The 72,089-nt window shown below is 41.5% G+C and overlaps 3 protein-coding genes and 1 non-coding gene across 4 annotated transcripts in view; all 4 read left to right on the plus strand.

The window, feature by feature from the left end:
• Positions 1-18,813: 18,813 nt before the first annotated feature.
• Positions 18,814-34,997, plus strand: LOC143002563 (lysophosphatidylcholine acyltransferase 1). Its single transcript, XM_076152725.1, has 14 exons — positions 18,814-19,270; positions 23,858-23,997; positions 24,192-24,406; positions 25,443-25,555; positions 25,727-25,787; positions 26,373-26,431; positions 27,534-27,568; positions 29,872-29,926; positions 30,298-30,380; positions 30,699-30,824; positions 31,143-31,296; positions 31,552-31,650; positions 32,154-32,295; positions 32,662-34,997. The coding sequence occupies exons 1-14, from the start codon at positions 19,145-19,147 to the stop codon at positions 32,898-32,900; spliced, it is 1,647 nt and encodes a 548-aa protein (XP_076008840.1). The 5' UTR covers positions 18,814-19,144; the 3' UTR covers positions 32,901-34,997.
• A 5,002-nt stretch (positions 34,998-39,999) lies between these two features.
• slc6a3 (solute carrier family 6 member 3) lies at positions 40,000-50,396 on the plus strand. Its single transcript, XM_076152589.1, has 16 exons — positions 40,000-40,008; positions 40,409-40,540; positions 40,645-40,855; positions 41,677-41,808; positions 43,492-43,708; positions 44,911-45,049; positions 45,527-45,661; positions 46,480-46,583; positions 47,293-47,417; positions 47,634-47,746; positions 47,854-47,982; positions 48,274-48,373; positions 49,444-49,544; positions 49,797-49,964; positions 50,082-50,153; positions 50,373-50,396. The coding sequence occupies exons 1-16, from the start codon at positions 40,000-40,002 to the stop codon at positions 50,394-50,396; spliced, it is 1,911 nt and encodes a 636-aa protein (XP_076008704.1).
• Positions 50,397-53,852: 3,456 nt separating this feature from the next.
• On the plus strand, positions 53,853-53,924 carry trnaq-uug (transfer RNA glutamine (anticodon UUG)). The gene has a single exon. It is a non-coding gene; the product is annotated as a tRNA-Gln (tRNA).
• Positions 53,925-55,913: 1,989 nt separating this feature from the next.
• Positions 55,914-72,089, plus strand: part of LOC143002537 (uncharacterized) — an 18,990-nt gene continuing 2,814 nt past the window's right edge. The window contains exons 1-7 of the mRNA XM_076152688.1: positions 55,914-56,583; positions 57,181-57,235; positions 61,277-61,353; positions 61,521-61,655; positions 62,113-62,262; positions 63,026-63,080; positions 63,552-63,729. Coding sequence (XP_076008803.1) covers positions 56,297-56,583; positions 57,181-57,235; positions 61,277-61,353; positions 61,521-61,655; positions 62,113-62,262; positions 63,026-63,080; positions 63,552-63,729 — 937 coding nt within the window. The 5' untranslated portion in view covers positions 55,914-56,296. The remainder of the gene's footprint in view (positions 56,584-57,180; positions 57,236-61,276; positions 61,354-61,520; positions 61,656-62,112; positions 62,263-63,025; positions 63,081-63,551; positions 63,730-72,089) is intronic.

Here is a 72,089-nt window from a genome sequence, read left to right on the forward strand (position 1 = left end):
GTAGGGAGTGGAGTTCAATTACTATAGGAAAGGCAGAAAGCTGAATGTATCTATGTTTTTAGAAATAAAAGCAGAAAAGAAAGTCCAAAGTGGGCACAACACCAGAATGGCTGACATAAATCTTCTGGTAAACTGATGAGAACACTGAATAACTATATAAATATCACCTCCTTTATCTTATATAAGTGATCTGGTGTGTAAAAGTTAGATCCTATGAAATGAATACAGTCATATTATTCATGTTTCTTCATCTTTCTTCCATGATGAGGCTACAACCGTCTGCTCCTCTGCTACGTTGTTGTTGTTTTCTCTTCGGGTGACCATATTACCTTCACCCACACAGCTTGCCATGAAAAATTGAACGGATGCTAAGTGACTAATGCATTTTCTCAGTCGTGTGTTGAGCCACATAAAAAATTAACAATACAAATAATTAACCTTGATTGGTGCGCACGGTACTAAGAAAAACTTGTGCCTTCATACGTAATTCATAGCTCATGCAAATTCTTCCTCCAGACTTACATGCAAAATAATGTTGCATCCATGTTATATAAATTCTGAAAGAGTCTTTACTTATGTTCCAGCATGTTGTGATTACAGTATGCCCCCCTGCACCTCAGCGTGCCTCGGAAATTTTAGTGGCTTTTATTCTAAAGTTCCACGCAGTCATCTAATATGCATTTAACCAGAGGTAAACATGCATCACAAGCTGGGTTTCATTTTGTATCTATTAATTCCTACCTTTTTTTCCCCTCCGGTATAGCTTATTGTCACACTTATTGTAAACACCACTTCTTTCGTTTCGCTGTCTGCTACTTGGCATATCGCTACCGGCGCTGCAGGCTTTACATTTAACTGTCATTTACCCTAATGCAGCATCTAGTTCTGCTTGTTTACACCATGTTGGCCCAAACTAACTGCTGTGGTGAGGTTAGTTTGTCTGTTTTCCCAGAGTGATTCAACATACAGGATAGATGTTACACCCAAATACCTACAAGTGTGATTCAGCATCTTTACAAGTAAAGGTCCTAATTACCCAATTTAAATGTGATTGCTTTGTTATCAGAGTTGACTGAAGGGCAAAGCTGGCGTTGTTCTGCTGTAGAGCACACGCTGTAATGCTGCTCTCCTCTCAGTGATGCATAGAACAGTGAGAATGGATAAGTTGCAAGCATTTGTGACATGTTTTCGGTATATTTTTATAAAAATTAAATAAAATAAGTACTATTAGTCTATGCTGACACCTTATATATGAGATGGTGGTGATGACTTTCAAAGTAACATCTAATGACAGCATACCCAATGACACAGACAGCTCTCTCTCTCTCTCTCTCTCTCTCTCTCTCTCTCTTTCCTGCTGCTTCCCTGCCTCCCCCATGATCCTCCTGTTATCCCCGTATGCCTTCCTGCTGAATGAATGAATCCATCCTGACAACAAATGGAATATAAGACAAAGAATATGTTTCCCTTCACTCCCCCGTATTACTAATAGATAGACTGTTGGTTGCATAGCATAAATACTTTAACCACGTCGTCTCCATTTGTTACTGTGTGGCCCAAACAGATTCAAACAGGAACATATGAAATATAAATTGGCATTTGGCAACAGTACTTTGTGCGTGCATGTGTGTGTATGTGTGTGTGTGTGTGTGTGTGTGTATTGTGGTGGTGCTCAGCAGGGACTCTCCACCCTTTGTTGGCTCCTCTGTGGGGATTTGAGCAGGGATGGCTGGTGGTTGTAGCAGGTCGGTACAGGGAAAAGACATTTCACTTCATCCAGCAACAACTGCTGCCCTAATTAACCCCCCCCCCCCCACACACACACACACACATACACACACACACTCATGCTCAAACATCTTAAGTTACCATTGCATTACTTCTTGCATTAGCTTTTACACAGACTTATCCACTGATCTGTAAATGATGGAGAGATTGAAAGATGACAGGCTGACATGGTATATTTATACATTTGTTCATACACAAGGAAGGACGAATATATCATTAATTATGTTTTAGCGATAAAGGTAATGCTGTAGTTTCGCTTTATGCGTAGGTACAGGAATTAAATGGACTAATGCAGAGTGTAATCAAATGCGAGTTGATGCAATAATAGTCAGTATTTAGTCTCACATTTGTGTCAAAAAGGTGTTAATTAAAGTATAAGACCAAGGAAGGAAGGAAGGAAGGAAGGAAGGAAGGAAGGCTGCCCAGTGGAGGAAAGTGCTTCTCACCAGAGGAAACCTAGTTAGCCGAGCAAATGCACTGAACATGTACTACACTCCTGTTGGACATCATGTCAACCCAGGGCTGATCCATCACACTCACACAGCCTCACACGCACAACACACACACACTCACACTCTTCGTGGTGCATCTGTGACCGCAGCTCTGTCATTGTAAAGGCTGTAGAACATCTTGTCTGTCTCTCACACACTACAACATCTAAACCGCTGTAGTACATCTTAAATCACAGGACCGTCACTGCTCTGAGTGAAGAACATCTAGGCCATCTTGTTATGAACCAAAGACTGCAAATTGAGGCAATTATGACTTTGTGGATTTTACACACACACAGAAAATTTTACACTTGCTTAATTATATGAAACATGTGCATTCACACACCATTACCTGGTGATTTAATTAGTAGAACAGAGATTCCAATACTAACTGAGTGTGTTTGTTTGTCTTTCTACAGTGTTCACACAGTGTATTAGCAGGTGGTGAATGAGGCTGGTTCAGTATGTTAGACACGGCGACACCGTGGCAACCAAGCCGAATGTGTTTCCCTCGTGACATTGCAAGATTTTTACATTTTATTTGGAGTATAATCCCACTTTCTGCCGCCTTTTACGATAGCTCACCTCTCGCCTCAGATCTTTCACACTCCCAATCAAAAGTGGTTGGATCTGGTTGGTTTCAAACTGAAGGGTGAGATTCCTCCTTTCATCAGTTGACAACTAGCAGACTGAGAAAGACCGTGAGGGCCACACACTCATCCTCTCTTTCTCACTGAATTCTAACCGAGCAAGAACACACACACACACAGTCAAAAAAAGAGAGAGAACAACAGACGGAAAATGAAAATGAAGCAGTGTGAGGTAGAGGGTGGAGGAAGAGGCACATACAGATAACAAGGAGCATGTAAAAAGCATTTAAAATCTGACACTGACGCAGCAAAAGGAGACCCTGTTGCAAAAACAATTAGCGTTTTGATCTCAGATATTCATTTCTGCATTAACTTTTATCTCTGTTAACATGCAGGGGTGTGAATCTGGCCTCTTTGGCTTAGCAGAGAGCTGCAGATACTGTACTTGCTGTAACCCTGTGCCTGGATCTGCAGCAGGGAGCAAGTTTGAAGTGAAATCAAGAAAAAGACACAGAGAAGAGATGGAGGAAAAAAAAAGTAGGAAAGGGATAAAAGAGAGAAATGAAGAGCAGATGCCTTCGTCTGTCGCTGGTCAGAGAAACAGCAGTGCAGATAAGAGAGAACCTTCAATTGAGTGATCGTCTCCTTATCCTCTCCTTTGTGATAAGTGGACACTGGATCTATCTAGAGTGACTCACTGCTGCTCTCTGTCTGCCTGATTACTTTGTGACACGCGTGCACACACTCACTCGCACACACACACACACACACACACACACACACACACACACACACACACAGATGCTCTGACTTCTCTAACCGCACAGACAAAAACACACATGCAAAAGTAAAAAAAAGCATCTTTCAGGTCACAAAAACAGGTCACACAGTTTTTTTGGCTTACACACACACACAAATAAACACATTTGTGAACTTTCTCTTTACCTCGCTCCCTCCTTTTCTCTCTCTCACCCACACACCCACACACACTCTGATGGTCTGGGTGAGCACCCAGGGGATGGATAGCATTACGTTTAAACACTTAACAGACCAACTGCATGTCTTAATGTATTTTAGACTCTTCCTCTCCATCCCACAGCTGCTGTGAGAGATAGACAGATATGTTTCTACTAATGGATCAAATGAAAAATGGCGATTTAAAAGGGAGAGCAGCCGCACAGGAGTACAGTGTCCCAAAGAGATATATTGCGACACATTCTTTGTCTGGTGATTTTATCGTGTGCTATTTTTATTATCTAGCCTGGAATGTATTCTGAAACTGCACCACAGTACAGTGAATCCAGGACAAATACACTGCATGTTACATTACATTACATTACGATCATTTGGCGGACGCTTTTATCCAAAGCGACTTACATTACATTATATTACCACCCTTCGCAGAGGGGGGAGCACTTGAGGGTTCGGTGCCTTGCTCAGGGGCACCTCGGCAGGGACTCGAACCGGCAACCCTCCGGTTCTTAAGTGGAAGCTCTACCCACTCGACTACTGCCTCCCCCATGTTCTACATTTCAGTGGTAGATTCACAAAACAAAGTGTTCATAAAGCGTTCTATCCATTTTCAGCTCTTGCAGTGATCACAAAAGCAGAAATACAAATACTTTTATAGCTTTATTTTCCTTCAGTTTGTATGAAAACAGTGTGAGTCATTATGAAGCCTTAGGCAGTGTTGCTTTAAGTATTTCAAATAAGGAAGAAAGAGAGAAAGAGAGAGAGGGAGTTAAATCAAACGTTATTAATGACTCGTCCATATGCATGTGCCGGACAATTAACCATTCACAGGTGAATGTAACCGATAGGCGCTTTGCTTTCTCCGCCGCAAATCGAATAAACTCCGATAAGATCAACGACATCCCTCTTTTTTTCCTGCACTCATCCATTTTACTGTTTCTCACTGTGTTGCTCGCTGCACGCCGGTGTCCTTTTGGTTATCAAACTATCGCCCAAAATTTGCTCACACCATCTAACGAGGTGGGGAAAAGGAGAGGAGGCCAGGAGAGAAGGGAAGAGGGAAGAGCCTAATTACTTCAGCCTGCTCCGCTGTCAGGTCATTAATAAAACCTAGTTATCTTCCAGTGACGCCCAGCCAGGAGCCTCCCACAGCCATATCTCCCCCTTATCTACCATAAAATATTTGGGAATTTTGCCTCTGAAAATAATTCAAGATTTTTGTCTGGGGCTGGATATTAAGAGAAGAAACTCACACCGGCCACACAGGAGATATTCATGGAATAATCGAAAAAGTCCCACTAACCGTGTGTGTGTATGTGTGTGTGTCTGTATGTTTGCATGTGTAGGTCTACATGCACGTGTGTGTTCCAACTGGATAAATGTGCTAGAATTACACCGGCCTCGCCTTCATAAACATTGATGGATCTGGGCAACCTGCAAATGTAGATAAGGACTGTGGAAAAATCACTGGGGCAGCTTTGCACTTCTTGGCCAATGTATATTTAAAAAGGAGTGTGTATGCTATAGGTTACATATGCATACTTATTTCTTTGCCCACATACATCAATGACAAGCAAGGAAAAATGAATAGTCAATAATAACATGGCTGGTTTGTCCCGCCGAGTCTAGCCGTGCATATTTTACACCCGCCGATATCAAATAGAAATAGTTACGTGATACTGAATTCATTTCCTGTCGTCTAACCTCTTTGGCCTGCTGGATCGGGAGTCTGTGAGATAGAAAGCAGAGCGCTGAGTTTGTATATCAGGTTGGGGACATGGGGCCACGCCGTTTCTCACCTGCTATCATACCTGCCTTGGTACTAATTCAGTTCGACCAAACTGCTCGCCGGCATTGCAAATTGTGAATTTCATATTGCATTTAGGCAAGAAGCAACGCCTCTTATGTGTGATAACAAAGTGAGGTTGTCGCAATTTAGTTTTCCAAGTCTTGTCATTCAGCAGTCACAATTTAGCTCGCAGAAATGGACACATCACTGGTGAAAGCATACTCAGAAAATGTCTATCCGTGCATGTGTGTGTGTGTGTGTGTACAAGCCCATAATGCCCATCCATTATCTTCACCCGCCCTTGCTGACAGATGATTTCCAACTGCTTTGAAACAGTAGCGCCCTCAGCTGTGTGCCGGTCTCCGATCACACAAGACCTGTACTCAACAGGAAATTGAGTCACCGAATAACTGGGATATGGATTAGGAACCTTTCCCATCCAAAGCATTCCTGCGGTAACTCAACACACCAGAGGGGGCGGGAGGAGTGCAGGGTTCAAACAATGTGGAAGAAGAAAACATGAACAGGTGTGTGTCCGCCCTTGTGTTCATGATGTAGAAATGAAAGAAACGGGGACAAAACAGTGTTCAACCAGTATTTAGTGTCACAGCACAGCTTTAACTTTAGTTGGCAATAAAGTCAGAATACATGATTAAAATGTGCATGAGAACATTTGTGTTTCATCAAAATTCCTCACCATTTTACTGTAATCGAGTGGGCGTGGCTTATTCTTCAAAAAGCGCTGCATCTCATGAATCGGTCCAGTTTGAGCAATCACTCTCTACTTGGGCAAAACATGAAACATCAATCAACCTGATGGTGGTGCTGCAATAACAACAGTTACATTTCGGAGGAGGGGAGGAACGATCATTTCATTCAGAGGCAGAGCCAGAATTGGAGGAGTGTTCGGCTTTGGTGGAGGTATGAACTCATTCCAGGTTTTAGAAAGTGTAAATACTGATGTCAAATACTGAAATACACAAAAATAGTCCATTATGGTTATTATTGCACATAGATTTTATCATATTGATTATCATCAGTCCATTCCCTATACCTGTATAATATAAATTTCTAAACCTTTTACTTTGTTATTATTTTGTCTAATATTTTGTACTGTGCCACTCATTCAATCATATCCATTACTGATAACACACACTGTATGTGCAGCAATTTAATGAGGTATCAGCAGTTTAAGTTGCTCCATAGATGAGTTGGTCATAACAGGAACGTTAACTTTGATACACTAGTATACTTTTTTAGGACAGTAGATGTTAAACCTAAAACCCCAGAGTAGTAAATGATACTCTAAATTGAGCAATGGCTCAAGAACAGTAGGTGCCCCGCCACCTTCACCTCCCCTTGGCCTCTCTGTCACAAACTTTGGCCATGATGACAGAACATATTTTAGCAAGTTAAAAAAAACCCAGCTCCACATGTTCCTTGTTTATTTCAGATGGCTCGGTAGATTAAGTCAAACATCACAGTTGATACACAGAGTTTGATCCAATCAGAGTGCTTTCATCCCCGCTGCACACACACACTCCTAACCCACCCCCCATATGATTCAGGGTCAGCCATGCTTGTCTCTGCTCTGCATTTAGGACTCATGAATAAGTAATGACGTTTCTCATCACTTTAGAGGACTGACAGTCAGTCCTGGAGCTTTCATCTGCTCCAGCCCGTGTTCAATGTTAATGTTTTTCCTCCTTCCTGATCATGTGACAGACAAGCAGCTGACCCGAAACCACCGTAAACACTGCAAACCTGTAAGTGCATAATGGTGATGAAATGGAAATGTCCAGCTTATAATTTGATTTTAAATCATTACTTGGGGATAGCAAACTTTTTCAAACCCCAAGAGTATTTCAATGAATGTAAAGATTATTCTGGGTAATGCTACATTTATTCATTTTCCTTCGATTTGATGTGTAAAATGGAATATAACTCTGAAGTGTATTAGGTTTAAAGATTGGTTCCTTTATTAGTTCAGGCTTGTGGGTTTTTACGCTAGTTTGGAAACTTAAATAAAATCTCTTTACAACATGAAAAGAGAGGTTATAGATCAAATAAATACCCTTATAATGCTCAAAAATGAGTTCAATATATTAAACAAATATACACAGGCAACTGGGTCTTATCATTAGAGACGAAAAGAAACCCAGAGTCCCAGAGATAAAATGTCAAATGTGTGTTAGGATGAATCAAATACGCAACATGAAAATGCGGTCAACTTAAAGATTTTGTTCAGTATAATTGTTTTTCTTGGACCAGTGATTTGGATCCATATAAAATACTAAACAAAATGTTCACAAGAAGCAAAAAAAGAAGGCAGAATTGATCCCTGATTAGTCGACGAGCCTCCTTACCCAGAAGAAGGCAATGAGGGCTGTGAAAGAACATTTGTGCTTTATCATAATGGAACAAACACTCGATGTGACTCATCTCAGAACTGGAACAACTATGCAAGAAATGTACACTTCTCACATTCAGGGTACAAATATAAACGCGGCCATTTGCTGACAACCGCGGTTTCCATAAAGCTAACAGTGATTCTAACATTCATGCGTGTTTGGATGATTTGAAGAGCTTGATTAATATGTGAGTGGTGGGAGCCAAACTGATCACTTTTCATGGGGACCCAAACTCTCGGACGGCTTCCCCTGATGATAGCTACCATCATTTATCCAGGATAATATGATTCCATTTGTATCCATAAAGGGAAACAAATGTACAGTAGTATTCTGTCATGCTCACAAAGTGACTGATGCCTGCGTGGTGGATGACAATCTATCAATCCCTCCCTCTGCTCCTTTATAAAGTGATGTCAACCTACGCAAAATCATACAAATGAAAGCTGTTTGGGGTTTTTTTTAGCTTCACAGTGATATGATAATGGTTCTGTATTTGTAACATCTGCCATTTTCTTTATAACACAAGGTGGAGATTGGATGCCTTCAGTGTTCTGTTCCCTATCTCTCTGCAGACTTGGACTTGTTTCTTGATGAAGCGCTCCTGCACATGAAGCAGTTTGAAGAGGAATGTATGGACATGATGTTTCCCTTAGAGGTTTGATTCTTCTTACTCATCTTGAACGATGCGCTGACTACAAACGCTGCTATTTATGTGCGCGCCGATGAATTGTGATTGTGAATTGGGGTCCGGTACAACTTTTTCCACTTTGTACAGTCTGTCATTTTGAAATACAGTGGAAAAACAAAACAAGCGGTGATGGATTCACGTTGAAGATGGGAGTATGTTTTTAGAGGTAGTCACTAATAATACCAGACCCATTGCCATCCGTTACACCTCTCCCCCCTTTTTCTTCTCTTGCTTTTATTTGTCCTCCTCTTTTGTCATTGTTGGCTGACGCTCCGTTCACTCCCCCCTCCCACAATTGCATATTCATTTCATGTTAAATTGATGGATTAAGTTATCCCTGGCTCAAAATCAATCCTGGCCTGCTGTTCCTACTCCTTTACAGTGGACTATAAACCCAGGGAGCGAGAGAGAGAGAGAGAGAGAGAGAGAGAGAGAGAGAGAGAGAGAGAGAGAGAGAGGGAGGGAGAGACTGAGAATGCATTGAGACACTGATAAGGCTCAGTCCCATTATATGTCATTTTAAACAAAGAAGCAAAGCAGCCTGTGGAGACTCCCTATCAGCTATTAAACAGAGACGTAGCATGCAGCCTGAGATTGATGATTAGCATTTTCTCCTGGTAGAATAAAGATGCTGGCCTGGACCAGCGATAACCGCCGAGAGTAAAATGAAGTGCTTCCTTTTTTCGCTCCTCTTTTTCTTCTTTTTCTTTCTGTATTTCCCACTCGATTCCTGAGCCCATAAATATCCATATCTCCAAATTATTTCTCTCTCTCTCTCTTTCTCTGTCCTCTCCGTCTCTCTCTTTACAAAATAAATGCACGGGCCGTGTCGCTGTCCCTTTGTCTTGCAACCCCCCCTTGTGTAATCTGTTAGGAGTGGACAACATGGAATCCCTTATGTCACAGCCGGAGACTTGTAAGTCCTGGCCAGATACAAGGCGGAATGACACGGAATGAAAGCAGGGTAAAAGGGGGGATTTAAGTAAGAGTTTGATAGGAGCATGTAGGGCCATTGTTTTCTTTACTGCGACACCACTGTCAACCATTGTGCTGCGACAGTTTTAACACCATGAAAGGGCGGCGGGACAGCTGGGCGTTTAGATGTCTCAGCTTGATAATCTAAGTCTGTCTGCGTGTTCTGGTATGTAGGCAGCCGCAGAGGAGAAAAGTGCATGTACTTTTAAAATATAGATCCAATCCTTTTATATTTTGGATCTTTGGATCTCTTTTGCAAAAGACTAGGGGGGTGTTTTGCATCATAATTACAAATCATGGAATGGGACATCAGAGTCAGTAGAGTCAGATGCACACCTATCATTGCATTGCTTCTTTATTCTGTATTTCTAATTAAAATGTCTGATTTTAGTCATTTATGATGATTTATTTTCATTTTTAATGTGGGCAAAGCCATTTCTTGCAATACATGAGAGATACAGTATTTGGCAGTGAGCAATTAGTCCAAGTTTCAGAAAAATGGGTTTTACAATTATCAAATATAGTTGAAAAGTTAAAAGTATTTTTCATTATTTTTGCTCTGAGGTTACTTGGCAACACACACAACAACAACTTTGAAAACAATGAAGAAACTAACTTAACCTTTAGAAAGTGGATGTGTTTTGCATTGTGTAAGCACAAACACAAGCATTTCAATCAGAACTGTTTGAAGATTAGTAATTCTCTAATACTTGAAACAACTTTATCATTCAAACTATCATGTGGCTTCATCAAGATGGTGGTTTGATGACCTTCATTCGTGTCACCTTTGCTTTTGCTGAAGTTGAGCCACAGTTTCTAGTTTTCCTTAATAAAATTGGCCAAACCAACCAAAGTCTACATATTAAAGTACAGAGACATCCTCCCTTTCTGAGAGGAGCAAAGGCTGGAGCCGTTGTAAAACACCCCAGACACTCGGCTGCTGTGTTTACAGTGTGTGTAACTCATCAGACATAGGCTGTGTACTACAAAACCACAGATACACTTAATATCAGACTTATTGTGGAATGGTGTAACATTTTGGATACAGCCAAAGTGTGCATAGGGCACACACACACACACACACACACACACACACACATAGTACTTAGAGGAGGATAGCTCCTAATGAGACACAGAAAAACAAATTCATGTATGCATATCTGTGTAGCACTACACGTTGGCTCATACACACATTCTTGAAGACGTAGACGTCCTCATACACAGTTCACACACACAGCAGGCACACACAGCCTTTGATTGTCTTGTGATCCTCCCAGTGGTCTTCCCTGGTGGTCAAAAGAACATCACTAGAGCTCCTCCATTTGCTCACACCTAGTACTGCAATGAAAACCCGCTCATGATATACCAGCTAGAATGTCAGCACATACACATACATAGATACCAGATATACATTAGATATACTGTAGTATGAGGGTTAAAACAGTCATAAGTCCTTAGCTTCAATTAGTTAATTAGTCATTTAAGCCAAAAACAATTGAATGATTGTGAGCATTTCTTTATATTCTACAACCAAAATTTGAAAGCATAAACAAAAATCCCATAGCAACAAAAATAAAATGTTATGAGTGATCATTATCTATCCCATTCAAATGTATTTAATACATACATTTGTATATGAACATACTGTACAATGTTTGTGTTTATACCAAGCTTTTGTTTCTGTCTTTTTTTGCAGGGTTATTCATGGTTTCATACATATTTCATTGAGCAGTACATTTTCTTGAAGACGTCCACCTGAAAATTGCCTATTGCTGTTATTTGTATAGTAGATTAATCTGTGCACAAATGTTCTTTTCCACGCTGCCAAATGCCATGCCCATATTTTCCCAAGTCTGTGGATTGTTTGGAGCCCTGGCACCCCTACAATCAGAAGTCCACTTGTCCCTCCACCACAGCATGGAGACTTTCCCTCAATGCCCTTGACAAGATGAGGAAATGACCTAGCGGAAGAGAGACACCGAGACGGACAGAAGAAGAGGGCAAAATCCCGTGGCTTTGATACCTTTGTCATCACCGTAGATGACCAATTAGATTAAACAGTATCTGCCTCATAGAACAGGACAGACGACAAGGGGGGTTAGGGGGAGAAAAATTGGAAAGATGAGAAAGAAAGAGAGGTGGAGCCATTTGTTGCCATGTTGACAGATGTGGAGCCTGAGAAGTGAACATTTGACACAAAAACATCTAACATGAGCTTTCAGCCTTCAGTCTGTTTGACAGCAAATTCAGCCTTAAACTTGTTCTGATCAAATCATTGGTTTGTTATCTTCATCTTCTTCAATCTACTTGCTCGGGGGAAGTTTTTCTTTCTTTCTTCCGCACTTTTTTACTTTGACATTTGGCCTCATCTTTCCGCAAAAAGTCTCCCTCGTGTGTTGCGTAACTGAGGCCGACGTCTGGTTGAACAGGCTGATGATGTTCATGTGGGCGATTGCAGGTGGAGAAAGACGGAACAGAGACAGGAATCAAAGAGGAGAAAGGAATGATGTAACCTTTCAATTGCTAAATGGAAGTTGTGTGATTGCAAATATGGAAACGATTGTGTGTTGTGTGTAAACCAAAGTACCACAGGACATCAGAACAAGTGTGTTTCATGGTCTGAATCTGAAAGCAAACGCCACACGTGAACAGCTAAAGTGTGTGTGTGTGCCTTTTAGTGAGTATCATTTAAGCCAAATCATATACATAATAGATTATTCTCAATGAATTATGAAACAGAACACCTGGCACACTGTGTGACATTCACCATGTTCTTTTACACTTCACAGACCACAGAGACGCAGATCAGAAAATCCAGTTTTTAATCAGTGGACATAAAGAAAGATAAGAGAGAATGAGAGATACTTGACGTGGTAACTTCATTTAATAAATGAGAAAAGTCATTCTATGAGCACTGTTTTGGTTTGTATCCGCTTCCATACACACAGACATACACGCACACACTGACTCACACACATTCACACACACTCACATTCAGTACATGCAGGTCACTGATGTCCTGGTGCCTTATCAGGGTTTTAGCACTGAGGCAGATCAGTGGTTTCTGTCAAATAACACTCGACCCTTGATGATAGTGTAACAGCGCATACATATCTACAACGTGTGCGTGTGTGTGTGTGTGCGTGTGTTCAATGGCAGCATGCTAAAGATTATCGGTTTCCTCTTCCTGCTTCCTATCATCCAGTCACATTCCGAAACCATGACCACTCCTTTCATCCCCAAAATACAACTAAACTGATTGACCTGATTGACCTTTGACCTGATCGACTTGTGTCTCGCTTGCTTCCTTGTTTCCTTCCTGGACACTACAAGAAGATCTTCCGGCCTCTCAAAGAGTTTCGCCCTTCCGTTATCCAGTCACTCAGAGGTCACACAAAGGTCATCATGTTTCATTGTTAGAAATATGTGCCACTTGTTTGTTTCGCTGCATCACTCATTGAATCCTCTACAAAGAAAACACATATAAAACACTCTTTGTAGAATCCACCCGGCCAATCTTGCAAGCAATATTACAGTAGTACAGGTGTCCAGCCGGCACAACAGCGCTGACAGACAGGCATGAGAGAGGACAGCTAAGCACTTGTGTTGGCCACAAAGATCTCTCTTGTCCGACAACTGGCTGTCCTGCCAAACATATGGCTTCAGTTTCAAAACTCACTCATCTCCCAGGAGCCCCCTTCATCTCCCCACGAGGGACGAAGACGAACGTTGGAAGGGTGCTTTCCGAGAGGAGCTGCGTTTTGAGGCTTCCTCTTTCAAAGGCCTCTGTTTGGACGGTCTGGGTGGATTCCTGTGTGCGTTCTGAGATAGAACGGGGCACCTGGAGAGGCCGGACGGGAAGAAAGGACAAGAAGAAGAGAGGAAGAAAGGAGAGACGTCGCTTAGATTTGAATCCAGAGGACGGACGGGCAAAGCTCTCTCAGATTTCAAGCGCGTCTTGTGTGAAACTGTTCAAACGCTACCAACTCGTCCTCAACTCAAATCATCGACATATCATAAAAGGTGTAGATTAAAGCTTTCACTAAAGCACGCCGCACCGAGCCAAGTATCAGGAATTACATACCTGCTGGTTTGTCACTAAATCCCCCTTTCTGGAATGAAAAAGCAAAATTAGACTTGTATCACAGAGGATTGCATTCAAAGACCAAACGAAACGTCTTTGTTCTGGAGCTTGGGACAGGGGTAAAACAAAGGACCTTTGGTGATTGACACATCCAGCGAGTCCCCTGCCAATCTTCCGCGCAATCCATTTCCTCAAGCCAAAGTGTTCTCTTTGTGTGTTGAATATGTTTGGGAACATGGCGGCCATTGATTGACATGGGCGCAGGGGCTGGTAAAACATTACTGTGGTGTGAAGCAAACAGCGGCCCCTCTGTCACGCCACCTCAGATGTTTGGCCTGAGGGTTGCGGCGGTATAATAGTGGAACAGAAATCTGGACATTCTCACTCTTGTTCTCATTCTCTCGCCTCAATTTCAGCTCTCCCGCTTCCAGGTTTAACATTGTCATTCATATTTTTTTTGTTCTTAAATTATCTTTCAACATTCACTTAAATTGTCTGTCTGTCTCGGCAAGAGCTGTTTGATCTTCAAACGACCCAGATGGTCACTTCTCAAACGTTTCACCATTCATTTATGGCTAAAGCCTGTGATGATAAGTGATCGTTTTGCCTTTTAAATGGTCAAACTAAATCTAGTAATCATAAATGCCACGGTAACATTGACGAATATAGTAATAAAGGGGCCATTGTAGGTTTGGCAGCATACTGTACCTCAGTCTTTTGAGCGACTACACTCTATAATCCCGATCTCGACAATGGCAACATATTTATACTTGTTTGGGATATTGAAACTTATTTTTTTCTTCTTTCAAACAGTTGGAAGGCATAGCGGTGACACCTCTGTGCTAGTTGCCACCTTGCACCTTTCCCTTTTCCAAATGAAAACAATAAAAACTGCTGTGCCGGTTATATATATATAAAATGTCCTGATACTTGTGTTTTTCCAAAATGTCATATGGATTGATTCAACACCGGCATTACAATTTTAATCAGCGGTGTAGAACCAGGTGTTAAAACGCATGCGACAGCCCTCCAGGCCATAAGAAATTGGACAAGGCACCAGGAAATTGTGTCTCCTGCAGAAACAAGTGTTTTGTGATTGTTTACCCCATGTCTTTAAATTGCATTTCTTCCTTTTTAATTTAAGCACCTCGGCTATGAGATTGAAGGAGGGAGAAAGGAGAAGGAAGCGGACGGAGGAGGAATGGGGAAACCTTTTCCTCACTTTCATTCTTTTTTTTTCTATCCCTCCATCCTCTTCAATATTAACCCTGTCTGATGTGATTCCTGTCAAATGCAAATGTCACGACCCGATACAGTGAAGCCCACGGGGCACTTTGACTACACGCTCTGCAACCAAATTAAAATATGAACTTGAGCAGTGTGTGTGTGTGTGTGTGTGTGTGTGTGTGTGTGTGTGTGTCTGTGTGTGTCCGTGCTGGTGCCTGAGTGATGTGTGTGTGTGTGTGTGTGTGTGTGTGTGTGTGTGTGTGTGTGTGTGTGTGTGTGTGTGTGTGTTTGCTTGTGTGCATGTGAAACTAGCTGATCTTGAGTAATAGTTGCAATTACAAAGACCAGAAGCAAAAACACGACGAGGAGAAATCAAGTGTAATAAATAAAGTCATTTATGAACCTCAACATGTGGTCCAATCTACAGACCTATGAAAGAGAACTGCACACACACACACACACACACACACACACACACACACACACACACACACACACACACACACACACACACACACACACTCAGCTTCTAACAAATTGGAGATGAATGTTCATTCTATTTGTCTCTATCTGAAGTTGTCATACTGCTGTTTGCTATGTTTACGTTGAAGTTAAGTGTCCTACTTATATTTCTAATGCAGTCAGTTCAGGCTGTTGTGCATCTGATATCTTCTTCAGTAAAATGCAAGGAAAGGCCTTCATGTTATCATTTTTTGAGGACGAAACTCATCATTTAAAGAATACTATCAGAGAATATTAAAGAATACCTTGGATGAATAAACAAAGAAACTTGTTGAGGAGTTATTTAGTCATTAATCCAATTACATCATATTTATCTGAACGATCTACATATGGATGATTTTTATTATTATTATTTTTCCAATATATATATTTATAAGCTAAATTAAGAAATTGGTATAAAATGAAAATCCTAAAAGTGTCTTAAATTATATAAATGATGATAAATAATAATTACAAGAAATAATTCTGTAGCAAATGAAATGAACATGCACATCAACATACATTTCCTCATTAAAACAGCATTACAAAGATATTTAATTATTGTAGAAATAACTCTTTTATTTCCTTATTATTTCCTTAATTCACCACAGCTTTTTTGATTTTATATTCCATGCAATTATATTTGGTTTTAAGAGTCTTTTTGCTGGAGTAATTATTTCTTTTCTTTTTCTTTATTTGAGATTTGTCTCCCACATGAATCGTTGCTTAATGACTCTTTTAGTTAACGCCAAATGTTTTATTCCTGAGGAGAAGAGTCAACTAGACTGTTCAGTGGTCATTACATAGCTCATTTCAACCAGTGTTGTAATAAAATCAACATGTCCAAATTACAATAGAAATCAAATCTATTTAAATATGTAACAAGACTATTTAAAAATCGAGTGTATTGATTGACTGAGTGAACTATAATTTGTTGAATTGTTGAATATGAATGATTAATTGATTTAAAGTCCATGAAGAATCACATTTTAAGCGATGATTAAGAAGAAATTATTAACATATTATAAGAGTCTATATTTGATTTCTGTGGCTTACTCTTCTAATATTTCTGCTCTGCTCTTTCTACCAAACAACCTACTTCTTAATGGCTGAGACATCAGTAAATTACATTAACATTGTCTCTCCCAGGCTCTGACCATCAAGTGGGCAGCATTAATACTAAGCTCTACCTCAGTGAGACCAATCACAGTGTTCATGAAATACAGCTGTGATATTATTATATGACCGAGTGTTTCTCCAACATCTTTCAAGGCAAAATAAAACACATACATAAAAAGTCAACCATAATGCGGGCAAGCATGATAATAACCTTTGTGACCGTCCTTAAACTGGGTTGCCCTCTGCTTGGCTTTGGTAAACATGGAGTTGTTTTAGAGATTTGGAATATGTGTGACATTAGTGACATTTAAATGACATTTTATAACAACCAAACAAGAAATGGGTGATTTAACAACACAGACAGCGTGAAGGAGAACTGAAACTGATACTTTAACTTAATTTGGAATTTATATAAATATATTAAATTATATTTGCATGAAATTGTATTCATTATGAGACAGAAAGCAGTATGAAAAAAAACACCTATGTCTCTCTCTCTCTCTCTCTCTCTCTCTCGCTCACAATAAATATTGCTTAATGTATTGTGAGCTTTTCACCACTAGAGGGAAGCATATAACAACTTACCTAGATATATTGACCATATACCAAGTTGCTGTACCCTACTATGCAAATCGACATGACAAGTACTGGACGTTATACACCCCGACATATCGGCGCTTTTTCAAATATAAAATATTACATATATATATTATATAATTTATATCAAATAATATATATATAGGGTTGAAGTCTATTTTCAAAACATTACATTCAGTATACTATACTATATTTTGCATATATAAATCCATTTGTTGACCGCATCTAATATGACTTTCTTGTGAGCCATTAATAAAGATTGTTGTTGTATTCACACATTTCATTTCCATTCATAATGCCTTTCATACATTCTGTACACTGATAGATCAGATCTGTCTGTTGTTACTCATTTCACAGAATCATAGTGACTCTTGTCTGAACAGAACACCCACACACATGTCTGTGCACACACACACACACACACACACACACACACACACACACACACACACACACACAGATAGACCTCTGCAGACCTTGTGATCCACTTTCAGATGTGTTTCACCATTTCCCCCCAGCCATTTAATATTAAAGTATGCCAATTCCTGTACTTGTGACAGCCATTCTAGTTCTATTACTGCATGAAGAGCGGGATACCAATTCTAGCCACCTAATAATAGGTATAACCTTTCTTTTGTTCTAAGTAAAGCAGGCAGTGCAGCCTCATTAGCAGCCTTACCCACCAGAGTGCTCTATTAATATGCAGATTAGAGATATCAAGCTATCGTGGTCGTGTGCAGCTTCAAACTGATAGTAGACTCCAAACAGTATGTTTAAAAGGTCCTGCCTAGCTCACAGAAACCAGTCATGCTTTTATAGCCACACACAAATTCACATACACACTTGTAACCACCTCTGGTGTTATGTCAAGGTGCGGTTAGTTTCACAAGGTTCCTGTTTTGAACTCACAAAGCTGCAGTCACTTCAATTTGATCATATATGAGTAAAAAGGTCAACCTATGTATTGGTCTGTAAGGAAATCTACACGTGATAATTTGCAGCGACAAATTGCATTTTATTATTAAAAATCACTTTTACAAGTAAGCTTCTTTAACTATAAACCACACATTATTTGTTACAGGCAATTCAAATCCCTCTTTCAGAATTATCTTCAAAAAGGGCCAAAACCTAAATGCTAAAACTCATTAAGGGTTTTATATATAACCGTACAAAAAAGAAGTAAAGAAAATATCATGCATTTAGGAAAACATGCAGTAGGGGGAAGCTTCTATGTTTATCAATGTTTGATTCTGTTGGGAGTATCAGAGAGGGCGCGGTTAACGTTAAAGGACATTTCTGGGGATATAGTTCATAATATGAAATGAGCCTAAGTTTTTTTTTCCAGTGTAAAAATGTCGTGAATGTGTGAAAATTACAAAAATCATACAAAGATGAGTTGTGACGGCTTTTAATTTTAATGTCTTTGTAATGAATTGCACGTATCAAGGACACTGAATTGCGATATAAAACAACAACTACAATCTAAATCAAAACATTACGGAGAGCACGTGAAGGCAGCATCACATCGTGCGTGGTGGCGAAGGATGGGCTTCGGCGCATGCGCACAGAGATGACGGGAAACTGTGGCTGGCTCCGTTAGCATCGTGAGCTAGCGGGCTGTGGCGGTGGGGGAAACAGTGTGGAGGAAGGAAGGCGGCCAGCGCTCTGTACGCAGAGACACCAACGGCTTCAAATCGCCCCAGCTAATCCTTAAACCTCACCATTATCCCTCCATGGTGTCGGGGAAAGGAAGATAACGTTAATAACCTCCACTGCCACTGAAATTAGCCTCAAAGATACAACAAAGATAAGGAAATCTGCGTAAAGATTCTTTCATCTCCTTGCAGCCTGAACGTCTTTTCCCCCTTCCTCTATTTTGATTATTACTTAACACACCATCTTAATTGTGAAGATGAGGTTATCGACTAGCAGACAACGCGCGGTAGGAGAAGGAGATGGCAAGAAGATGGACCAGGCTCCTCCGGTTAGAAACCCTTTTGTGCACGTCTTGAAATTCACCCCTCTGGAAAAGGCAAAGGTAAGCTAGCGAATGCGTTACTCTTTACGAATAAGCAGGAGTTTGTTTGTCTCTTTTCTGTTCCGTTTGTATTATAATGGTGTATTTGTGGGGTGGGGGTGTGCAGAAGCTGTCACCATCATTTAAGTTGGCAATTTTCCTGATTGCATGTCAGCTGAGCTCGCGTTAGCCCGGGCAGCTACCATTAGCTCCATACATGTTGCTCTCTCTTGTTGATTTACAGCCGGGCTTGAGTGCTTGGACGCCGGCTGTGGGGTCCTGAAAGTCTTTTGAAATAGCTCATTTTCCTCATTGCTGCATCGGCATAGATTCCACACGCGTACAAAAAACGAAAATCAATTTTTACTCAGGAATACGCTTTAAGTGGGCAGTGTTTGGAGTATGACCGCCTGTTTAGGACGGGCCTAGCTTGTTGCGTCCTACCTCAGCCCATTCTAGTCTAGGTTTCGAAACTTTATCCTTATTAGAAGGACGTCTATGTTTACATTTTATTTCTTCCTCAATGCCGTTTTTTTATAGCTTCCCTTTCATTTCACCCCCGACTGGTTGCTCTTATCACAGCCTCGGTGCGTAACACGTGTGGATGGATGGATGGATGATCGATGATAAAGAGGGAAGCCTGATTTGCCATTATCAGGGTGTTTTATCTACATCACAGGCATGTAAATAAAGAATAGAATAGAAAAGCCACTTGATTGTGTTTTCCTCAGTCCAGCCAGTGAGGTTGATAATCAGATTTAAAGCTTCCAGGCTTGTTTCCAAAAAAGGTGTTAACGTGCAGGCTGCAGCTTGATTGCAATCACCAATATTGTGCCAAAGCTGATGCCTCATGGCGCAGATTTCCACAACATAGAGCCCGGATTCTCTGAGAGATGGAAATGTCGGGTGCCATTTTGGCCCCAAGAAGACACTGACCTATCCAGCAGAAGGTGACTGAAGTGTTGTTGGGGATAAATGAATCAAATACGCCTCAGTTTGGGAGCACTGTTTTCTTTCCCCCCCAGAGAATGAACCTTTGACTTAGGGGGGTTTGTTTAAAGAGAAAAGACCAGATGTCGGTAAAAGGGAGCTTTATTGATTTGGTCCTCATGTAATTTCCAGGATAATTTATAAAAACCTTCCACAGTTTTACACAACCATTCAACTCTCCAGATGGTGGAAACATGGACCCAGTCATGTGGACGCCCCTTCCTGCACCCTGTCCATGGGACTATATGCCATTTAAATACACTAATTTCAACCATTTGGAGTGTGTAGTGATGGAGGCTGCTGTCTCACAGATGAAGAAACACACACTTTGATGCAGGCTTATCCGTGCACATCTTTGTTTCAAATTTTGTACAGAACAAGAATGCAGGATAAAGTGTGTATTTCAGCAGCAGAGCTCTGGTTTTCTGCATGACTCTGCCCTGTACAGCAGGTGTAACAGTATCTTGTTACCAGGAATAATAGTGACCTAGGGAGGTTCACATTGTCTTTTTCTTCCAAGCGACTGAAGGGGGGGGAAAGGTAGAATGTCAGTTGGATCTCAGCCAAGGGAATGTGTCAGTAACCTGGTTCCTCTCTTAAGGGACTTAAATAAGTATTAAGGAGGGTATTATTGGCGTGATACATCAAACATACATAGGCTTTGTTTAATTTTGACAGAAGGACTGAAAATGGATGCCAAGTGTTTATTTCACTTCCTCATTCCAACAGCACTTCTGTACCTATTTGGCTCAACTCGCATTCTAATAAATCACAGAGCCTAACAGGTTGTTACTCGTGTCACTTCCTTTCGCGGATCACGCTACGATATCACACGCAGCACTAGAAAGATTGAATTGGAAGTGTAACTCCACAAACGAGTACCAAATGTTTTGGTTTCAAGCTGACTATTCCCTCTAGGTCAGGCATTTCAGAGAGAGTGATGCAGTTTTGTGTACCTCATTTAAACGGCTCTAGCAGTTGTCAAAGTGTAAAAGTCGCGGCTGTGCGTCCCTGTATGGGACCTTTAGCAAAGAGCAAGTGACCAAAAGATTGGCCAGCGATATGTAAAACTGTCTGTTTTGGTGTTGGTTTGTGGTTATACTTGTGAAACCCTGCGAGGAAAGGTTACACATTTGGAGCGGAAACAGGGTTATACCTTGCTGTGAGGGTCGGGTAGACAGTTTGATATGATAAAAGAATACCTGCACAGAAAATGGGCATCGAGTTGAAACTAGGGTAGTTAGTAGCTCTTATCTTATCACTGAAACTACAATGATTTGCCTAGATTCCCATTAGTACACTGTGCTTGAATGTACCTATGTATTTTATCAGTAACTCTTTAAATTGCACTTACAGTTTTGCACCAGGAGGAGTTGACGTATTTGTCAACACAGGTCTTAAGCATTGCCCTGACGTACAGACGTATTGATGATATTTCGTTGCTGTGTCATCAAACACTCCAGACTTAGTCGTGGCACTGAGCCGAGCACTAAAACTCCAAAGGTGTCAAAAGTCGCCGATGTTAAAAGTTAAATTATCCTAGGTTTGCATTTGACAAGCCTGATTTACATTCCTGCCTGATTTATCGAGGGATCCCAGCAATGGGCCTGCTAATCCGGTTTAATCCTGACAAAGAAGCAATAACATTACATTACATTACATTACGATCATTTGGCAGACGCTTTTATCCAAAGCGACTTACATTACATTACCACCCTTCGCAGAGGGGGGAGCAATTGAGGCCACTGCCTCCCTCCCTAGCAATGAGTCAATAGTTCCTTCCCACACAGTGGATCAGCATCCCTTAGTGCCATCAGACTTTGACTCTTTATGCAGGATTGCAGGGTGCAGTTACCTTGCAGATGGTTAACATGGTGAAGATCCAGGGTCTGTTTCTTAAACACTTGAAGCATTGTTTCTACATTTAGCCCTGCGATAGAGAAACTTGATTTTCTTTGCCCTCGTCGTAACAGCTCTCCACATTTCAAGACCGCTTACACTGCGTTATGAATCAAAAGCTAAAAATGGCAAACGAGATACGTGTACGCTTATCAAAAGAGAGCAGATCTGTATTACTGTGTCCAAAGAGATTGTAAACCACACCTGATGGCTCTTTAGTTTAAAGGCAATCTTTATTGTACGAGCTCCTTTAGACCTCACCCTCAGAGGTCATCTCTGTTCGGACAGTTGGTTACTGATTGTTGCTGTGGATTCCCGTGTCAGAGTTCACCAGCGTCAACACAAAAGCGTTTTGAGGCTCGATTCCCGGTGTTGTGTACGTCAAAACAGGCAACCGTGCAAGAATGGGATGAGTGACTGTCTGCTGTTGGACTGGCTGCAGGTGGTGGAATTCCTTGATAACCTGCCCCCCGCCCCCTTCCCTCCAATAAAAACTGTTAAAGAAAATTGCTGCAACCCATTCTCAACAATGCAGGATTCACAATGAACAAAAGGCTTTGGAACTGAGGCAGAGAATGTGTTTCATGCTGAAGTCTGCATCATTTTGTTTTGAAGCAAATGCACAATCGTGTCCCCAACCTTTTCCAGCAAAGCGCTCTTTACTATGAACAAGTACAACACATTCTGTATTTTGCTTTGGTTTTGTGCAAGAGCCGATATTTGCATGCTATTTGCAAGTAGACATTTGAGCACACGGGAGGTTTAACATGATTAATTTATATGTTGAGTGGATGCAGGGATATTGGAGGAAAGGATCTGCGGTGATGTCACAGCGATGACAGTAGCAGGATGAGTGTCGAGCATTATTTTGACGTTTCCCCCCCACACCCGCATTCAACAAAACCCAATTAACATTATCCAGTTACTCCATCCAGTGTGCTCTTAATTGTTTTTCCTTGTTCGCCCCCTTTGCCATTGTCAAGAGATTAACTTGTCTCCAACTACGCCTAATGGTCTCCAAAATCTGCTGCTCATCGACGGCGCAAGCAGACAGATCAGCAGTATTTAAATTGGCCAAACTGTCAGAACGGAGCTCCGTGGGGACGAACAGAGCAACTTCAGAGATAAACCCTCACGCTCCACAGTAGTGAGTCCTATCGGAGCAAATATTGACAGAAGATAAGGGCGGCTGCTATCAGGGAGTCATAAAAAGCTGTAAAGTTAACAGTCACCACCCGGCCCCCGGAGCCTGTGGGTGCTGTGTTGATCTGAGAGGCTCGGATGAAGACCTATAGCTGAGAAATCACCGCTACAATAAATGTTTGTAGCCCAATTAGTCTTCTGCGGCCTTAAAGGAGAGCTTTTAACATTTGTCAGGAAAGCTATGTTAGTGTTGTTAAAGTAATAATGGGCATTTGTTGTTTTATATTGTGATGGAATAAGGTATTTGGGGGTTGATTGTTTCCTGTGTTGCATTTGTAACGGTGGTAGAAATCAACATTTAATTATATTTGTTGATTCAAACAGTAGTTCTTCATTACATTATTACGCATACCTCGCAGAATAATGTACAGAAGACCAGGAATGCTGCAGATGTTAAACAGCTGCATAGTTTTATACAACACATTTAATACAAAACTCATACTGTTGCATATTGATTGGGGAATTGTCATATTGATTTGCATATCCCCCCCCCCCATCTCTCTTTTTCTCTTGCAGATCGCATTAATGACGGTCACACTGTTCCCCATTCGCCTGCTCATGGCCGCCTTCATGATGCTGCTGGCTTGGCCTTTTGCCTTCGTGGCTTCAGTAGGACGTTCTGAGACAAGCGTTGAACCTCAGTGCCTCTGGAGGAGGTGGGTGTCCTGGTGTGTGCATGTAATACACGCATGGGAATGGTTTTTAAATTTAGATTTTCGTTTAGTCAAGAGTTCTGTGGGAAAAGTGGGGATTCAGGGGTTAAATTCTTACTGTTTGTTGCGCTGAGGAACAATGGCACTACACTATGCAAGTATCATCACCTCCTGCATGTGTCCTCTCCCTTTTCCAGAGTGGTGGACGTGGCCCTGAAAGTCATCATGCGGGTCATGTGGTTTGCCGGAGGTTTTCATTGGATGACGGTGAAAGGGCGAAGAGCGCTGCCCGCAGAAGCACCGATCCTCACTTTAGCGCCGCACTCCTCTTACTTTGATGCCATCCCAGTTACCATGTCAATGGCCTCTATCGTCATGAAGGCTGAGAGCAAGGATATACCGCTCTGGGGCAGTAAGTAACAAACACACTAATGCATACAAAGGTGCTCTGTTGTGAGGCAGGGAACTGTCTGCCCCGCTACTCTGATCTAAGACAGCATTGCAACATCCACTAGTCAGAAGAAAAGGACTGGATGTCTACTCTTGGACAGCTCATGGTGCTTTTCAGTTTAAGGTGTGAATGGCAGAATACACATCAGCGACAGAGAGCTGGTAGCTTCATGTAAGAAGTGCATACAGAAGTTTGAGTAAACTTGGAACACAAGTCTATTTGAGCTGTGTTCATCTCACAGGCTCCTATTCTCCTCTCCTGCTGGGACTGCTGAGAGGCCTGCTTGCTTTTAATCCCTCCAGATTTCTTACATTTAATATTAGTATAATATCAAATATAATACATTTTCTTCCTGTGCTATGTAAAACAATATGTGATATTAACAGTGACCAACAATGTGTGTATTCATCACACTCTGACGCGTCCCATGGACACTTCAGCAGGGATCAGGCTCTAGTGTCTCTGCAAACCAGCGGAATCCAGAGCAGCATTAAGTCCTGATTCAGCCACAGTGACGTGTGTGTCGAGTGTATCTCAGACTAACTACAGCCATAATCCTTTCTTGTTGGCACTCAGCTAACAGTTGGAGTCAGTTCCTCCCTGCTTCTGTTTGTTTCATGCTTGTATTCATATTGAGATAGCCTCATTCTCCATCAAGTGTTTTGTCTCATCTTTTCTTTTAAACTGGCACATTTATTATAAATTGATTATTATTATTATTATTAATTATGGAAGAATTTGAAGATGCTCTGAAGATGATTAGTTTCCCAGTCCTCCTGCTTATTCCTATATGTGTTGTTTAAGGGTTGAAGAAGTGTACAGTATAATGGCTTAACCTTTGCTTTGCACATTGTGCAAACATAATTTAGACAATGTTTTGCAGTTGCCTCACTCTGTTTACCTGAAAATTGTTGCAGGCAGTACAGAGAAAGCTAAAATGTGTCCCTTTGTCTTCTCCCCACCCCTGTCTTCTCTTGCCGCCTCTTTTTGCTTCCAGCTTTGATAAAATTCATCAGGCCAGTGTTTGTGTCGCGGTCAGACCAGGACTCCAGAAAGAAAACTGTGGAGGAGATCAAACGCAGAGCCCACTCTGGTGGGGAATGGCCTCAGGTACGCTCACCTTGACAGTTTAAAAAAGTGGTGCAATGAAATAAAACAGTATATAGTACGTATGAGCGCTTTGGAACATGTTTAAAATGTGTACTAACCTAGAAGTTCAGGGAAAAGCCATTTGTTGACGTTTTTCTGTGACATATGAAGCAGTTCCTCTCACTCCTACAGATAATGATATTTCCAGAGGGAACATGCACCAATAGATCCTGCCTAATCACCTTCAAGCCAGGTAAGATGTGTTGATGCCATCTGTTTCCCCATTAGGTGCTCATTACACTCTCTCATTTCACTTCTCACTTCTAATCATAGATTTTAGTTTTCACTGCAAATTCCCATTATTTCCAAATATTCTAAGAGATTAATCAAAGTTTAAATGGAGAAAACTGAGATGTGTTTGTGTAATGATTGCTATATGAGGAAATGCAGTAAAGATGAGATTTGAAAACGGCTTGAATACAAGACAGACATGACTAAAAAAGACTCCAAACAGCTTGTGCAGTGTGCTCCAAGTGTTCTGATGCCAATAAATCACACTGCAAGTCCCAAACAATGATTTTCACATCTAGATGTAGTGGACGTGTTTGTCAGCATTGTTTTCAAAGCTCGTCACACGTCTCAGCTCTTATTTGTCACGTATCCTATATTTGTCCAACTTTTTTCCCCATTAACTTGTTTCAACAATGTTTTGGCCGACAACAGTCAAAGATCTATAATTAGTGCTACTGTGCGTATTTTTGTTCTGCATTTAATTAATGTGAAAGTACCTTCTGTCGATTTGTTTTGTCTGATATCTTAACTATTTATTCTCTTGTAGGGGCCTTCATCCCCACTGTTCCGGTGCAGCCTGTTGTCATCCGTTACCCAAATAAACTGGTAAGAAATGAACCTCTTAATGTGGGCGGCTCATCAGTGTCCAGTGGTTCTCAAGCCTGGCCAAGTGAATTACACTGGATCTCTTACACAACCAGAGATGTTGGTTCTTGAGCTGCATATCTCTATAAGAACGTGATTAGAAAAGCTAGATTGACTTCTCCAGGATAATTGCACACTCTGGTGTTCATCGAGAAGTGTATACATATCCACACTTGAAACCACAATCAGTACGTGTCTGATTGGCTGATTGTAATGATGCATGAGAGGAAACAGTTTGCAGAGATAATTTTACAGGCTACCAAGAATTCAAAAGCATTATTTGCACTAAATGCGAGTAAGCAGAGCAAATAGTATCACACGGGTTAAAGTAAGATACAAACATCAATGTGTTTTTTCCTTTACCATTCACGTATTATATTATTAATACACTAATACGCAGAGCAATTAGTTGAGTTAGTAGTCTTTAAATAGTCATTTAATTTAAGGATTGAGACGCACTGCTGTGGACAGTCTCTCTGTCTCTCTCAGTGATTCTGATATATCGATTCAGCCTCTTTCTTTCTGCAAAATGCTCGAATATTCAAATGCAGCCTGACTCTGTCTCTCCCCATTAACGCTGGATAAAGTCAAATTAAATTCAAATATGCACCACTGCCAGGGCAGTAAAGAAAGCCTATTGTGCCAAGGCAACACAGTTACAATGATGGCATCACTTCCACTGATGTCTGCTAGAAGTGTAATTCATGTGCTAAATGACACAAGGAAGGACATTTTAAAAAAAGTGAATGAGGAGATGCAGTTGTCGGTGTTGTTAAATTGTTTACAGCACCTGGGAAAACCTGCAGATGCTGTAAGGTCATTGCACATAATTGTATCCAAGATCAAATCCAAAGGTTTATAATCTTATACAGCATTATGATCAATAAAAACAGTGTCTTATTAACTCGTGTAAGGGTGAGACTGTGATAAAAACAAAATACTATGGTAGGAGGTGAAGAAATCTCTTTCATGACTACAATATAATAAAATGTGCTTTTAAAGTGTCTGATATCATACAATGCTTTGACTTCAACAAGTTCATTCTGGCACTTTCTTTGTACAGGACACAATCACGTGGACGTGGCAGGGCCCTGGAGCGTAAGTACTAAATTTAATGCCGCCTTTATTACACTGTAGATGTGTGTTCCAGTTACTATTGCCTTGTTAACTTTGAAATAGTTTCTACCCTTGCCGAAGTTTTCAGATAGCAGCCAGACTTTTGTTCAGCAGTTTGGAGCAGGATTTTCCTCACGATACTGAGTAGACCAATACTGTCTCCATCGCGTGAGGTTTCATGTTGATGTGTTGCAGCCACATGGCTAATGAAACTTTCTTTAATCTTCCTCAAAATTCCTGCAAAATAGATTCCCTGGCACATGGCTTATAGCCTTTGACTTAAATACAACGCAGCTGTCGAGTGAGCTCAAATAACAGCATTTGCAGTGAGCTAAGGCAAAATGACAAGCAGCTAATACCTGACTGACATAATGTCCAGCTGCAGCAGTGGCATTTCTCTAAAGGGCTGCAGGTTTTACTTTACACGGCTCAGGCTGGAAGGGCGGCCGTTAAGGGATTAGAAGGTTCCCGCTTCTATTCTGTGCTCCGCCTAGAGAGCCTGTTGAAGTGTTGTTGAGCAAGACGGTGAACCCCGAACTGCTCCCTGATGTAGAGGTTGTGCTCCCTGCATGTAATGCCCCTGCTATCAGTGTGTATGAAGAGATGAATGTGAGCTTGAGTACTTTATCACCGTAAAGCGACATACAAGTACAGCCCATTTGTAATGTATTTGTCCTTATCAAAAAGAAGTAATTTTTTGTATTTTAAGTAAAACTTGTTATATGTACAACACAGAAAACAATACAGGAAATAGAGCTCAAGCCTCACTAAGGAACACATTTTTTAAATCAGAACAACACTTCACAGTAAGATTAAGATATTAGCCTTTCAGGCAAGAATTCCCATATATTTCCATTAATTGTGTGTTCTCCAGAACATAGTTCCAACAGTAAATAAACAGAAAAGCAATAAATAAATACTCATGATCTGAATGGAATGTATTTAAATACCAAATTAATTTCAATTATTCGATGTGTAAATATATAAAAATAATACTTCAAAATAATTGATTACTGATTATTGATTGAATTATTAGAGATTGTCATGGATTACTTTCTCAAACTCTCTAAATCCCAAAGGCAGTAATGAGTCTTGATGAGAGCTCAAACAGGCTGAGGGAATGTAGTAATGCCTTGAGAAGAAATAGTGCCCTTGTTCTCTCCGTAGTGTCCTGAGACTACAACTGTGTGTCCTCTTTTGATTTATCTTCCAACACTATGGCGGGTCTCTTAATTGCTGTTGGCCGTCATCCCGGCTTACTTGGGCAGAACAAAGTGTGGTAACTACAGAGTCGGTTGGCCAAAAGGCGACGAGGACACGCACGCTTATGCACACCGCTGATAGCACCGGGAAAAGAGCACATGCAGTCATATTCAGCAAATCGCATTCAAGTCATTCTTTTACAAATGAAGACAAAAGTAAGTAAAGGAGCCACAGGGACAGTAATGGCAGCCACTGGCTTGTAGATGGCAAACCGAATGCTCTCTTAAGTGTTCACTCGTATATCCCCATCACATTCATCTGTAGGAAAGTCACAATGTCTCATAAGCCAGCAGTGTTAAGTCAATACACTCACTTTGTTTACATGGGCTCAATACTCAAGTATAAGAGATGTGTTGCTCCGTATAAACAGAGTCCACTCATTGATCAAGTTCATGTGGAGGTGCTTTACTCTGACAAAGACGTTTACATGCCTGAATAAATAGATGTAAAACCGTTTAATCCAGGTCAGTCACTCAAGAGTAAACATGCCTCGATCTCTGCCGACTTCAGTCACGCAGCGTATAAATGACTTGTAAAGAAACATTGATTTGTTGCCTTCATCAAACTTTAATGAAAAATGTAATGCGCATGTAAACTGCACTGAGTGTGATTACATTTCCGTTGTGCAAGTCACATAATGAACGTCACGTCGAGATCTAAATGTTTGCACTTCTTGACCTAGTTTGGAAAAATCATGAATAATTTGTCAACGACTGAAAGCATTGTTGTGCACGCACTCCACACAGAGACAACAGTGGAAGAGGCCGATGTCTGTGTATGCAAGTGTGATTAAACGCTAGGTCCCAAGTGATGCTCACACACCGTGACTCCAATGCTGCAGGAGCTCCAGGACAAATCTCCCAAAGTGAACGTGGCATTGATTCGGCCATTCGACATATTGACATCTCAGTTCGCCCAATCTAGACCTTGAAAATCCCACCGTGTGTGTGAAGCCAGAAGAAGTGAGATCAATGCGTTTTTCGTTGTTTGCCGGTTGTTTACGTTGCCCTGTTGTTTTCCAGGTTTGAAATCTTGTGGCTGACGCTCTGCCAGCTCCACAACGAGTTTGAGATAGAGGTGAGTGAGTGTGAAGCGAGCCTTCTGTGCTGTGTATGAGTTGGATGATGGCGTGCGTGGCCACAAGGACCATTGAATTAAGGAAGTTTTGTTTTTCCCCATGTGAAATGCAGCTACTGTAATTCTTCCTCTTTTTTTCCTGTCTTTCTTGAAGCTGTTTCAATATTATTCTCCTTTTCTGTGTTTTCAAAATTTATCTGCGCTAATAAAATAGCTTCTAAGTTGCCCGCAGGGAAATGAATAATTGCTGGCAGTTAATGGATTGTGTGTTTTATAAGCACTTTTAATAATGGATCCGTACAATGAAGAATTAACTTGTGTTGTCATAGAGTTTTTGCTGACTCAGACTGATTTTTCTGCTCTCTATGCAGTATCTCCCAATCTACACACCCTCAGAGGAGGAGAAGCGAAATCCTGCTCTCTTTGCCATCAATGTGAGACGCATCATGGCCAAGTAAGTTCAACTTCACTCCTCCTCCTCCTCCTGCAGACATGGCGTTAGTTCACCCCTGAGTGACATTACACTGTAACACTGTCCAAGTCTGCTGTACTATCTCTCTTTTGTTGTACTGGAGTCACTCAGCTTACACCTACCAGCCTGTATTCTATTGCTGTCCTACAAATAAACTAACATGGGACTGGAAACGGCTAAATGACTTTGTTGTCTCTACATTATACGCATACGTTTTGTCAATATGAACTTAGATTTAGATTTCATATTGACACACACACAGGCTGACGCGGCCGCATTGTGCACTCTGTGCCTCCTCAGAGCCCTGGGCGTACCCATCACAGACTATTCATTTGAAGACTGCCAGCTGGCCATGGCAGAAGGCCAGTTGAGGCTGCCGGTCGACACCTGTCTGCTGGAGTTCGCCAAGCTCGTCCGGAGACTGGGGTGAGCCGCTCGCACCTCCCCGTGTGTGCATCCTCGCCACCGTTCATCTCCGAAATATGAAGAGATCCTTTTAGAAGATGCTCAGAAGCAAAGCTGCACAAATAATGAATGACTTAGTCTTTCACAACATGTGTTAATTTTAAAACAAATCTGCTAAGGAACAGGGTAAAAATTCATACTAATATATATAAACTTGTAAGTAATATATGTAAGTAAACAAGATCAATACTTGCACACAAAAATAGTTGGATTAGACGTGTTTTTAGGATTTAGTAGAGTTTATAAATCTATTCACAGACACCCCCTCACTGTCCGCAGGCTGAAACCCCGAAACACGGAGAAGCTCCTTCAGGAGTACGGCAACAGAGCCAGGAAGCTGGAGGGGGAGATGCTCAACCTGGACGACTTCGCTCAGTACCTGGATGTCCCAGTCTCAGACTCGCTGCGAGACATGTTGGCTCTCTTCGACGAGGTAAGCACAGAGGAAACTTCTGTACCGTCACCATACACACAGTATATGTCATATAACATGAGTAAATATGTCATATATCGTCCCAGGGGATGAATTGTGATCATCTTGTCATATCCACTCATAATCGCCTACCTTACCTTAATCCTTCATTCAGTAATACAACACAACATGCCTGTGGTATACATTCAAAGTGTTTCTGCAACAATATGTTCACAATCTTATCTTCACCTTCACGCTCTTCCTTCCTTTCTCCAGCACGAAGAAAACTGCATCGATATCAGAGAATATGTGATCGCCTTATCGGTGGTATGCAGACCTGCCAAAACTCTGGAAACGATGAAATTGGCCTTTAAGGTACGCTCCGTCCCTGGCATCATGCTTATCTGCTCCGCAGATAGAATGGAGCTTTTCATGCTCACTTACGACCGGCTTGACATTTACACCGTCGTAAAGCCTTTTTATTCTGCATAGGTCGATACATTGCCTTGTAATGTCGGTGTAGGAAAAAAAAAGTAAATATTTGTTCCACGTGCTGGTTTACTGTTCAAAGCACTTTTCCTGTGCACAGATCTGCATTTCATAACACGATGAAACGCCCATGTATCATTTATGTTCATGTGTAGCTCCATTGAGTCACATTCATGCCTTCACTTGAATGGCTTTATAGAATGATTTGACTGAAGCAGGGCGGTGACCTCATAAACCCTCTCAGTACATGTGTATTATTTATATCTTTTTTGTTATTTCTATAGAACAAGTATCTGACTCTTCATGTGCCAAACGCGTCAGAGATGCATACCCGAAATGAAAAGTCTACAAAGTAACTTCTCTATCTTATCTCCTGGTGTCTTCTCTAGATGTTCGAGGCAGAGGAGGACGGTGCCATCACAGAGAGGGAGTTGGCAGTTATTCTGAAGACGTCTTTAGGAGTCGGTCACCTCGACGTTTCCCATCTGTTTACTGCCATCGACATCGAAGACACGGGGAAGATCACGTTTGGTAAGGAACCCAACACTGGTATTGTTGATGAATTTGATCCGGTTTGGCGAGTCTTGCACAAGCTGCGTCTTGTGCAAGACTCCTTTTGTAAGTGCCTTCACCCCAGGCGTCTTACATGTTGGCCCAAATTTTATACGACAGCACTGTGGTTAATCTTCATTTTTTATAAGTTTATGTATCATCTTAAAGGTGTCATAGTTTGTCGATCAAAGTTTATTTCTTCTTTTAGTCTCTAGTCTCTTCTTTTGCCGCACTTCCTCCTCAGTTGAGAGTTGTTGTCATTCAAGTGCAGTTTTTCCTCCTCATGTCTGTGTGTGTGTTAAACGTTGCCTGTGTCTCTGCCGCCCTCTTGTGGCGCCCATGCAGACAAGTTCAGGAGCTTCGCCGAGCAGCACCCGGACTTCGCCGAGGACTACCTATACGCAGAAAACGGAGGCTACCACAGCGCCCCCTACTGCAGCAACCACACAGAGTCCCGCCTCTCCTCCCCCCACCCCAACCCGCAGAACACTGCCACCGCCAAAGCAGCCAACGGTATCTGCCCCGACTTCAGCCCCAGAGAGCACGACGGCACAACAGACAGACTCAGCAAGAAACACAACTAAAAGGGTTGAGAACACGGGAGCGGCGACCGAAAACACAAACACCTCTCCTGGTGAGAGTGTGTAAGGGCGTGTTCGAGGGGAGGAGCGAGGTCGGCGATTACAAAAGGAGGACATTTACCAGTTTTTTATTAGTTTTGTGTCCATAAAACGTGTCAGAGTTTATTTTCATCTCGCTGAGAGTTCAATTTCCTTTTTTTATTTGTTTATATTAAAGATCTCTAGAATGACAAATGAAGGCTGTTTGTAGACGGAATGCGTGAAAATGTGAAGGGTAAGCACTTATTCAAATTCACGGGGGAAGTAATTTTTTTTCCCCTCCCTCATCCCCTCCAACATGGTACTGACTGTGCATGTTATCATATTCCAAGAGGGAAGCAAAGACGAGGAAGATGCCCCCGGACAGTAAAGTGAACTTTGTTTTTAGTGAAATCGATGTTATGAATTTTTCTTAAGTTGGTTTGTGACTTTGTGACCCATTTCTTCTCTTTAATGAAGGAAGGCCAGAGAGGACCAGTGACAATGTGACCGCCCGAGGCTTCCTGCTTCATTAGTCACATTCGAGGTGAACTCATGTCTGTGTATCTCAATCGTCATAATTATTGAGCCTGTTATATATAAACGATGATAACTTTGATTTAGCTCAGGGTTCAGTCAAAATAATGTCAAATGTAAACTTGTATGATGTCATGATTGTTGACATTCACTGGGCTATGTGCATGTCTTTTTTCCTATGACATCACTACTCTCCTGCCTAATCATTCCTCATTCACACACACACACACAAACACACACACACTTTTGTAATGGCTGGAATAACACAACGTGGACCAAAAATGCAGTAGGTCAGCTGGTATGTTTGTACTGTCCTCTTCAATTCAGTGGTGTAATGGCTTTAAGGGGGGACATCACTATCTGTGGTCACTGTAAGCACATGCAGTTTGGTGGATGGGTTTACCAAAGGCCAGATCCTGGTTCTTCTTTTTTCTTTTTTTTTTTGCCAACGCTGTAACACATTTGTAGAAGTATCCTCGGCCCGATCGTCCCGGTTTACTCGCCCCCTGTCGTTGGGAGTTGGGCGCCTTTCTCAATCTCCCGATCACATTTGAAGGCCCTAACTGCAATTGCAATTTTTGTTTGCCTCTTTTCTGGCTTGTTGCTGCCACAAAAGATCAGATTAATCAATAATCGTCTGCCGAGTGTCGCAGACAATGAAGTTCTAAGTGTTTAAGATTGTGGATTTAAGCTGAAGTTTGAGAAAGTGGAATTTTTCATTTTCAATTTCCAGTTTATTGCAAGGAAAACTTTATCACAAATCTGAGATTGCAATCAACATTGACCTTTTTGGCGTTTGGAAATCATTTTGAATGTTAGTTTAAAGTTTTAGATAACATAATGTTGCTCCTTTCAATCAATTACCAGTAAAGAAGGTATTGACTTCTCTCTTGTTTCTTAAAAACAACAACTTCTCTTAAAATGGAAAGATTGTGCTGTAAATAAGTATGAATCATTTATTTTAAATGGAGAAAACTTCTTCCTTCCCTGTGCAAACCACATGAAACTCAGAATACATTCAATAATATATATTTTTTAGCATATTGTACTTGGGATCGAAGGTTTAATTCAGTTTACCTGCCAACTATATTTGCCACATGAGGATTTCAAACAGAATCTTTTTGAATTTTCTATGCTAAAACATGCTTCATGGTGTCAAGTCAGCATTGTAAACGTCCCATCTTCCATCAGATCCATGACTGCATACGTGCATCCCTGTTATGGCTTTCAGTGAAGCAATATTTTACATCTCTTTAGCCTTCTGAAGATAAATCCTTTTAAAGAGTTCCGTTATGTATTTTGAATCTTCCAAATGCGGGGCATTTTGCGAATTTTTGATATACCTATATGAATGATTTTTATTTTCACTGCCATGACAAAGATCTGTGATCTTCTCTCCTCTGCAGATTGTATCAATGGTTAAAAATGAGCCACTTTTTATTTTCCTTTGTATAATACTACAGTTTTTGTGCTGTATGTAAACTTCTGTTTATAGTATTACATGTATCGCTGAGGTGACTGCGTACGCTAATTTCATAAAGGAAACCGATAGCCTTGAATATATATATATAAGTTTTATGATTAAAAAGAGAATGTATAGACAATCTTGTCATTATCAGAATCTCTGATCACACACTTTTTATCTCAGCGTGTCGGCCTTGAGGTGACTTCTTACACCACATGACGGGTCTCACCGCTCACACTCCAGGCTTTATTTTGCCTTTCATGTTTCCCCTTAAATCACCACTTTGTCCCATAAATATGTATGTATTTGTGCTTGCACTTTAGATCTTTTTTTTTTTTTTTTAAGGGTTGCAGTATTGTAGCTCAGCTTTTGTACATTCATATCTACAGTATTTGCTACAGTTATGGGAGCACAGGAAATTAGGGATCACAAAACAACTGGAATCTGTCCCCCAGCCCACATTTGATGTCCTGTCAGAGTTCAGTTTGTTTCTATTAATGCGTTTTAGGCCTTTTTTTTTTTCCTCTCGGGATTGTGGAAGTTTATTAATCTGAATATGTTGGACTGGTAGGATTGTAGAGATTTGAATGACTTAAAAGCTAAAACTTTGCAACATGGAATGAAAAAGTATTAACGTACCGATGGTTTAAGACACTGCACATGTATGAGGGAAGCCTTGCTGTTATTTGTACATAGCGGCGATAACTGAGAATGTCTAAGCAAACATGTTATTGACTTATTCCCCTTTAAAATGTATCTTATGTTATGAATTTACCACTTGTGGGGCATTGCAGCCTGTAGTTTTCTAACTGGTTCTTTTCTGATTGATTTTTTTTTGGTTTGTTTTCTTTCTTTTTTTCTGACTGTGAATTACAAATGAAACTGAAACAAAAGCATCAGAGGGATGAGATTTTTCAAGGCCTGACCTGAAAAAAGGAACTTTATGTCCTGTTTTTTGTTTTGTTTTTTCCCTTTGGGTTTGTTTTGGTTTTTCTGTCCAACTGTATTTTAAACTTTAAAATGTTTTTTTATATAGATATAGAGCAAAATTCCTACTTTGTTTTATTGGTCGTCAGCAGGTCAAATACGTACATTTTATACATACAATATTTCCAATCAACAACAATTCAGGATTTGGGGATTTATGTGATATTGCATTTAATATTGGTTTGTTGTGATACTGTAATATGTCTTCTCACACTTAAAAACTCTTCTTTCCACTTTTTATTCACAAAACCTCACTTTGGGTGGGTTAAACCTTTTCCTTTTTTCTTTTTTTTTACTTGCTATCTAAAAAGATCAAAGCTTGTAGTAGACGATCTTATATTTATTCGGCTGCTGCCTGCTCACATCAGTGTCTCCGGCCGTGAGCCTAAGACGAGAGACTTATGTGCTCTGGAATAGAGTGATAGTGTCTCTCTGATGGCGTCTAACGTGCGGACCAGTGCTGTTTTCTCTGTAGCGTTCTTCCTGTCTTTTTCTATCCTCCTCCTCCATGAGGTTTTATTTTATTAATGCATTTTGATGATGAAGAGTCATTACTGCAAGCTACTTTGAATTTGTCTGTTCAGGACTGCTATGATATAACTTGTTAATGTGACTCTTGGATTGAATTAAAAAAGCCAAACTTAACACACAAGTTGTGTCGGTGTCGGTGGGTAACAGCTGATGGGTGAATCAGAGACAACTATGGAGAATGAATGAATGATCCATTATGGGTGTAGTACTTTTGAAGGACATAACCACAAATATGGAAACTCACCTCAAGCAATTTTAAATTGTTTTTTAAGATTCATTAATTTAACGATGCTGCACACTTCCACCAGGATTTGTTAGAAGCTTTTAAGGCATCACGCTAACAAACAACAAAACTCTGAATGTAGGAATTCCAGCTTTTCCGTATCTTTATTCATAAACCAAAAAGCTCCCAAGGCAGCAACATGTACAGAGCTGACCTCATACTGACATCGATTAAGTTACAATCTCACCTTTCATGCAATTTTTCAAAACAACTGTCAGGCCAATCATTTGAGTATTACCGTGCCTGGAAGCGTTAATCCAATGCCATCAATATTATTGGATCTGAATGTCAGCATGTAGTGAAATGTCTAATAATCTATGATTTGGATCATTATTGTTACAGTGAGTTTGCTTTAAGTGAGCCTGTCTTGGTTTTCATTGATTCCACATTGATGCCTGTAGATATTCTGTCTAAGGCTGAATTCTCAGGGAATGCAATTGAATGATTTTCACTGGCAATATGGGATATTCATGGACAGTGTATACTAGTGTGTGTGTATTGATGTTTGTGTCTCCATATTCTTACACACTTGCCAGTTTGTGGATGAATTATATGATTTAAAAAAAGAAAATATCTCAATCTCATCAAAACAGAACAGATTTGTGTTTGCTTTACAGATTGTCCCCATCAAGAGTCCTCATGGTGAGGCTCAGCAGATACGATCACATAGATTAAATGCTTATTGTAAATCCAACGAGGCTTCATTTAGAGATCAGTGATACAGATGTCAATTTCATCGGTGTTGATAGTTAAGCCCAGGTGATTTCTACTTTCCTTTACTCATCCTTGGTTTTGTCTGGAGCTCAGATGTTCCTTGCAAACCCACATGTAAGACTGCAAACAGGCCCGACAGCAGACCCAACCCTCGTTTTTATTTCTTTGCAATCTCATTTTCACTCTTTTCACAACTTCTTGCCCTTCTGCCATCGTCCTGACCCTCCACCTCCACTTCAGCCTCCTCCTAATCTGTCCCCTCCTTCGCTGGGTCTCAGCTGTTGCATTTATGAAAACAAGACACTCGATTATGTTCGGCCGATCGTTGTCCCAGCTCCATCGGAAACCTCATACGTCCAGCAACGATTTCTGATATGAGGCCTGAGGCATGATGGATGATTGCACTTCAAAGGTGTGTTGGTTGCGGTGACGTCGGTGAGAGGGGAGAGTGGGGGGGGGGGGGGGGGAGGATTAATGGCCGCTTGATCATTATGATTGCCTCGCAAACAACAAGCTGTCATTCTGGACACAAGGGTTCATAGATCTCTACGTGGGGAGCAGGCTGATTGTGTTATTTGACGCTCCTCTCCTGCTTTGGATGAGTTAGAAAAAGGGGAGACGTCCCTGTGTGGGGATTGATTCTGTTTAGGATTGTTGGACATTATAGGTAATGAGATTTCTGCACATTGGCAGGTACAGGTGTGTGTTTGCATCGGAGAAAAAAAAGAGAAAATTGCAATTGTTAGACTAATGGGGATGTGGTGGTGACTTGGATCAGGGAGGTGCTGGAGCCATGACACAGAGAGAACAAGTGAACTGCATCATGGGATTTGAATGATTAGTTTCCACATCATTTCTCACACCTCTGAAAGCTGACGACATTTTCCATCAGAAACCTTTTTGCGATTATTTGCTGTGGACATTTGTGCTGCATCAATACTTCACCAACACACCAACAAGATCCTACCTGTAGCCGTAGTGAGTCATTACATGAGTCAATAATTATAAAACCATGAAAGCTAAAGCGATGCCTCATACTGCTGCCACAGTCGTTCCACCCACAGGAACCACTGCAGGAGACACGCAGAGTGCCGGAATCTCCATTTAAAACAACGATAGAAGAAGTTGTTTCATGAATTCATACATCGTTGTCAATATCAATGTTTCTGGATATATTTATGTAGTGGAGCTGCACTGATAAGAGAAATTATGAATTATTCTTTTTAGGATTTCATAGAAAGGGACTAGACTGTCAAGTATGATACAAAATGAAACCCTCTGATTAGATATCTTGTTTATTTGAGCTTTCCCCTCTCGCAGCTGCGATTGAGAAAGATCTGACTTTTTTCCGCCTTATCCAATATATTATATACGTTGAATTCCCAAACCAGTCTACTCCACATAGATAGTATTGGTAACATAGGTCTTAATATGAAGAATGACAAAGGATAGAGAGAAATGTGGCTTCACACACCTGGAATCCCTTAACTTCCAGAGACAAAGCACGCACAAACCTACAGATATGTTTACATGATTGCAGACAGACAGGTGCCTCAAGGAGACCCCCTGAAAGAAACATATCCCCTGGAGAGAAGCATATCCCCTGGAGAGGTGAAAACTATTCTGGCAATCGTTTCAAACTGGACTCTGACCTTTAATACAAATGTCCTTGTCAATTCGTTGCACATGTATCAACATACACAGACCTTTAGTCAACATTCCAGTTCCTTCCTATTTTGTCTATTCTGTATTTTAGTGTAATTTTAGGTGTTCGAACAGGAAAAGGGGGGCTAGAGAGAGGAGGAGAAAGAGATGTAGCGTGGGTCTAGAGAGAGGGAGGGGTGTGACAGAGGGAGGTGGGGGGCTTGATTGTTTCTCATATTTCAAGAGTGGTCCTGCAGACAGATTTCCACAGCAGACCACAGGGCACTCTGGTCTCTGTGTGTCTGTCACAGGAGCCAAAGGGTTCTTGGAGGCTTTGCTACAACTCGTGGAAGATTGCCATCCCTTATCTTTTTTTTATCTGTTTTACCTCTGTGTTCTGTCTGTCTCTTTCCTTCTGTCCGTCTCTGTCGACCATATATGAGTCAAACTGTGTCCGAGTCAAACACTGGGAAGGAGCTTCTGCCAAAATATGCTCAGCAGCATTTAGAAAAGCGCCAAAGAACATCAGCACAAGTGGGATTAAATTGTCCGAGACGAAGGCTGGGAGAGCTTTGAGCTGTCATTTCACAAAGGTGAGTAGTTTATTTTGTTGGGAAATAATCTTTCTGTGTTGAATATTTGAATATCATATTTGGCTGATGTTGTTCAGGTCATTACATAGTAAATAATTATATTCTGCAACAATTTCAGTAGATCACTAGGAGAAAAAATGCTTTTATCATATATGAATCATGAAACATTATGTGTAGTTTTTTAACACTGAAATTGCTCATAGGATCCTCAGAAGAGAGGCTGTATTAGTTTCCTTTAAAATAAATGGAATCATCATAATCACATTTCTGTTATGTGCAGCATAAAATATTGAATGATGATTAACGGAAAGTTCCTAACTCTGATGCGTCATGTCGACAGTGCGTTAGGATCACACAGGGCAGATTAAAGCGAGCGTAAAATGGCGATCAACAAGTGTGAAATAAAATGAGCCTGCTGCATGATGGCCTGTGACCCTGCCAACACTTTCTCTTCTTCTCCTCTCTATTTTATTTTGTTATTCTTTTATTTCATTTATTTTATTTTTTTATTTTTTTATTTTTTTATTGTTTTATTGTTTTATTTTTTTTTATCTTTATTTTTATTTTTTTATCTTTATTTATCTTTATTTTTATTCATTTTTATATATTCATTTTTATATTCTGGAAAATTGTCTTTTTCTGTATCTTGGCACACATTTTTTACATTTTCATCTTGAAGGCATTGAGTGTACTTTGAGCACAGGAAAGGTCAGTTCCTTGTCTCATAATTGTGCACTAGACTCTCCATAATGTTCCTCATCACCCACCTGCATTTTACCCCCAAAAAGGCTGCGAGAGCGTCCCTGTCGTCGTCATGGCATTAATCGTATCCCCAGAAAAATCTGCCTCCAACACCATGGGCCCCAAAGAGGTCAGTGGAAATTGTGCTCTGTTGTTGTTGCATATCTCCCATCATGTATATATGATTTGAGGTTATTGTTGCATCTTCACTCCATGTCACTTTTGACCCTTCAGGTGGAGCTGATCCTGGTGAAGGAGCAGAACGGCGTCCAGTTCACCTCCACCGCCTTGGTGGCCCCTACTCCAGCTCAGACAAACCCCAGCGGGGAGGAGGAGAGGGAGACCTGGGGGAAGAAAATTGACTTCCTCCTGTCTGTCATCGGATTCGCCGTAGACCTGGCCAACGTCTGGAGGTTTCCGTATCTCTGCTACAAGAACGGAGGAGGTGAGCGGGAAAGAGCGAAGACACATAAGTTCTGCTGCACATATGAAGAAAGACGACTGAGAGAGAAGGGAAACGGGAAAAGTAGAGGGAGAAGGTGGAGGACACAGGTGCATGGATGCTGAAAGAAGAGGGGGAAGGGAATTAGTTAGATGAGAGAAGAAGAAGAAGCAGCGTAGATAGATAAGTTGTGCGTACATGTGTTTCAGCTTCTAGTGTATTCCTGTGTGTGCAGTTGCTGTTTGAGATTTTTGAGCCTTTTTCCAGAGATCAAAACGGGGGAAAACCCACCACAGCTGCTCTGAATAGATTAGCACGAACAATCACTGCCACTAATTATGGCTGCTTAACATAGAGCTGTCATTAGGTTGAAGAGCTGTAAATGATAGCTATAGCCAACGCCAAAGACACCCTGCTCCCCGGAGACGACACAATGTGTCCCCAAACCCAGCAGACAGATCATCGTTTTATGGCCATTTTGACATCAATCTGGTCTAACTTGATGAGTGTTGATGCTCTGTGGCTGTGTGACCTCTGTGCGCTCTACGCCGTTGCTCTGTGACGTTGTGCTATTTCCCTCAACTCTGCATGAGGGCCCAGAGGAACCATGCTCAGTTTCACAGTGCAGTTGTTTAACACTGATTATGTTAACAATGGAAGAATGGAAGACACCCCGTTGTTGGGGACAGTGCGGTGACGTCCAATCATTTGCATTCGGCGTTGATTGACAATGCTTTTCCTGCCAATTAGTGATTCACATTCATACGAAAACACATCAGATCACCCGGGTTGTTGACGTCTCACTTGTCTCTGTGTCCACGCAGGTGCATTTCTGGTGCCGTACCTGTTCTTCATGGTGATAGCCGGCATGCCTCTCTTCTACATGGAGCTGGCTCTGGGACAGTACAACAGAGAGGGAGCGGCAGGCGTCTGGAAGATATGTCCCATATTTAAAGGTAGGATGTGTCCCCATATACTGTGCCACACACACACGCAGCACAGATCTTTACATCATGTTACAAGTTACAATGGTTGGCTTCCGACGTGTCTGTCTGTCTGCCCACATTGTCCGCCTATCCACATCCCAGCCTCAGTGATGAGCAGTGACAGGCATTGTTTATTCCCCCCTGAACACCAGGTTGTGTTGTTACTCAGATGGAAAGCAAGTGCAAATTGGGCTTTTAGACTCTTGTTCTCATCATACAAACCCCTCCTGTCAGATTGTGGTGGCTGCCACTCCCGTGACATTTCTTAACACCTCAATAAGCAGATTGCAGTTTAAGCAAACATCACACAAATGGACAATAATGGAGGAAGAGACACAGAGGCCGATTCGTACTTCTTATCAAAGTCATTGCCTGAAAATGAAACAAAACAGTTTCCGGGTGAGTAGTTAGTAGTTAGTATTTAGCAATTGTCTGAGTGTGTGAGTGTGTGTGTGTGTGTGTGTGTGTGTGTTTGTGTGTGTGTGTGTGTGTGTGTGTGTGTGTGTGTGTGTGTGTGTGTGTGTGTGTGTGTGTGTGTGTGTGTGTGTGTGTGTTTGTGTGTGTGTGTGAACATGCATATACAATAAAATGAAAAGAAATACATCATAAATCTCATACTTACTGTATAACTGTATCAGTAATTAATTTGTGTGTTTGTTTGATTCCATTATGTGCATTCTCTCCCTTAATGAGCAGTTTTTTGCTCTCCTCAATCAATTAGTATGATTAGATTAAATCCTGGGAATGAATTGGAAATTGCTGTAGAAAATCTATGAGGAGGAGGAGGAAGAGGAGGAGGGGAAGTAGGGGGAGGCACATGTGATGGATGTGTTAAGGTTCAAATTGAGTCACAGGTTGTAAACTGTTGCATTGTAATGCTTTGTGTCAGAAACAGGTTTTGATCAGATGTACAAAGTCAAATGCCTTCATTCCCAGCAGACCATCTGTTGCTTCCCAGCTTGAAGCCAAACCCCTGTCCTCTGCTCCAGCTTGTCCTTGTTGGTATGAAGGTGGCTCACAGTGTGTATAGCCACATTTTTGTCCTTGCGCTCATTTGTGTGTGTGTGTGTGTGTGTGTGTGTGTGTGTGCGCGCCTCCTGTGCTGTCTGTCAGAGACCCACTGAGCACGTTGACGTTCTAATCACACACTTCACTCTCCCTCTGCCTCTCAGCGGGGGGGATAACAGTAATTATTCAAATACACACATACACATGTCCATATTGACAGTAATTATTCTGATCAACAAGCTGGTTTCCTCTCAGGATCAATGCATTTGAAGAAAAGGAGAGAGACGGGAGATGGGAAGAGATGGAGAGATAGCCTGGCCCGCATATGGCGCTAATAAGAGGCATCACACCCTGGGCAAATATCACATCCACATGACAACGGAATCAATACGACACACTTCTGGTCATGCTTCCCAGCAAAGGTTAACTATTAAAGTCAGCTTTAGAGCCCTGGACAGTGCTTCAGATGTATGGAAAAGGGCAGATGAGGGGATAATCAAGGCGTGAAAATACGAGCTTTAGAATTTACAGAGCCGTTTGTTCGTTTGCAGAATTGTCATTTTCACCTTGCCCCATCTCTCTCTCTCTCTCTCTCTCTCTCTCTCTCTCTCTCTCTCTCTCTCTCTCTCTCTCTGTCCACATCAGGTGTGGGCTTTACCGTGATCCTCATCTCCCTCTACGTTGGTTTCTACTATAACGTCATCATCTCCTGGGCCCTCTTCTACCTCTTCTCCTCCTTCACCAGAGAGCTTCCCTGGGTTCACTGCAACAACACCTGGAACAGCCCCAACTGCTCCGACTGGGCCGACAACAGCACCGCCAATGAGCTGTACAAGGCCACCCCTGCTCAGGAGTACTTTGAGTGAGTTCATCATGTAATTTGGATCAAATACGACGCAGCCTCAAACAATTCCCATTCCCTACAGCCTTCCCAGCATTCCGAGTGTAGCAAATAATCACCAAATTCTTTTGTCGACATAATCTTAACTTGATTATCAAGGTTAAAGAATGATCCTGCAGTGAATCTCGGGTCTTTTCGGTGGAAGAGATGCGGTCTTTAGCTGCACTGAGCTGTCGTAGCCTCCCTGCTTTCAAAGCTGGCCAGGTGTCTCCTGTGCCCACAAGTGAGGGGTTGTTCTGTTGTGACAGTTGGAGCATTTCATCCCTGTGAGTTGAAATGGCAGTGTGCTATTTATGCAGAACCACCTGCAGACAATTTGACCACATCAGTAGAACGGTGGCAGATCTCATCCCGTTTCATGCCTTAGACCGCCTCTGAAATGATCTGAATCAAGGTGTCGACAGTCTTCTGGTTTATACTTTATCAGGTGACACACTTCACAGAATGACATGTACACTCACAAAACAACTCACAAAGGTACTTTTTTGTTGTATTAGCTTGATTCCTTTATTGTCATATTACATTCTTTGGGAAATCTCTCTTGTAATTACTGAAATACTTTCTTGTACACATCCTGACTGGTTGATATCTGTAGTAGAATGAAGGACATTTGGACAGGTTGGTGAAGTGTCCACAAAGCTTGTTTCTCCCTCTTTGGCCTGCTGACAAGGTGGGCAGCTGGTTTCTAGCTACCTCAATAATTAAAGCGAAGAGATGAGCAGTCAGTCGTGCCCCACCAGATCCCAATAAGATCCCCAGATGGTTTGTTTGGAGGACTTGGTGAGACGGGAGAAGCTTCCTCTCCATGTGGCCTCATATTTCCCTCGCTGGTGGAGAATCCCAGGCTCAATTTGCTGCCATGGACGATGGCGTCTGTGCAGCAGGTGACATAGTCGGTGGTGATTTGTACTTGGGCCTGTGGGTCTTGGCAGGAGTGTGACATCGTCCAGCCTGGTCCAGCTGAAAGGAGAATTAGAGATGCACTGTAAAGAGTTCTAAGGATGGAATGATTACAACATTCATCATGCCCATCTTCTGTTCAATAAGAACTTTTTATTTTCGCACGAGACCAAAATGTTTACATGTACTCAAAACAGATATACTTGAACATTGAAATGGACCATCATGGCCTTGATTCTTATTCCAATGTTCTGTTGCCGTAGTCGAGCGGTGCTCCACATCCAGGAGAGTCAAGGCATACATGACCTGGGTCGTCCACGCTGGCAGTTGACTGCCTGTCTGGCTGTGGTGATTGTTCTGCTTTACTTCAGTCTCTGGAAGGGAGTCAGGACCTCTGGCAAGGTAAGAAATGACATATAATTGTGTGAAAACAAGTCGTGTAGTATAATGTCTCCCAAAGTGTGTGTGTGTGTGTGTGAGAGTGAGTCACCTCCTCTGTCTCTGTGTAATGTGTTGGCAGTGCCTCTGCCAAGATGTCTGCCTTTTTTCCTTGCATGTCAGACTGTTTTTCATTGTCTATCTAAAGAGCTTTGTGCTGGATCAGGAGCTGTGTGTTGTGTGTGGACATGTAAAACCCTCTGAGACATTAGATGTGAAATTTAGCTATACAAAGAAACTTAACTTGACTTAATAACAGCTTTAAAAAGTATGAAACGGTTCTTCTATGGATAAGTGAGACTGCTGGGATGTCTCGGCTCATCTCCGCTCTCTGCATACCGTGTGTACGCATGTGTGCACTGTAACGCACATGCAGCATATGTGAAACTGTCTGTACGTTTGTGTGTATGCTTTATGCATATGTGTGTGTGTGTGTGTCAGGTTGTGTGGATCACAGCTACCATGCCCTATGTGGTCTTGACTGTGCTGCTGCTCCGAGGAGTCACCCTGCCCGGAGCCATAGATGGCATTAAGGCCTATCTCTCTGTGGACTTCCTAAGACTCTGTGATGCAAAGGTGAGCTGGAGAGGGAGGTGGGATAAGAAAAAAGGGAAAACAGATGGTGGGAAAGTTATTTTTCCATTTTCTTATCCTAGTAAGAGACCTTGACAAATGTAGAAAGGGTCTGAATAACCTTAATATAACATTATGCATACACAAGTGCTGTCCTGGTGAATAATGACATCATGAGCTGTACATATGGGAGAAAACAAACAAATAGAAAGGAAGCAAAGGTTCATTCAATTTTATGCACCATGGGAGTGGAGAAATAACAACAACAGCAATTATAATCATTTCCAAAAATAATTACTTAGATTAAGACGTACATACACACTAGCTCAGGTTGATCTGTTGCTACCAGTCTTGTCTCACTGTGGGTTTTAGGCCCATTTTCTTGTCTACACTGTTCAAACCATTTAAGTGCCTTTTGAGAGGCCTTTCTTCAGGATTTGTGATAATTGTTTGTGTTACCCATTTTGAATATTTCTCAGATTTATGAACCCCACTATCACATCTTGGAACAATATCCAATTTACTGGAATGGAAGGCTCAATAAGTAATCGTGCCGGACGAAAGGACTCAGTTATGGAGAGAGGGAGCAGGAGAGAAAGCAAAGAGAGAGATGGAGAGATGCATGGATGCAATTGGAGAATTAGATTAGATAGATTCATGGAGCAGTAATTTGCAAAATTACCCCCCGTATTCACAACCGTCTTTCATCTACTGCCGTTGAATGAGTTTCCTGCAATTATCCCTAATAATGGCTTTTTTCCTCTCCTGTGCCTTTTGTTTGCCGCTTCATGCAAGTGTGCTTGTTCTGTTGCTCCCTCCAGGTCTGGATCGAGGCAGCCACACAGATCTGCTTCTCTCTGGGAGTGGGGTTTGGTGTGCTAATCGCCTTTTCTAGTTACAACAAATTCAGCAACAACTGTTACAGGTGAAGAGACAGAAAAGGAGGAAGGAGAGGGTTCACAGAAACACACACACAAACAAACACACACACACTGACAGACAGACAGACACGATATAAGCAGGTGAATTACAATAACCTTTGAAGCTCCTTGAAACCTGTCATGTCTTTGACGCCCTGCTGTGCAATAGAAAGCAGCACCAATCAAAAACTGTCGCACTCTTTGAAACTAATCCTCATCCCATAGGAAGCTTTTAGCTCCTGTTTTGCCTTTTATACTGTTTGAAAACTGACACACGACACTCCAGAGCTTAAGGATTTCCCGGTTGACCGTGACACCAAATGCATTTGTGTCAAAGTCAAAGGTGGGACAAAGTTGCTATTGGAAAACTGACCAAATGTATCCATGGGGAGTGCCTTTACCTCCATTTAGGAGGCTCCTGTCCATAACCATCACTCCATTCTTTCATCTAAGGTAGGTTGGACCTCCAGCTGAATCAAAAGGGGATTGAATAATCCATCAAATCAATCCATGGTGTCTAAACAGGGCTGCCACCTAAAGTCTTATCTTTTCTTTTTATCTAAATGGGTGATAAAGCTTTAATTATTCAATTATCCTCCACATTAGCCACAATGAGACAGAACTGACAGATGTAAAAGAGTTTAATGCTCCACATTCCGTCTCTGACTGTTTTTAATGAATGTTTGTTGTTGTTTTTCCTGTTATTTTATCCAGAGATGCCATCATCACCAGTTCCATCAACTCCTTGACCAGTTTCTTCTCTGGCTTTGTGGTCTTCTCCTTCCTTGGCTACATGTCCCACAAGCACAACGTGGCTCTGGACAAAGTTGCCAGAGATGGTTTGTCATTATATGTCTGTGTATATGATAATACTGTATTAGGTGCTATTGGTTTGTTTGTTTGTTTGTTTGTATTCATATATCAGGGTGCAGTCCACCCCCATCAATAACTGTTCTGAGGCTTTCATCATCAAAAATAAGGCTTTTGCAATTTGTTTGTGTTGTTTTTGTTAACCTTTTCCTTACTTGGAGGTTTCGGTCTCTCTCTCTCTCTAGGTGCCGGGTTGGTGTTTGTCATTTACCCAGAAGCCATTGCGACATTACCTGGGTCATCCGTGTGGGCAGTTATCTTCTTCATCATGCTGCTGACTCTGGGCATTGACAGTGCTGTGAGTACACACACACACACACACACACAAATATATTGCCTGCCTTTGGATTTCAATTGGCTGATGAAAATGTGTTTTCATTGTGAGTTGTGTATGTTTTGTCCTAGATGGGCGGGATGGAGTCGGTCATCACCGGACTCCTTGATGAGTTCAAATGCCTCCACAAACACAGAGAACTGTTCACTCTCTTCATTGTGGTGGCCACCTTCCTCATATCACTCTTCTGTGTTACAAATGCAAGTATTGTATGTGTGTGTGTGTGTGTGTGTGTGTGTTTGTGTGTGTGTGTGTGTGTGTGTGTGTGTTGTTTTTTTCATGTGTTCAGGACTATTATGATGTTGTTCAAGATTTATATGAAGGTCACAACGGAACCCAAGTTTATAAACTGTGGTAAAGCAAAATTTCAAATAATACACTTATGTGATCGTTGTGATTTGATTGCTCTCTCTCTCTCTCTCTCTCTCTCTCTCTCTCTCTCTCTCTCTCTCTCTCTCTCTCTCTCTCTCTCTCTCTCTCTCTCTCTCCAGGGGGGGATGTATGTGTTTACTCTGCTGGACCACTTTGCGGCAGGCACATCTATTCTCTTTGGAGTGCTTATTGAAGCCATCGGCATTGCGTGGTTCTACGGTGAGAAAGAGAGAAACGGAAGAGAGGAAGAAGGGGAGAAAGAAAGAATGACTCGTGCTTTCATGGCCCGCAACGCTGATGCTATATTAAGGCTTTGATGAGAAATCATTTGGTATAGACGCGCTGTGCCTGAATGCAGCATACTCCTATTAGACATGAGGAGGCCGCTGCAAGAGGATCAAATGGTTTTTGCCCCTTTAAGCTCTGGCCAGGTTCATGTGTGTGTATAATTGAAGCAGAGGGATGTAGCTGTGGCCCGTGTACCAGCTCTTTGTGGTTAAATGTCTCAAGTTCTGTCTGTTTTGGTATTGGTCCTGTCACTCAGCAGTGAAGGGGCACCAACTAGAGCTGTGGAACATTGTAGATTGCCATAGGTGCAAACTTTAAGAGGCTTTTCTCTTGACTGTCCACTTGACCTGTTATAGGTTTGTCATTTCTAGATTTTTTTTCTAGGCCTTCAATAGAATCCAAAGTCTATTTTGTGCTGCTTAACAACCTTTTATGGTTGTCATAGTGATCACACCAGGAGGCCAGAAACATTACAACAACTGGGGGACCAGGGAAAATTAGTTGACCTGGACTTCCTATTGAGTCTCTGTCTGTTGAGAGATCCATTCCGGGCTAAACACCAGCTGGGCCTCAGGCAGTGGGGGTCAACATATTGCCCCATTTTGTGGGTCCCGACCCTGGCAAGCCAGATAAATCAAGCCTAAGGCTTCCGTGGGCCTTTTCCCAGTGCTCATCACAGCTGAAAGGAGCCGTTAACCCCTGGTCACTGTGGTCTTTCATTCTCTCCACTGCAAAAAGTACAATTGGCTGTGCCGGATATCTGCTCGTCAATCTGGATATTTGGCTCTATGGTGAGAAATGCCTCGAAGGTAGAAAAGACACGGACAAGCACATTGAGCACTATGGTAGCTAGAGTATAGTATTATAAGGAAACCACATTACACAAGACCTTATTTGTAATGTTTTGGTAAGTGTTTCTGCTCCTGGTGTGCTCTCATGGAAAGCTTAAAGATAAGTCAGCGTGTCGCAGAGGTCACGTGGAGTATGTTTCTGTGTTTCAGGAGTGGACCGTTTCAGTGACGACATAGAGGAGATGATTGGCCATAGACCAGGCAGGTACTGGAGGCTGTGCTGGAAGTTTGTCAGCCCCTGCTTCCTCCTGGTGAGATCATTACATACATTTATTATGTCCACATACAGGAAGTCAACAGAAAATGGATAGATGGGTGGAACCCTGGGAGATTCCCTATATGTTCTTCTTTGTTACTCTTTATCTGTGACCTTTATCTGTGTTACTGTTATTACTATTAATACCACAACCAAAACTAACATCTGATGAAATATTCTAATCAGACAGAGGAGGAGTGTTCTTGTTTCCCTTATATACAGACTAACACTTTTTTCTCTTTCATAGTTCATGGTAGTGGTGAGCTTTTCCACGTTCAACCCTCCACACTATGGCTCCTACATGCTGCCCCCCTGGGCTAACATGGTGGGCTGGTGTCTGGCTATTTCATCAATGTCCATGGTGCCTCTTTACGCCATCTACAAACTCTGCAGTTTGCCTGGAAAATTCTGCGATGTAAGTTGTGTTATTGAAAATTGTTTTTTATTATAGTTTGTATTATGAATGTTGAATTTCAGTTTGATGGTTCAAAGGCATATTTTCATTGCTTTTCTTTCTGTCCCCCCTGTTTAGAGGCTGGCCTATGCCATCACCCCAGAGACAGAACATCACTTGGTAGATAATGGAGAAGTTCGGCAGTTCACGGTAAACACAAACCTCAACAATCAAATACATGAACAAGAAGCAAGCATTTTGATTGACAGCTTATTATAAGATTAATCTATTTACTTTTTTAACCTGGTGTTCTTGTAATGATCTAACTTCTCTGTTCAGTCAGTGTGTTTCCATACTGCAATGACCAATGCAAATACAATCACCCTCCAGTCAGCATGGTGGTAATCTGTTATTGTGTCCTTCCCGCAGCTGCATCACTGGTTGGTGGTCTGAAAGCTACAGACAGTGACAGAACAAGAGAGCGAGTGAGAAAGAGAGAGAGAGGGTAAAAAATATATGTAATATGTGTGTGTTGGGTGGGTGAATGGAAACACGGCAAAGGAAGTGAACAGGAAAGTAAGCAAAGGAAACAAAACCGACGTGACGTTTGGTTGGTTGGAGATGTGAAGTGCCGACGCAAAGCCGTAAAAAGAAATTGTGGTGTTTTTTACTTTCTTCTGTGGATGTGTGAGCTTGTGTATTGACTCTCTTCACTACGGTGTGACACTAATGAATGGGATTCAGTCAAACAGCTTTAACGTAATGTTCCACAAACACACAATCCCCTTGAAGGTATTCCATCCACAACCAATCTAATCTTCCCATTGCATTGGAAACATTCTACACTGACATTCCGGATTAAGATATCTTGGAATTTATCGACCAATTGAAGGATTAAAGGTGTACCAAGTGAAACAAACAAGATAGAAGCCCTAAATATCACAATTGTCCTTTGGGTTGTGATGTAAAAGAAGATGAAAATACTTTACTGTCAATGTATTTCTGTGCTTAGTTATTGTTAAGGCATTTGTGACCTTTATTTTGAAAGGGTCAGTTTGGAGCAAAGCAATTCTGAGTCATATATTAGACACTGAATGAGGGTTTGACTGCATCCCAGTTGGTATTTCTTGTTTTCCTACTCTTTTAACAATGACTGTTATAATAGATCCTGCTGCCTCACATTATAGCAGGCCTTTATTTTGTTCTTTACTTTAGAATTGATTTCACATATTTCATCAACAGGCAAGGATAAGATAAAGAAAGTTTTCCATTTCAGAATAAAAGACTTGTATTGGACCTGAGCTGTTTCAGATTTTTCCCAAAATCAAAACTGGCATCATCATCAATTGTTACAGATCAGTAAAAGTGATCGTCTTAACAAATAGTCGTGTTTAAGTCTGGTGATTTTTGATATACTTTGATTTTACCGAAAGACAGTCATTCATTGTAAATCAAAGTGAATAGTGAGTCTGCTCTAAATATGGACATTTATGATGACTGACACTGCTGTCAAAGTTATTTAACTCTCAAAATGTCAAATTCAACTTCATGCCAGTTTTAGGACTACATGACTCGAATGATTTGAATATTTATGAGCCATAGGAGACTAACAAAAATTACCATAATTGAACTGTCACTGAAAAAGACGAGATTAATCTACCAAAGACAAAATTCAGATATCATGTCCTCACAAGACAATATCTACTAACAGATTATATTTTAAAGACCGCTTGATTGTTCACTTTTATGGAATCAGAGCAATTTCTCACTCCCTTTGTTGTAACAAATCAATATTAATGCACCAACATGTCTTTTTTGGTTGTTTGTTTGTTTACTCTAGAGATATGAAGGTTTTTTGTTTTTGTCATATTCCCACATGGCATTTTCTCCGCTAAGCTTAAAGCTTTAATTTTACCGTTTACAAAATCATATCGAGTAACAAGACTGTTTTAAAAAAGCTGCTTTTTATTAAACTGCAAGTTGTGTGTAATGTAATTTCATGAAGTAATTAAAGTAATATATATGTTTAAGTAAATATAATGTAGAGTTTTTTATCGTATTGTACTGTATGATACTAAATAATAAGGCCAACATGCTTCTATATGGATCATTGCTTTGTTACTGTGAAGTTGAGACATATTAGCCTTAAGAATATTGATGAGATGTAGGTGGAAAATAAATCCAAAATAAGCTTTGTTGAGGAGAAAAAAAAATTGGTTTGATCAGAAAGCATCAAACTATGTTCACGTGGGTCAACAGTCACATTGTGGTACATGTAACACATTGAAGGAATAATTATATCCCAAATTTAATGGCCGTGCTGCTGGTGTACTGTGCCTTGTGGTGTTTGACTGTATAACTTTGTTTTGTACTGTCAAATAAAGTCCAATACATGAATTCAATTGGTACTGACCTCAGAATTTGACCGTTCCTATGTACTGACTTTTCTATGTGTCTTTGAATTGGTCACACACTAGAACACAGCAGATATAAATCAATTATCTTAATACCATAAACAAAATGAATATTCTGAAATTAAATGACTTTTTAATTATTAATCTTTAAATTCATAATTTAATCGTTCAATTTTATTCTTATAATTGTACAATTTCCTTCTAGTGAAAGCGTGCAGTTTGTTATTATAACATTTCCTTTGTGACTATTTTCACCGAAGCTCAGCAGCTGTGTCTGTATTTTTAAGTGTTCAAATGGTTTGGCCTTAAATCGAATGTCAGGATTTCTTCTCATGTCTCGAGGACGTGCTGCAGAAATGAACAGACTCATGATTCATCACAATGTTGTATTCGATATCTCAACACAAAACATCGGCTTCCAATCCTCCAAAACAGATCTATACAGGAGCACTTTCATCTAAACACAGACAGAACAAATGGAGGAAGATGAGCACAGGCCTAACCTGGTAAAGAGCAGCTATAATTGTTGTGGCCTTTGTCAAGATTGGCCGGCATGAACCTGAATCTCTCGTGTTCATTAGAGGAATCGCAAATCAATCCACACATACAGACACACACAGACACACACAGAACACTCAATACCCACAGCTGACAGTGTTTAGGAATGATTACCGCAAATGCTGTCTGGAAACATTTGCTGATTATTAACATCTGTTCTAATCACACAGAGTGGACACCATACTTTGTTTTATACTTAGACAATATGAACCATTTGACACACCTGTCAGTCAAAAGGGATACTGTGTTCGGTTTTGCACATGGGAATCCTCAATAAAACAGTCAATGGGTTTTTCCTGTTTATGCTGCAACTGTTAACTGTCAGATGTCAGATTTTTGCTGGGTGCTCCAAATGTTGTCACGATTGTACAATTGTAAAGCAAATGTAACCACCCAGGGGTTATTTGGTTTAAAAGGTACCATTATCACATCCAATATACAACAGCAATTATGTACAATTTCAGGTCTTGCCCTAGATGTTGAGACTGAAAAGATGCACACAACAAAGGAAATGGGGGTCTTTGCAGTCTTTGAATGCGTTATGCTGTATGGGGAAGATTGTCAGGATTTGATTTGACTTGTGACTTGCTTGCCTTAAAGCAAGGGTTTACTTGACTTGCTTAAGACTTGAGACTTGCTTCTGACTTGTCCATGTGGGGCTGACTCCCACCTCTGCTTCTTAATCAGAATCAGAATCAGAATCAGAATCGCTTTATTCGCCAGTTAAGTTAACACTTAAGAGGAATTTGCTCTGGTCCTTGGTGCGTACAAATAACATAAAAAAGACAACAAGAAACAACATATAAAACAACATATACGACCAGCATAATGAGTCCAATAGAGATACTACAACCCCTTATAATTAATACTTTGTTTTTACAGTACTCTCAGTTTACAGTAATACTTCACATCGGAGTATTAGGGCATTGCTCATTCAGGTCCCATGGTGTAATGGTTAGCACTCTGGACTTTGAATCCAGTGATCCGAGTTCAAATCTCGGTGGGACCTCAGTTTCCTTTATGGGGGCGGCAGTAGCCTCAGCTGGGAACTAGAGGGTAGCTGGTTGTAGACCTAGAAAGTGGACTGGTAGCTGGTGAGTTTCCAGTTTGCCTCCAGGGCACTGCCGAGGTGCCCGTGAGCAAGGCACCAAACCCCCAACTGCTCCAGGGGTGCCGTAGAATGGCTGCCCTGCACCCCCTCTGTAATGCAAGTGTTTGTGTGTGTGATATGTAAGAGGGGGTGCAAGACAAATTTCAATTGCACCTGATTTGCTCATGAATTGCATGTAATATGATAAAGAAAGTATCTTACTGTTTTGTTTCCATGGTGGTGCTACTTTTACTGACTAAAAAGATGCACATTTATATTGAAAATGAGTTTGTAGGTAAAGCATTCATTTGACTGGTATGTAGAAACAGAAGGCATGAAGGGCTTTGACTTGGTGAGACAAAGCATGAATTGAAATATGATGTATATTTGTGCTGTTGTTCTATGCTGGCACTTGTGAAATGTTATTTATTCAACACTGCCCTCTGCTGACAAAACACAGACTATATAAATGATGATAAGTATCATTTATATTGCACTGAACTCAAGCATCAGTCTAAAACATGTACAAATATCAATTGTGCATATGGGCTGAACATTAATATGCTCATTATTATGCAACAAGTATAAGACAACAAGTTTGTTTGTGTAAATATGACAACAAACAAAGTGGATTGAGTTAACAGAGCGAGTGGTTAAGTGAATGACTTTTATAACTAACTACTACAACTACTATTACTACTAATAATAATATTATAACTAATATTAATAATAGTGATGATAATAATACATAGACTGACTTTTGAAAACGTTGTATTCAATAATTATTATCATCTGTCAAACTGGATGGATTGTGAACTGCAAATGAAATTCCATAAGCAATCAAATATTCAGTTGAAATACAACCAAATATGGCAACGGAAAAACAACATAAACCATAACTCCATGACAACTATCAGAAGAACAGCATGTTACACACACCAGTAACTGAACAGAGCACCTTCGCAAGTCCGAATCCACAAAGTTTTGCAACAGTACCATCTGGTGGTTTTAAGGAAGAACCGCAGCTGGAAAGTATATCGCCACTTGCAGTGCAGTTTCCCTGTTCAGTGTGTGTGGCGCGACCAGCACACACCAGCCCTTCAACGTCACAAATGTTATATGAAATTGTGAACCATTCAGACTGATTATAATTTGACCATGGAGCTCCTGGCCCTGCAATTCAGTCGCAGCTGCTGAAAGATGACGACAATGACTTCGAGGAGTACTACTGATGGTGCTTGTGATGATGGATGATGATGATGATGATGATGATGATGATGATGATGATGATGATTATAATTATTATAATCTTATAGTTTCCTCTTGCTGGCCACAACGTTTTGCATGTGACAAATCCTCCAAAGGTTTTATGTCGTCCAGTCGTCAGGGTAGGGAAATATTGACATGCATGAGCCCCAGGAAGTGTTTGCATGATCATTAATACACACATTTATAGTGTGACACCCATGAGAGCCCTGTTGCAGCAGGAAATGGGCCACTTGAAAATAATATCCATGAAAAAAGAGCCCAGATGCAGATCTCGTTGTTCCGCAACACAGTGATTGCACACAAAACAAACATGTTTTTGTCCCAAGCTGACCCGCTTTCGGGATGTCACTGGCAACCAGGCTCTCCAATTGCTCCCTTGATGCCTAATTAACTCTCCTACAGGAGTTGCAGGAGAGTTAAACAGTGGACTCCTAACAATTTGTCTTTCTATTTATCATAACATCTCATATTTCTATGGCTCCCTGTGAGATATTTTACCACATAAACTCATTTTATTCAGGTTTTTACTTGTTTAAGAGTTCATCAGGGCTGCGTGTGTGTGAGTGTGTGTGTGTGTTCCCATAGATACACCCCCAGCAGATGAGCTCCCATGACACCAGCCTCCATGTGGGGACTACAGAGGGAGACCCGCCTGGCTGCTATTATCATCTGTGGCACAGCGGCGCACACAGAGCGGCCATAACGCTGCACCTGTTCACCTGCAGGACCCGAAGACGCATTTACGGACAGTTGACTTTTACAACTTTTCGGAGTTTTATATCTTTTTTTCATATTTTCATGCGGCAGCGTGTCTCTGAGGAGAAGGAGCTCGACGTTTTGTGCGTAATAGTTCGTTCCAGCTGCTCCACTCCATGTTTGACCAAGATGGACCATGTCAAATATGATTGTAATGGCTTAGAAACTTCTGTGTCGCATTTGGGAGCCTCCTAGTGTGATTTTGATGTAAATTAGTTTCTTAATTGCACGCAGCTGCGCCCAAAGTCTCACTTTTACGCACAGTCATGAGCTCGGAAAAGCCGAACTTTCTCTCCCAGCCGGTCGTGAAGAACCTGTTCGTGTACCGAAATGGCGACCCTTACTATGAGGCCCGCCGGATAGTTATCAACCAGAGGAGGGTGTGTAACTTTGAGACTTTACTCAGAGAGGTTACCGGCGGGATACAAGCCCCGTTCGGAGCGGTGAGGAACATCTACACACCGAGAGGAGGCCACAGGGTGGAGAGTCTGGAGAGCTTGCAGAGCGGCGAGCAGTACGTGGCTGCAGGGAGGGAGAGGTTCAAAAAGCTGGAGTAAGAATCGATGCTTTCATACTAATATGTTCAAATTATAAAATTGGAGTGGATTAATTTAAACAAACCTGTGAATGTAAGTAACTAAAAGCTGTAGAAATACCTAGAAACCTTTTTATAGTGTCAAGTTTGTTCTGACCAGTAGAACCAAAGCAGAATTAGGCAACAAACTCCTGTTAACTGTTTTCTGCTCTTTTCTTATATCTATAGAGTAAAATATTCAGAGAAGTCTTATCATTGTGTGTGAATGTATTTTGGATGTATGTTCTTGAAATCCTGTGTTAGAGACAGTTTAGTTTGAGGCTATTTGACCATATAAAGTACCTCTGCAGCTGTACTTTCATTGGCTTGCTGTGCTGTCATAGTACAATACAGTATAGGAATTGATTGGAAATTCACATGTAATGCTTTTTAGGAGACTTGTGTGGTAACAATTGCTACTATTCACTATTGATCCCTCTTAAAATTATTACAAAACCCATATCGTAGGTGAGTTGCCATTAGAAATTAACAATCATTTCTAAATCGAGTCATATTTCTCTGTTAGTAGTTTGGTTTGCATGATTGACTTTTTGTGACTCAAGTTTTTGTTTGCAGTTATTTACAGATTGGATCCAGAAAGAAAAGGATGATGCAAACTCTCCCAATGCCGGTAAGATCAGAGTGCCACTCAAACATGAGCTTGACCTCAGATCATCACGATACTGTGTCAGTCACTTTCCCTTTTCCTGAAGCAAGATGCATCAATTCAACAGTCTGTTCATTTTCCAATGGGCTGTGTGTTGCAGAATAATAAACTGGATCACAACTTTGTGTGATCAGTAGCGTTTATGTAGCATAAGAGTTCACAAATATTGGCTCAATCAATCTCTGTAAGACATGAATCTGTATTCAAAGTTTGATTGTTTGGTACCATCACAGAACAAATATATACCAATCATATTTTATTAATGTTTGAAAACATGCAGCTTAAACTAAGGAATGCACATCTCACTGTTAAACTATCTAAATCTATCCAGTTAGATAATAGCTGCATCTGTATGTATGTATCACATGTATATAATGTTTAATCGACGTTAGCAAGAAAGTGCACCTGTGGCAAGTCCTCACTCTAAGCCACATGGGAAAGAGAACTGTGAAGTACAGAGGAAGCCACCAAAGAAATGTCACCACGTCCAACCCTGTAATGCAGTTGCTGAAATAAGCTTCTCCATGACTAAAACCTTACTCAGTCCTACCGTCAACATTTGAAACTGCCACTAGATGCAAGATAGATGAGGATGTGGGAACTTTTCGACTACCCAACACCCCCCGCCCTGTCTGCTACGTGCACGTGTGTCAAACTCCTGCTCTCCTCCCCGCTGCCACACTGAGTTAAAGGCTTAGAGAAGATCACTGAAGCGAGGTGTTATGTTTGGTCATTCCTCTCCATTCTTGCCTGTGAAGAATCACTTTGTTGTGGTATCACTTTGCCATGCATTATTTATTTATGGATCATAATCATGCCTCAGTCAATGCATCTTTAATCACCAGCTACAAAGTCACCGGCAAAACAAGAGCGGCTTAAAGTCACATAACCCTGCGGCTTGTGTCAACAGGTCCTCTTTCCATGTTACAGCTGCCTTTTAGCCTTCTGACTCTGTTATCAGTGTCATTCAGCCTCATCACCATGTCACATATTGATATAACATTATCAGCGATGATGATGATTGTTTCACTCTGCGTCAGAAACACACTGGATGGTATTCACACACATTTGAAACAATTTTCCAGTGATACGCAGTTCAAAGAATGTATTTTGAATCCATGGCTTGTTTGAAAATACATGTTCTTAAGACTGTAACTCATTATAATCTGTGCTGTCGTCTGTATACACACTACAAATCTACACAAGTCAGACTGTTGAAGGTGAAGATGCTTAACAAGTCCGTTTAAGCGCACACGTACTGCCACACAAAGGTCAGAGTAACTGATATCCTGTCTTTGGTGAATGAGAGCTTCACCAGTCACTGACCCTTAAAGATTGATGCATCATCATAATTTATAGATTTATTTTGAGGAGAACACATGATATGAGTTACTCGCACAGAAAAGTTTGATGAAAAGGATTCATATGCACGCCAAATCAATTATTAATAGTCAACTTCGTCTCAAGTTTGTAAAAACAAATGAATGTCTTCCATCAATCAACTTTTTAAAAAACTTTTTAAAAAATGTGAAAAAGCTGAAAAATGCCACACATTTCTGACTTCAACTTCAGAAAAGGAGGAGTCAGAATTTCTTGCTTTCTTCTTTAGTTATTGTTATTTTTTTGCCACAGGATAGCAAGAGGCTTGTTCATGCTGGATGACTTGGAGAGCTCCTTGTTGCCACTGTGATTACCTGACAAGCATAAAAAGAGCCAATTTGGTGACCCGGCTTCCCCCTGAGTACCTCACTTAACCTGGCTGATTGCGTAGATTAAAGCGACTATGCTCCAATAAACTGCCTTCAGCCAGCTGGGTGGCCGTGCAGTTTAGGACGTTTCATTCCGCCCTGACCTTGGTGTTGTGCTGTTTTGCTCTTTGTGTGATTGGATGAAACTAAACGCCACTGCTGTCATATTAATCTAATACTGCCACCAATTGAGCATTAATGGCAGATACAGGACAGTTTATAGGGATCTTTGCCACCAATAAAGATCAATAATTGGTACAGATTGTGGCAACTCATTTACATGCATATTTTGGTCTCACTTTGTTCTTGTTGTCATGTGATTTGGTTTCTTTTGTTATATTGAAGCTATTGGTTATGGTTCATCAGTCTTAGCGCTCCGTAAATGAGCAGCAGGGTTCTTTTTACTTTATGCTGATGAAAACAAGAATTAATTTGACATAAATAGCACATAGTAATCCCTTGCTTTGCTTGTTTGTGTTTAAAGGCAGATTGGGGCTTTAATTGGTCTCTTTTGTGCACACAATATGTGTAAGAAAAAGCATTTTATGCCAGCGATTATATGCATTGCACTGTATTGTTTCAACATTCACGACAACACTCGCACTGAATTTAGCGACAATGAGCTGTCGTTGTTTTGCAGGAAAATGAAAAAAAAAAAATGTATGGCTTAAAATATACAAAATTAGAGTAGTTGGATGGAGATTTTTATTGATAGATTTATAAAGACTGACGCACAAAAGAGGTGAACCATTTTATGGACAAAAGCAGGTGAGCTGGATCCAGGTTGGTTCCTTAATAGGAGCTGCAGGAGGGGATCAGGATCAGGTCGAAAGTCTTCATGCATTCAGTGTTTCACTAAGGACCCCCGATCTTCTGACTTTGTTAGTTTTCTGTCCATAAACCTCTTAGGGTGTAAATGTTCAGCTTCTATTCTCCACACCTCTGTTGCTAGGTTGAACACACAGACCCCAGATGACTTTTAATATTCCTCCTAGCTTATCTGCTGCTCTCACAGGATCAAAATCTTAGAGTCACAGCGTGTTGCCAGGTGTTGTGGGACGGGGAACTGGGCCGAGCTGACTTTCTTTAACCTCACAGCCTCAGGGGATTATAGAAGACTTGTTCTCTTCTTCATTATTGTCCCAGAGATCACAGCCTGATTCTGACAGCCTGTATAAGTGCGTGCGTGCGTGCGTGCGTGCGTGCGTGCGTGCGTGCGTGCGTGCGTGCGTGCGTGCGTGCGTGCGTGCGTGCGTGCGTGCGTGCGTGCGTGCATGCGTGTGCAAGTCATCATTTGTTAAAGTGGCGGCTTTAGCAAATGATGATTTACAGTATCATGCACTTGTGTTTAAGGACTAAACCAACCAACTTCAGTACTAAAAACATGTTAAAACAATAGACAGTAGCTCTGATTCTCAGTGATGCATATTCCACAGTAGAATATCAGCATTGGCCATTAAAAAGTCGCCTTTGTCCCTATGGCAACGCCTTTCTGGAAATGAGGCACCATGAGAGTGACTCCCCCTCTCCAGGCTATATATCTTGGAATAATTAAGAGTCACTTGGATGTGACTGAAGAGCACCATGAAAGTTTTACTAGTCCGTTGCCTTGACTAAATACCTCCATCGCAGCATCTTCACTGGGAAACAAGAGCTGCACTTAATTCCCGCCTGAACACACTGATCAGCCATTAAGCTTCCAGACCGAACATATGGCTTCTTTAACCATGTAATGATGAGCTAAAGGCTTTTTCTCAAATCAACCCCCGCCCTTAACGTGGATTGTAATGATTTTGGTTTATTAATAGGTTTGACACTGGACATGCCCAGTTTATACAGTAGTTGCAGTTAAATTGCATCATGCATGGAAGCTCACCACCGTGTGTGAGTTAATGTAATTTGAGATATCGTACCCTCAGCGGTAATATTTCCAGACTAACACCATCTAGGCTTCAGTATCATCCTGTGGCTTGTTGTAAAAGCTGTTAAATCCCTTTCACGTGTCTCTTGATGAATCTCATTTGGAATTAATGGTGATGTCCACCACAACCAAAGCACTCTGGACTGAAGTAAGAACACTCTGTGGGCACTCTCCCCCCCCCCCCCTTTCACCCGTCAATATGTTTCCAACCTTCACATTCCACACTGACGTATTATTATTTTACATGCATTCAATACAAAGATGTCCCAAATAAATTCTGTCGAATGGAATTCCTTTAAGCATCTTGTCATGTTGTTGTTGTTGTTGTTGTTTCAGTCCAGACCAGTGCCTCAGAGTCGATTCATTGTGTCGGCTCGATTTCTGAAACCCATCAAAGAACCGTGTGCAATATTGTAAGTTCCCATTCTGTACAGATCTCTATCTCCTTGTTAGTTAATGTGTTAGATAGTCTGATCCATTTATCACAATGGTCTATCCCAGTAGAATACAATGCCACTTCAATACCTCAACCCTTGAATTGTTGCATACACGCAGATAACAAAATGTTTTCCTCCCTCAGCGCGGTGGCAAACGGCGACTTGATCAATCCAGCGATCAGGCTCCTGATCCACCAGAAGATGCTGGACCAGTTCGAGAAAATCCTGGAGATGATCACAGAGCGGATGGGTTTGAGATGCCTGGGGGGTGTGAGAAGGTGTCACTTATGTAAACACGGCCCTAAACGTGTGCCACTCGCATGTGTCGTGGTGCAGAATATTATGATGTCATGTCTGTCTATACGTCTCGTTCAACCGGCAGCAATACATGACAGAAACTTCATACTTCTACCATATGTTCCTCCATTCTAGTTGACTTTCTCAACACACTGCTGCATCAATTTACATAGTAATGACAAAGAAACAGATTTTCCTGAAATTGCTTCATGTCACTTATAAGATTAATTATATTTTCCCCCTGTGTTATGTGGATACAAATGCATTTTGGCACAATAACAGCTGCCATTGAATGCATTTACTATCTTAATGAGGGAATATTATTATGGAGGACAAGCTACTACTCAGGTGCATGTTGTTTTTGACAAGCTGGTAAGGACACATTCTGAAAAACACTCAGACTGTGTGTATTTCTCTGTGTGTGTGTGTGTGTTCTAGCCTCTACACTTTTGAAGGCCAGCAGGTGACTGATGGGAAGCAGCTGGAGAGCGGTCAGCTCTACGTGGCTGTGGGACGAGAAAGGTTCAAGAAGCTGCCGTACAGTGATCTACTCTTCCCCAAAGCCAGAGGAGCGAGGAGGCCCAACGGGTAGGGAACCACGATTACAACGTGTAAAGACATGAACCTTAACAGCCACCTGTCCGGGCACCATGCAACTCCTAATCAACACGCCTGTAAGGGAGTTTGTCCCACCCCCCTTTTGTCCAGCCTGTTATAAAATCACTCTTGTTCATGTGAAACTGTTATTTATTTCAGGACATTTGTATTTTTTGCATTCAGTCCTGTCATTCATATTTTGTCCACCACCTCGATATGCAGCAAAAGTACACACAAGTCTGTGGCAATGCAGTAATGAAAACCTTGACATTTTGCAAATTGATATTGAATGGCTGATATTGAATTGTGTCACAGTTGCAAGCTCTTCATGCATAAAGAGGACAGAGGTGCATTTCACACCATTGCGTCTTTATTGACACTGACTGAGCCGCTTCAAAATTAATTTAAGGACCAATGTGCCCTCAGGTATTCATTTCACATTACACACCAGTTACCTGTCACAAGTGTGCTTTAATATCCTGCTGTAAGAGGAAGTATGTGGGAAAACTGGTGTGTGGGCGACCTCGGATGCTTCATGGAAACCATTTCGTCGGTGTGTGTAGGCGGTGCGGCTACAAAGGTTTTGTTTTTTTCTGCATTGTGTATGATTCTATGCACTGTTGTTAATGTATTGACTCTGTATTAACATTATTGTAAGTGAAGCTTGTCAAGCACCAGAACATGCAGAACGTTTCTCAAGACAATGACATATTTTGGATTTCATGTGCTGATTGTGTTTGTTGTGTGTTTACAGAATGAAAGCTTCATCTCTGCCGCCCATCTACAGATGCTCAAAGACAAATGGAAACGTAAATGTGCATTTGCAATCAACAAATCAATCATTACGAACCATAATAATTGGTGCTTGTTCATTTAAACCACTAAGCATGGGACTGCAATAGACAGTAGATTATTTTGGAAAATATTTAAAATTTTTATGTATTGATCATTTCTTGTGTTTTGTAGTCTAGAGAGGATTCATGGAGGTAATAGCTGATTCCCTAATATACCCTCAAACATACGTTAAGTATGCTACATTTCAAGATACAAAGTAATGAAGTGAAGTATAAAGATTCAGGTCATTTGTAAACTCATTCATTATGTAAATCCAGGTTAAAAAACAAACAAGCAGAGATGCAGTCAGCAAAAGTGGCTTTAATTGAATAGGAAAGTGGACTTAACTGTATACAGAATGTGTTTTCTGTAATATGCATACATTAGCATTGACCATGTCCTGCACAAAGTCTCTCTTAGCTGACGTAGACCTCCATACCCCACAGGGCAAGACTGTGCTTCGAAGCAGTGATAGCGGAGACTCCAAGACTTTTCCTCCAGCCCAACCCAGCAGCAGCAAAGAGCACCTGTCCTCCATCGTGCGAGAGATCTCACAGGCCAGACTCATCTCCCTGAGGAAGAAGAGGAGCGGGCAAAGCATGTCACTGAGCGTCAATGACAACGGTATGAAATGAGGAAGTGTGGTGACCTGACACATGGGGATGCATTGTGGCTGCCTTGGTAAAATCTTGCTGCAAAATAATGAAATTAACTACTGTGTTTCTACACACACCAAGCCGCTCTGTGCTCCCAGACTTTAGGTTCTTTCATTTTGTGCTGGTGGGATGAAGTCGTCTTACTGCAGTCACACTGTCATGGAGTGACATTTGAATCATTTAATCACATTTTTTTTTCACCGTCAAGTAATTTTCTCCGTACAAAGAAAGGCGGCAGTGCCAAGGTCCTGCCTTCACGCTGTGTGTGTGTGAGTGTACAGCGCACATAGGATGAATGAAAGAAAGGAAGAACATGATGTAATGCCTGGCCTAGAAATCTTATATAACCTGCAGCTCCCTTAAATGGCCACATCGTGGCACTGTTGCTCTGTGGTAACTACTGGAGGCGAGTTCAGAATGATGACACTCGCCACTATAACAAGAAACACATTACATCATCTTCAAACCTTATGATTAATCTGTCCTTATGTTCAGCAAAAACTCCAGATCGCCTGCTCCACTCCACTTTTGTGCTAATTAACAGCTGCCATTGTTTTCCGCATCCTTAAAAATTTCTGCAGGGATCCGACCAGACACGATAAATTCATTATAAGATATAAAGTCAAATTGATTGGGTGTTACATAAAACATTTTTTTTCTCACCCATTACCCAAAGTTTACTGTGAAGAACATTTTAAAGTTTGCGCCCCTCGCCTTCGATCAGCGGTGTGAATAACATTACGTCATCCTGTGGCTCATGATAGATGTTGCCTGTTTGCTTCTCTGCTCGGAGAGTTGACAACAGAAGACCTAAGGAGCGTGGAGAATTGTGTCTGTGGTTTAGGGGAGCTGGCATTTTGCATCAAAAGAGAGGAGTGTGTGTGTGTGTGTGTGTGTGTGTGTGTGTGTGTGTGTGTGTGTGTGTGTGTGTGTGTGTGTGTGTGTGTGTGTGTGTGTGTGTGTGTGTGTGTGTGTGTGTGTGTGTGTGTGCTCATGTGAGAGCTGTAATGTCATCCTCCAAATCCTCTGTACATTAGATTGTGCTGCTTGTCACAATACAGGCATGGGAGGCGAGGTTGCATTATTGGTCTCCTTGGTTGACATTGACCAAAGATTAAATTAAACAGACGGACGGCACAGACAACAGGATCAGGCATTAGATAAGATGGTTTGAATGGCTTAGATAACATATCACTTACTCATGCACCCTTCAATGTTTGACCTACAACGTCTGCTGCCGCCAAACGCCATGGTGTTTACCAGAAATAATATTTTGTTTACTAGCCGTCTGCAGTCCTCTGTCCGTGGTGCTGAATGCATTTTGCATAAGGTTGTGATTGATTTATTTTCCAATGACAAAAGTGCTGATGTCATCGCTCCCAGAAACAAATTAGTTCCGTACCCATTAGCTTTCCAAATGCAAATCGGTTTAGTGCTGTGGTGTGTCGGTCCACTTTAACTTCCCAGTAAGAACATTGTGTCATCTTTATTTATTCAGCACGTAGAGTTTTTATATGTGTGTGTGTGTTATTTTCCCTTTGGGGAATCCTGCTCTGGTTTGGTATGAGGTAAAGGCATTCCAGTGCCAGAGGAACGCAGCCAAAAACACCGGCTGACTGGCAGCGACGACGGAAAGAGCAAAGCGCCAAGCCCAGACTTTAGATCTCCGGTGTGCTGGAACACAGGAACGAAAACAAAAGATCATTATGAAGGTGTCATATCATGATAAAGATATTTGGGGGGGGGGACGAGGAGAGGAGAAGAGACAAAATGACACAAAGTGACCCTGTAACTTGAGATTCTCCCTCTGTTCTGTGCAGACTGTGTCGCGACAGGGAGGTTACTGCCTCCACGTGCGTGTGTGTGCGCGTGTGTGCTTGTGCGCGCCAATCCATTACTCACTGTCTATCAGCTGCGGGGAAGCAGCCTAAGCATAACTGAAACAGTTTCTGACTTTTCCGCTTCATTAGAGTGAACACAGTGGTGAGAGACAGCAGAGACGAGGGAGCGGCAGGGCGGGAACTCATGCAGCAAAGGTCACCAAATTCATTAAAACTTCTATCACAACGATATTCGGCTTGGCCTATTTAACCAACAAGATGTACTGCCTGCCTGCCTGCCTGCCTGCCTGCCTGCCTGCCTGCCTGCCTGTGTGCTGTGCTTTGAGCTTGATCAGTGTGGAAAAAAGTATTTTTAAAGCAACAATCCTTTTCTTGCTGTCCTGAAAAAAACAAACGGGACTAATTTTATGTTTGTTGGTTAATAGAATAAGAAAAGAGGAAGTGGTTGGATGTGTATGGCCTGTGAGGGAGGAGAAGATGTAAAGGGAAGAAGAGGGAGTGAAGGGAGAAACGGCACAGATGAAAGCAGGTGAACGTGTGAGGACGGAGATGACAAGCGAGAGGAAGAGGCACGCAGGTATAATCAAAGCGGGTGAATGCGATGAATACGGCGAGGCGGTAGAGAATGAGTGGGTTGGACATAATATGGAAGAGTAGAGGGATGGGTGGGGTCTGGATAATTGCCTTTCATTTGGATAATCTCTCCATTTAGAGTCATCAAAGCAGGATTTTACTTGCCTCTGCCCCTTGCTGGGACCAAATTGCCCCTCTGAAAATCAACAAAAGAGCCTGGAGAGAGAGAGAGAGAGATAGGGAGAGAGGGGGGGGGGTTACATTTAGAGAGGGAGAGCGAGGGAGAGGGAGAAAGAGGGAAGGGTGTCTACTGATTATCCGGACTCCTCTTACATGCCTGCATGCTTGCATTAATGAGAGGGCACACTACTGTAGCCCAGGAGGTGTGTGAGTGTGTGTGTGTGTGCGCTCAGGTCTGCTCTGAACATGATTGGTGTCTGTCAAAACAAGCAAATTGCCCCTTTAGCTAATGGTGAGCACGGGACCACAGACTATTTAAATATGACATTTACACGGCAGCCTGGACTCGGCAGTCATTAGGCGACTGGAGTTTGGCTGGTTGTTTTGCAGAGACGACGGCGTCAACACGCAAGAGGATGTTTTGTTTTTGTGTAGAGACTTGATGAAGTGAACAGGAAATCCAGTTTAAAATAATGTGGATTGAGTTGTCAGCCGTTGGAAACACGGCGACACAATTACAACGCAATTCAAAGACTTTATGAAGTGAGTTTTCTTGGACCCCCTGACCTTTGACCCTTTGATCCCCAAACCATCGTGCTAGAACAACACATGATATCACAGAGATGCTACAGCTGTTCTTTATTTGTAAAGGACCTACAGCCACCAGATTGGAACAGAATGGGTGAAGCTGAACACACTCATCTAGTGAGCAGCTCTGTGAGGTTTGTAGATGCACTTACAGGAAATCCAATCATGAGAACAACTGCAGCACTGACGAACCATTCAGAGCTTCAACCAGCTGCACTTCACATTGGACATAAACAGTGTTTTCACTCACTCACTCACACATATGTTGGATCTCTCTTTAGCCCTCTGTATTAATTAATTAATAAGGTGTGTGTGTGTGTGTGCGTGTGCGTGTGCGTGTGCGTGTGTGTGTGTGTGTGTGTGTGTGTGTGTGTGTGTGTGTGTGTGTGTGTGTGTGTGTGTGTGTGTGTGTGTGTGTGTGTGTGTGTGTGTGTGTGTGTGTGTGTGTGTGTGTGTGTGTGTGTGTGTGTGTGTGAGAGAATGAGTTCCAGGTGATTCTGCCAGTGGAACTACAGAAACCTCAAGGACACACACTTTACACAAAACCTCCCGTCCTCAATAGGCTGCTGCCTCTTTTGTATGCAGCAGATGTCGAGTTCACTACATGCTACATGACAGATCCGCATTGTGCTCGCTGCCTTTATTTACCATCTAAGATAATCTGACTCCCAGTCAAAGAGTTTCAATGTTTTTAGATTTTCGTTCTTTTTCAGAAACGTATTAACAATCCAAATTGAAACCTTTCTCTTTTTTCAGAGGTTTTGTTGATTTGGATATGAGAGACAGGATAATTAGTGTGTGTGTGTTTGTGTGTGTGTGTGTGCGCGCGCGCACTTCTCCACGTGCACAAGGCAACCAGCCAGATCAACCTTCTGCCCGTGGTGTCATGAAATGTGATGCAGCCTTGGGGAATTAGCCGTGTTAGACGTATTTCTATCGTCTGTCACAGCCAAACAGGGTTGAAAACATCGTTGGGAGGCAGGAGGCATGTACACAAAGATGCTATGTCTTTAAACTCTGCGTGTGTGTCAGAAGAGGCTCGACGAGGATGAGAGAAGGCGTTTTTTTAAAGCGTGTGTGTATGTGTGTGTGTGTGTGTGTGTGTGTGAATGTGTTGCATTTGAATGGGTGCAAACGCTCATATGTCACATTTCAGACAACATCTTCCACATCCCTCCTTCATTCTCCCTCTCCTTTCATCTTCCCCTTTTCAACCGCAGCAGCAAAAGGCTCCTCGTGACCCTTTGATGCAGGATTACTGGATTAAAGTGCAGGGTAGCCGTATTAATCTGCCACATTAATCTGTTAACAAGTGTTCCAGTTGTGACATACAACAGTGCCGGCTGTGACATATAAAGTGTAACATGTGACACTTTAAGCGACATACATTTCCTTAATGTCTGTCACTTCTAATCGAGCTCGCTCTACATGTCTGGCCTCCTTTTTCTTTCCCAGGCTGAGCTCCTGAACGCACATCTGAAGCATCGAGATAGAAGCATCAGCGCTCGCAGGGTTTTGATGGGAAACAAGGCGGCAGTATGGATGACACGAGTAAATGTCAGGCGTTTTACTGCGCGACTTATCTCACAGGCTTACAAAGCTGCGAAATGCTATTTTGGTTTTAGTGACCTGCATCTGAGCGTGTGAAGAGTTTCATTTAATTCACCTTTTCACCTCCTCTGCCTTTGGGACCTTTGCAAGTAAATCTGCTACATTCTACAACAGCAGTTCTCAAATTGTGGGACGTGTTCCATCAATGGTACATAGAGCGCCTCTAGTGGTGCAGCTGCAGGTAATAAAACAATTAAAAATCAATGGAAATTCCGATATTGTGGAGAGACACTTAGAGTCGGTGGCTTGTTGCTGTGGCGATACTTGATTCCAAAAGTTTGAAAACCAGTGGAATAAAACAGTGAAGACAAATGATTTCAGATAAGAGAAAACAGAACAGCCCCATAAATGATGTGGTTTTAAAGAAGCCGTGACCTTTATAAATATTAAACCTCTGCTAATAAGGTCAAAGAAACTTGCATCTTCTCTCCACTGCAGACAAAGTTTCCTCCATAATTTATGCACATGCACACTGGAAGAGAATGGCCAAACCTCAACATAATAAAGGACGCGATGCATCAGGCGTGTATTTGTAATAAATGTCACAGCAGACGTCAGTGTGTGACTGAATGTGAGTGGGACACATTCATCTACAAATGGAAGGTATACAGAAATGACCCACATTTAATATTTAATAACACTGCCAGACTCTGTGCATATATGCAAAGCTGTGGATATCCATTCATTTAGCTGAAATATGAGCTATAAGACAACAATTTAGCATTTAAATGAATAAGCATTGCGTCTGTGACCATTTGTTGAGTGTAAACGAGGCACCCAGACTTGTTTGCGTGTTGTTAGAGTTGTTGTGAATGACAGAATGTTGGACGGTTTCCGATGTAATGATGATCATAGCTCCCCTCTGTGTTTCCTCATCTGCTTCACCAATTGGAATTTCTTTTTTTCCCCAGCACCAAATCGCCACCAGCTGGGCGTCCATCATGGCCGGCCTGTGGGTGGCACTCTGTGTTTAAACAGGACCCCACTCTGTGACCGGACTCCAAGGCTCTGTGCTGACAAGCCATAATTGCCGTTCGGAGTTACTACCCGTGTTATTTTACGCCCAGCGATAACTCAGCCGGGCGCTCAGTGTGGTAAATCAGCTGGCTGTGAATGAGCCATATACAGTGTATATATGCTGATTTACAGGGAGTGATTTAGGGACATTAGGTATGTAGAGCTAATACCCTGGAAGTAGAATGGGCTGAGGCTGATGACACGGCATCAGTGATTTGGTTTGTAAGCATCAGCTCACAGAGTAATAAAGCAGTGATTTGTATGTATTCAACATTACAACACTCGTGTTAAGGGCTTTGGCTTTGAAAAGTGTTTTAGAAACCTTCAGAACTCCACTGGTGCATGTAGGAATGTATAGAACGGACAGTGATTCATCACATGCTACAACAAGATTGATTGGTTCCAAGACTGTCTGAAGTTGGTTTTTCGTCTTTGTTGGCAGAATGACCTTTGATTTCCAGCTTAGAGTGTCCTGATAAGATGGTAAACAGTGTCAGAATCAGCCTGCTGTGGATGTTAGGGGGTTAACATTAGCCCGCTTCACAGAATCAGAAAAGACATCTACACATTAAATGCCACTCACGATCTGTCATTGCGCCAAAGTGATGTGATGTCCCTCGAGCCTTTAGCCTTGAGGCCCAGGGATCTCCAGTTCCATTCATGATTTACAACCTGATTATAGTTGAACATACTTACAAATGTGTTTTAATATTATATTTATTGAGTTCACTTTGAGGTCAGTTCACTCATTATTTGTCCCACAGTGACATAACAGCATCAGGAAAGCCAGAAACATACTCATGCACATTATCATCTATATATTGCTATATGTATACAGTGAAATCATTGTATTACTATTCATATGCTGGTTACCTCATAGCAGCTCATTCAGCTTTCCAGTCCCCAAAAATGTGTCCCTTTCCTCTCCAGTAGCATGACACATTGCTGCATTCAGGAGGTGTTAACATTGTGTCATTTGTCGTCAGAGCTGCAGATGTTGTGGAGAAGACACGGCCACATGTGAGAAGATATACAATGTGTTTATGTAATTCAGTATTTACAGCGCCAGTCTTTTTATTCATGACAAGCGATTCATTGTCCATTAAGCGCAAAGCTTCAGACGATGATTTCCTCCCCTGCTGGGTTTAAGCTCTTTCCATCTTCTGTGCACAAGAGAATACTGGCGTAAATCCCATTTATTCTCCACAAGCAGGGAGAATTATACCTGTTTGCTGACTCTGTGCCATGACTTTCAACATAAAACGCCAAATATAAGCCCATGATGAGATGAGAAGAATGTGTTGTGGCAGCTTGTTGACAGCGTAGTTCAGTTTCTGGGTTCATGTGAGTACGACGAACCACATGGGGGGAAACACGTTGTTGTTTTATTAATTAAGTTTATTAATCTGATTTCGTAAACATCTCATGGAATACTGGTAACAGCATGTTACCTGTTGTAAACTCTGTGGGCTCCTGGCGTGTTGGGCGGTTTGAGATGGAATTGGAAAAGCACATCAAATGGAAAAGCGGATCAAAGAAAAATGGTGAAACATTATTTGGTAGCTGAGGTGCAGGGATGGTGATCAAGGCAGTAAAGTAAAATCCTGTATGTGTGTGTGCGTGTGTGTGAGAGTTAAGCTCCTGCTATCATTTACTCAAATATGTGTTTTTCTGAAAGAGAACTAATGGATAAACATCAACGCAGCTGTGTACATTTTTCTTATTTATAGCTCTACCTTTCACACACATGGCAGGAGCAACCATTTATTTGAAGAATAATATCCACTTAGTTGTTTCCCTTTTTATTTAACCTCACACTGAACTGAAATATAAGCTTGTGTGTGTATGAAAAAGAATTTCGTGCTCGGTATGCATGTGTGATGTGTTTTGCATGAACGGATCTGTGAAAACCCACATGTGTACGTGTGTGTGTGAGAAAAGACGGATACATGCTCACTAGCACCGCCATACACCAAACTCTGCATTCATTTCCAAGACCAGACCCCAAATCTCCTGGATTTAATGAAGAAGCGAGAAAGGGAGACTCTAAATATTGTATTTAATTTGATTTAGCATTTTCATGAGCCTGTGCCTCGTCCTCAAATCACTTTAAGATGTTTAGAGTCACCCACTGCTTACTGCTTACACTCAATCCTTTGCCCTTGTTGTTAATGAATGTGGGAGATTTCCATAAAATATTCTCAAAGATGTCTGCTATTATTACGATAACATTTCATCTTCCCCATAGCTAAACCTCCATCAGTTTTGCATTTGAAATGCATTAAACGTCTCCATAAACTGCTAATCTCTACCCGAGCCATTTTTCTTCTTTAACTGGTATGTGCAGAGAGGGAAACTAATATTAAAGACTTTAATTACTCTCTCTCTTTTTTATACTTTTCTCTCTTATTTCTGACTTGAAATTTCAGTCAAAACAAGTGTGTAATTATGTTGTTTACCAGACCGTGCAGTTGTATTCCTCTTATGATGCTTATAGGGTTAATTGCTCCAAGCCCTT

This window comes from Genypterus blacodes, unplaced genomic scaffold (genome assembly GCF_046128005.1).
Source record: "Genypterus blacodes isolate CSIRO-AG114 ecotype Tasmania unplaced genomic scaffold, CSIRO-AGI_Gbla_v1 ptg000057l_1, whole genome shotgun sequence".
In the NCBI taxonomy this organism is placed as follows: domain Eukaryota; kingdom Metazoa; phylum Chordata; class Actinopteri; order Ophidiiformes; family Ophidiidae; genus Genypterus; species Genypterus blacodes.

Excerpts from the sequence above, each read along its gene's own strand:
- LOC143002563 (XM_076152725.1), top strand. The coding sequence starts at position 19,145 with ATGAGGTTATCGACTAGCAGACAACGCGCGGTAGGAGAAGGAGATGGC. Across the intron at positions 19,271-23,857 it reads CCCCTCTGGAAAAGGCAAAG|ATCGCATTAATGACGGTCAC; the intron begins GTAAGCTAGCGA and ends TTTCTCTTGCAG. Across the intron at positions 23,998-24,191 it reads CCTCAGTGCCTCTGGAGGAG|AGTGGTGGACGTGGCCCTGA; the intron begins GTGGGTGTCCTG and ends TCCCTTTTCCAG.
- slc6a3 (XM_076152589.1), top strand. Across the intron at positions 47,983-48,273 it reads CACTCTTCTGTGTTACAAAT|GGGGGGATGTATGTGTTTAC; the intron begins GCAAGTATTGTA and ends CTCTCTCTCCAG. Across the intron at positions 49,965-50,081 it reads TGCCTGGAAAATTCTGCGAT|AGGCTGGCCTATGCCATCAC; the intron begins GTAAGTTGTGTT and ends CCCCCTGTTTAG.